The 72,089-nt window shown below is 32.7% G+C and overlaps 6 protein-coding genes across 6 annotated transcripts; 5 read left to right on the top strand and 1 right to left on the bottom strand.

Moving 5' to 3' along the window:
- Positions 1-12,148: 12,148 nt before the first annotated feature.
- LOTGIDRAFT_94907 (hypothetical protein) lies at positions 12,149-13,039 on the top strand (the record flags this gene model as incomplete). The annotated part of the gene is made up of 1 exon (XM_009061401.1): positions 12,149-13,039. A coding segment is annotated over one exon (891 nt), but the record flags the coding sequence as incomplete, so codon positions are not given.
- A 26,014-nt stretch (positions 13,040-39,053) lies between these two features.
- LOTGIDRAFT_164887 (hypothetical protein) lies at positions 39,054-41,532 on the top strand (the record flags this gene model as incomplete). Its single annotated transcript, XM_009061400.1, has 2 exons — positions 39,054-39,339; positions 41,372-41,532. The coding sequence occupies 2 exons, from the start codon at positions 39,054-39,056 to the stop codon at positions 41,530-41,532; spliced, it is 447 nt and encodes a 148-aa protein (XP_009059648.1).
- A 9,064-nt stretch (positions 41,533-50,596) lies between these two features.
- Positions 50,597-53,526, top strand: LOTGIDRAFT_164886 (hypothetical protein; the record flags this gene model as incomplete). The annotated part of the gene is made up of 7 exons (XM_009061399.1): positions 50,597-50,767; positions 51,070-51,285; positions 51,724-51,882; positions 52,060-52,296; positions 52,586-52,726; positions 53,017-53,121; positions 53,434-53,526. The coding sequence occupies 7 exons, from the start codon at positions 50,597-50,599 to the stop codon at positions 53,524-53,526; spliced, it is 1,122 nt and encodes a 373-aa protein (XP_009059647.1).
- A 1,611-nt stretch (positions 53,527-55,137) lies between these two features.
- LOTGIDRAFT_124768 (hypothetical protein) lies at positions 55,138-58,046 on the bottom strand (the record flags this gene model as incomplete). Its single annotated transcript, XM_009061398.1, has 5 exons — positions 55,138-55,295; positions 55,943-56,112; positions 56,758-56,871; positions 57,112-57,218; positions 57,834-58,046. 5 exons carry the CDS (start codon positions 58,044-58,046, stop codon positions 55,138-55,140), a joined length of 762 nt encoding a protein of 253 aa, XP_009059646.1.
- A 551-nt stretch (positions 58,047-58,597) lies between these two features.
- On the top strand, positions 58,598-64,354 carry LOTGIDRAFT_204314 (hypothetical protein). Its single transcript, XM_009061397.1, has 8 exons — positions 58,598-58,911; positions 59,324-59,553; positions 60,008-60,181; positions 60,514-60,817; positions 61,002-61,220; positions 61,583-61,799; positions 61,981-64,243; positions 64,265-64,354. Exons 1-7 carry the CDS (start codon positions 58,843-58,845, stop codon positions 62,322-62,324), a joined length of 1,557 nt encoding a protein of 518 aa, XP_009059645.1. The 5' UTR covers positions 58,598-58,842; the 3' UTR covers positions 62,325-64,243; positions 64,265-64,354.
- A 5,177-nt stretch (positions 64,355-69,531) lies between these two features.
- LOTGIDRAFT_124936 (hypothetical protein) lies at positions 69,532-69,945 on the top strand (the record flags this gene model as incomplete). Its single annotated transcript, XM_009061396.1, has 1 exon — positions 69,532-69,945. A coding segment is annotated over one exon (414 nt), but the record flags the coding sequence as incomplete, so codon positions are not given.
- Between the last annotated feature and the right edge of the window lie 2,144 nt (positions 69,946-72,089).

The raw sequence follows: 72,089 nt of genomic DNA, 5'->3' as shown, positions 1-72,089 counted from the left end.
AGATATAAATGTCCCTGATATACATACAAATGCAATAAAACATCTTTGAAAGCTCTTTAATGCATGGATAATTAGACACCATACAAACAGTTTGACCTAACTGCACTGGTCTCGCTTTTACATTCGCCGCATAAAAAACATATCATCAGTCAGAAAGAAACGACATAAAAACGCCATGGGTGTCGTTAACAGCACATTTTAACGACTCTGCTGTCATATCACTGATACAAAAACACATTAAAAATAATGAATTATACCAACAATATTATGATGCATGTCCAAAAATAGATCGTTACATAATTCTAACATCAAAAATTCATATTAAATATAGACACATTAATCTAAATTATCTCCCTTTGAAAACATTATTGCTGAATCACAACTGTGCCTTAGTTTTTAAACTAATATCGGCCAAAAATATGTTTAAAAAAAAAAAAATTCTGGCAGGACATACACAATGTATGATACATTCCATAAGTGTAACATCACGTTTATTTAAATTATCTCCCTTTGTAAATTAATTCGCTATGATGCAATACAGGTCAGATATACAATCTTGATTATTTCCCTTTAAAACATAATCGCTGCATTGCAACTGTGCATTAGTTTTTATAATAAATTAATTTGGAATTGGTTAAGTTTATGGAACTGTAAAAATTGAACAATTAATTAATTACAAATATATTTGAAAAACCTAGTGGAACTGTGGCTTCAGATGAAAGGTTATTCCTAGCTTGAAACACAATAATTCTTATGAACAAGTTGACAATCTTTAAAAAATCTCAAGTCAGATATTCTTAATAATGAAATGGAGTTTTTCTGCAGCTGATTGGTCTGATTAAAACGTGCATCGCCATGCTTTGAGGAAAACTTTGCCAAGACAGAAAAGCTAGTCTTTTTCAACTGGTGATTCTGAAGCACACTGGTCCTCATTTCATGGTCACATCCAAACAAACAACAACGAGATACTATATCAACCTCAGTCTCGGGACGTCACAGCGTAACATCAAAGAGAGATTTTTTGATAATTGAGACGACTGTAATTCCATCATTTTATTAGTGATTTATTGATTTTGATAAAGTTTAGAGAGTTTATCTGATAAAGTGTTTGATGATGGAGGCCGTGATAATAACTGCATTAGGTTGATTTGGCTGCTTCGTTAATTACTCATTAACTTGTAAACAATTAGTACTTTATCATCCCTGAGTTTAGGGATTCCAGAGTAACTTATTATGATGACAGGCTGTAGTTTAATCGGATAGAGTTTTGGAATCTTGACATCATTTTTGTAGTTACTTCAAGCAAATGGTGGTCTTGGGTTCTTAGCTTGGTCAGTGTTTGAAAATCTAGTACTTTGAAGAAGTACCTCATATTCAATTCAACCCAGCTGTATATGGGTAATCCAGGAAAGATCAATGCTAAGATCAAAAGATTCTTGTACAAATGGTCGTTTCTTTTACTTTACATTCTTTTCTTCCTGAATGACAAAATCGTGGCAATTTTGACTCAAATATTTACAAACCAAACCATTAAGATCAATCAAACCAACATCAAATCTGTCACGAGACATAAGTAACATTGTTTGTTAAATAAAAACAGAATCAGAGAGGAAATTTGAGTTAAGCTAGGTTTCAGAATTCAACAATCTATTCTAGCAAATAACCAGTGTTGATTCTTTATTTGATTCCAATCTGTCAATAATCAACGAAAAATCTTACAAAATAAGCTTCCTTTTGTTATTCACCACACATTGTTATTCTAAGACTGCTTCGTTTTCGTACCCAATGACATATTGGATCTTTAGATCTGAACACAAAAGGGAAAGGCCAATAACAATCAGCCATCTGTGTCTTCTCAAGACTTACGAACACAGCTCAATACAGTGTGGAACTTCGATTATAGATCACAGAATTCAGTGAAGCATAAGACACGGAAAGAAGAACTACTTGACTACTTTCAAATGAAATGAAATCGAGTTACATACCTTATTTTCCTAACTGTACTGTATCTAATTTGGTTAATGAAATGAAATGAAATGAAATAGAATTTGTTTGCCTTTCTGTTCTGTATCTTATTGAGCTAATGAAATGAAATAGAGTTTTATATCCTACTGTTCTGTATCTTATTGAGCTAATGAAATGAAATAGAGTTTTATATCCTACTGTTCTGTATCTTATTGGACTAATGAAATGAAATGGAGTTTTATATCCTACTGCTCTGTATCTTATTGGACTAATGAAATGAAATAGAGTTTTATATCCTTCTGTTCTGTATCTTATTGAGCTAATGAAATGAAATAGAGTTTTATATCCTACTGTTCTGTATCTTATTGAGCTAATGAAATGAAATAGAGTTTTATATCCTACTGTTCTGTATCTTATTGGACTAATGACATGAAATATAGTTTTATATCCTACTGTTCTGTATCTTATTGGACTAATGACATGAAATATAGTTTTATATCCTACTGTTCTGTATCTTATTGAGCTAATGAAATGTAACAGAGTTTTATATCCTACTGTTCTGTATCTTATCTGACTAATGAAATGAAATAGAGTTTTATATCCTACTGTTCTGTATCTTATTGAGCTAATGAAATGTAACAGAGTTTTATATCCTACTGTTCTGTATCTTATTGGACTAATGACATGAAATATAGTTTTATATCCTACTGTTCTGTATCTTATTGAGCTAATGAAATGAAATAGAGTTTTATATCCTACTGTTTTATATCTTATTGGACTAATGAAAAGAAGTAGAGTTTTATGCCTATGTTTGGAACAGTATGTAGACAAAATTAAAACATATTTACATCAAAGGTATATCAAACACAAGACTAAGTGCTGGTATTTATAAAATTGATGCTTTAAACTTAGAAATCATCTATAATACACGTTAATATTTTGAAGAAAAGAAACTCGTCTGTACAAATAAATCCAGTCTTTAATGTTCCTCCTTACGACTTGTCAAACCATCTTATGCCTATGTGATTTTTTTCTGTCTGACGCATGTAAAATACGTACACGGATTATCACATTCTTTTTCTCTTTAAAGGCAATTTAATCCTTGTCCCTAACTTACACAAAAATGTTCAAAGGACATTCATGTCGTTGAAAGACAAGAGATGTCATAGTAAAGTTTGTTTTATATTGAAGTTTTAAAATGAATTAGAAAACGTGTTAAGTGTCGATAAAAACACTCAACATTCACATTTTAAACAAATTTACTTTCTTTTAATTTGTCAAGAACATTAAAAACACGTCGATGGGGGAAGCTGGTCAGGAGATCGATCGGTTCTAATCCACTGATCTTCACTTAGTCTGTCTGTCAATCAACCTGGTAGACGTGTTATAACGCAGATGCTGTCTTGTCGTTAAAATCGAAACTTCTTAATGGCATGCAATTGTTGACGATAAAGACATCTAATGAAAAAATTAGTTTTACTTTTAAATCTTAACTGCTCACTTAGGGATTATTTCATCTTTTAGCACTGTGTAGGAAGGTACAGTTTTAACTAAAATGGGGTACATTTTGTAAAATCCATTTCTTCTGTAGTTCTTTATGGATACAAGGGCAAAGTTAGAACTTTAGAAGTGGCATTTCCAAACACCTGATGGTACTTCTCTTTAGAGGAGTCCACTACAACTATTACTCTAGATTTTGCCATTCTTTGAACAAGTTTTTGATTAACAGAATTGACTTGCTTGTACAGATCTTTATTTGGAATAGTCCTTGACTGTACAGAATTACCTTAATCATAATCAGACTACAATACACAAAACACCTGATGGTACTTCTCTTTGGAGGAGTTCACTACAACTATTACTCTAGATTTTGCCATGCTATGGATGAGTTTTTGATTAACAGAATTGGCTTGCTAGTACAGTTTTATCTGAGTCCTTGACCAATCGTCTTTGTAACTATGTGACTACAAAACTCGAAGTTTGTTTGCAATGATATAATATCGTAATTTGTTTTTACATCTCCTTGACAAAAATAGAAACTTTCCATTTGTAAATTATTGAAAACCTGTAGAGCATTATGGAATTAAACCACGGTCGTCTGATTACAGTAATAGATGACACATGCTAGTAGTTTACATTAGGACTTGACGCTCCACGTGAGATATCATCTAGCTGCTGTTAATACATTTCTTAATTAGTTTTACACATTTTTATAACAGCTGAAAGAGTTAAGTTATTTCACTCATACTATCATAACAGACTCCTCAATTTTACTGTTAATAACCTCACTAATTTACATAGCTTGAATATGAGTTTTAAATAAGTAAGTATATTCCGAGAACATGTACTTTTGTTTTTGGGTGTTTCAGGGTGTTAGAAAGAAGCTAGCCTAACTTTGGATTCCTCAATTTCAAATTCGTTTTGAGTTTACACAGAGAAAGAATTCACTGATTCTGAATACAGAATAATTATTATTAGCTATGTGGATATCTAAATTAGATTCTGAGTTGACAAACCTAAATACCAAATAAACATTATTAGCTACGTGGACTCTCTGAAAGGGACCTTGTGACAAACCCAAAAACCTTAACATTATTAGCTATGTGAACTCTCTGAAAGGGATGTCCAGTTGACAAACTTAAATACAAAATAAACATTATTAGGTATGTGGACTCTCTGAAAGGGAATGATTTGACAAACTTAAAAATGTTGACTCTTTGAAAGGGATGCCTGATACTGAGTTGACAAACTCAAACAACTAATAATCATTAAGTTATGTGGACTCTAGAAAAGAAATACAGAGTTGACAAACCCATTTGAAGAGTGGCATCAAGTTGATAAGAATGCAAGATTGTTTTAAAAAAAAGAAGTCAGAGGTCTGTATCTGGGGAGGTATTTTATTATCAAGTGATAAAACAACGTAGAATCAATATCACCAATACATTAACGCTCTCGGAAAAAAACTTCTGTTTTTACCGAATAACCTGGATTGTTCTTTATCAGTTAATTAGAGGAACTGTTGCGTCTCAAGAGAAAAAGATGACATTTACCTCAAAACCCAAATCCAGAAACTAGAAATGCGGCAATAATTTATCAACCTCCACTCCTCAAGACAGAGTTATTACGATTTTACATTTCAATTTTCACAGACTATGACTTAATGGAACTAATGCACCATTATTTTGACCAATCATACCTTAGTATCAGAAACAGTAATTAGTAATAGTGTTCACAGCTCACCGTCAAAATTTGAGCCTTCAAATCCTTGAGTGTACAGATTAATCTATGTTAAAAGTTAAAAAAAGACGAGTCGTCATTTCTTGAGACACTACCATATATAGAAAAGACAACTTTAGAAATAGAAAAAGAAATTCCTAGTTTGAGATATTTTTGAAGGAATTATGTGATTTTCGTAATCTAGTACTTTACAAATATTCAAAACTCAAATCAACCCTCTAAATGGTGCACCCATCCCTTTTCGTTCAGAATTTAAATTTTGTTTAAAAATCATAAAATTTAGAAAAAATATTGAACAGTGGGATATATACTTCATTTCATTTAATTTGGTTAACCAGTTAATAATTTTCTTCTTCAAAATAAAAAAAAAAAACAAAATTCAGAAGATTTTGCCAATTACTTTCTATCTAGAATGATTGAGCTATTGCCAAGTTTTTCACAAATTATATAAGAATACTCCCCCCTAACGGACATGATTTTTTGTTTTTCCAATCAGTATAAGTGAGTTAAAAGATGTGAAAAAGATTCTATTATATATGATGTTAATTTACATCATAAAATTGATTAAAATTCTGTTTAAAGATGATTTCTATTCTATTGTAATCTTAGAAATGGGAGTTTCAGGTCATTCCCACGGAGAATGCTGGTGAAATTAAATCACATTCAATCTCGTCCAAATCAAAAGGAGATTTAAATGTGGCCACGAAAAGTTTAAATTATTAAATTTTGCAACTCTATTCAATAATACATCTATTCATATTTTTTCAATTTTCTAAAATCAAGTGAAAGAAAGCAAAAAAAGATTTAAATGTGGTCCAGTTAAGTTAGAATTATTCTGTTTTGAAATTTTATTCAAAGAATCATCTATAGATGTTTCTTCAGTTTTTTGTTTTTTTTTTTAATTTTCTGAAATTTAGTTCTGTAAGTGTTTTCAAAATAAAGAAAAGAAGAGATCACGATCAACTGTTCTTCTGGACATTTCTCTTAGAAATCCTACAAAGCTTGACATAGAAAAAGTCCACTCAAAATAAAACTAAAATGGCTAACAAAGGAAACTGAACAAATATTAATTCTGTTTCTTCATATTTACTAACTTTTTATGATTAATAATACAAGAAAATAAAACTGTAAATAATTTCAGAACAATCTGGGAAAATCAATGTACTGTTTTTCTCCCCGAAAACCTACTTTTTACGATAAGTCGCTGACTTAATTTTTTCATACTTTTTCTTACTCTGGAAGAAGATGGCTCAGACTTTGGCTCAAGGCAATTAATCAACTCATACAGAAATGTATGTGACTGAGGCCTCTTCAAATATTTGATACCGTCATATTACGCTGTTTGATATACCATAGCTCCTATTGCATACTTGGTCCAAACTGGAGTCACCTGCTCTTGACAAGGTCAGACGACCACTGACTGCAGACTGGATAGAAAGTAACCCAGGAAACCAGACAAATATCAGACCCACAGTTTCCCCTCCTAGGTATCACCTATGCTCCATGCAGACGACAATCCAATAGGTCAAGCATTGGTCATGGGTTCTTATCTCGGTCAGCATGTGAAAGTCTGGTGACATTGAATAAGGCATCTTTTCAATATACCAAGTGAACGAGATGTAAATGTGTACTGAGAGATCAATGCCAAGTGGTTTGATCAAGGACCATGCAGCTTTTAAAATGGCTCCTCGTCGATATCTCTTTAAAAAATCATTATATTTCTTTTTTACTTTTTGTTTTAATGAATCCCTTTGTGAAGATTGTTCTGGTGGAAATGATCATTGTGAACCTAAGTTATTATCCTGATGCCCTATTTCTTTTTGTTTTTAAGTGTCCCTTTGTGAAGATTGGCCTTTTATCAGAAAATAACAAATAATCCATAAAAATTAATAGTTTGATATTTAAAAGTGTAAGATGTCTGTCGTGGAAGAGATATGACAGAAAGTTTTGTGCTGTTAGTTTACAGGTAATATTAAAATCATTGATTATTTATTGAGAATTAATTCCTAACGTAACAAAAACTCTGTAATTATTAAAGTATTGCAGACAATTACCTTCGATTCTGTTGTCTACGGAACAAGTCATTGGTAAAGAGAAACCGGCGTTACTCGGTTCCTTTAGACAATTGTTAATTGTAAAATGAAAGATGCATTGTCCTGTATAATTACAGACTTTATAAGACTTTACCAAGCTCTTCGATGATTGTGTTAACTGAAATGAATTTAGGTGTAAAACTCCCTTTCATTAAAAAATGTGGGCCTGAACTGATCGTTTTCTCTACACGTTACTCTGTAGTACCAAATAACAATAGATTTGAAAGTGTTAATCATTAACACAACATTGTTAATTTCCTAGAACTTCTGTGCCTGTGCTTTCATAACATTGTTTTCAACCACTATTCCATGAATATTAAAGAAATTGAGCCAACATATGTGTACATGGAATGACATTGGCTGTTATAAATAGCTTGCAGCGTCTCCAGTACGCAATTTTGATAGAAATCTTGTTATATTACAATCGAGATTGAAATAAAATATCCAGCAAGGAAACGAAACGAAATTGTTTCCAATGCAATGTTACAACCTTCATTCACAAACATTTACTCCGTAGCCTTGCTCGCTAGTTTAGTCTTTCACAACCAGCCAGACAACAATCATAATGACCATGGATATTGGATATTAAAATTTGTGAATAAGACTCAGACAGACAGAGACAAGTATTAGTGTTATTATGTGTTATTAATTCTATTATGATCTAGACAAGAAGATTACGTTAATGTAAAACAGTGATATAATTCTCAATGAAGAAATTTTTAACAAGATTAAATTAGTAAAAGAGTAACCATGGAATCATATTTTATAGGAAACTAATATTCAGTCTGAAACACGAAGTTTCTGGACAGATGAGAATATGCAATGTTGATAAGGATTTTCAGATATGGCCTCTCAACTTCCATGACAATTCAAGGACCCCCCTAATGAAATAAGGAACACCACATTTATGAATCACTTCACAGAAGACAATTTCAAGCGGTTTTGCAAAACACCAGCTGATAGACAGGATCCCTCTGAACCTAAGTTGTTATCCTTGAAAAACCCATGCCAAGTCGTGTAGACAATGACCAGCTGGTAGACAGGATCCTTGTGAATCCAAGTTGTTGTCCTTGAAAAACCCATGCCACGTGGACACGGACCAGCTGGTAGAAAGGATCCTCAAGAATGCATTTGTTGTCCTTATTGACATGGATCTTTCCCTATTCTATTTCGTCCATCCCAACAAATCAATAGATAAAATACCTCACACTTTCTCTACTCTATCTGAGGATTATAGATGGTTTAACAACAATGTTTCTGTAATATTACACTTTATAGCAAACATAATCCTGTCTCGGAAATACTGGCTTTTAATCGCCGTCATTTATTGAGTAAACTCAGCCATTCATAATGCCATATAATTTCAGGATTTATTGAAGATTTCTTCTAGTCTGTGATACTCTTTTTGAAGATATATCAGCTCGTACATCTCTTTTAGAGAGTTCACATAGTAAACCAGTCATTCATAATGCCATATAATTTCAGGATTTATTGAAGATCTCTTCCAGTCTATGATACTCTTGTTAGTTATATCAGTTTGCACTATGATCTCATTTTACAACACAACTAGGTTAGGTACTTCAACATCCTTTTAGAGAGTTCACATGGTAAAGCCAACCATTCATAATATCATGGGAATTATTGAAGATATCTTCCAATTCTTGTTGAAGATATATAAACTTGTACAACCCTTTTAGAGAGTTCACATAGTAAAACTAGCCATTCATAATATCAAAAAAAAAATTGGATTTATTGGAGCTTATTGTAATACATAAGTTAATAGTACTGACATCTCACTCTACTTAACATTGTTTTCTTCCTCAAGAGTCATAGAGAGTTCACATAGTAAACCAGTCATTCATAATTCCATATGATTACTGAGATTCTCGTCTAGTCTGTAGTCTACTCTAGGGGTATATATCAGCGTGTGAATGCCTTTTAGAGAGTTCACATAGTAAAACCCAGCCATTCAGAATATCATATGATTACTGGATTCATTGATGATGTCTGGTGATCTGAGATATTCTAGAAGATATATGCTTATATTATCCCCAATAGTAAGATAGCTACCTCAGAACCCATTCTTCAGATAATACAATAAACAGAGGTTCGTGTGCTACAGGCAGTGCACATTAAAGATCACTCGTCAGTTGGAAATCGAAAAAAGAGCAGGATAATGCCGCTGTCCTGGCAAATTTTCATTGCGCCGTGCATGGCATTGCTCGTCTTCATTAGCCCACATGGTGCAGAAAAGTAGGACGCAAAACTTCATTCATTTCATTTTCGGAATCTCTTTGATAGAAGTCATCAACATTTGGTAATATATCACAGCTATCAGCTATTTCCTTTCAGAGAGTCCACATACTAGAAGTTATGTTTTAATTAGAATAACAAAATAAGTGTACACAAATTTGATTAAATCAGAAATTATGTTCACCAATTTATGGGTATTAATAATATCATAAAGTCAATTTCAATTTATCCATTAAAATTATATGAGGGGGTTATTCTTGTTATAAAAAAATCATTTTGAAAATCTGTTCACCATTAGCCTCATTTCCAACTCTTCATTACAACTATGATATAAAATTTTCAAAATATTGCCTTTAAATTGGTACAAGGCCATTTTATGGTTTAGGTTTATTAACTTGGCATGACCTTAAGAGAGTTCACAAATAATGTTTGGTATATACCCAGTAGCATATTTAGGAGGAGGGCCATTAAGCCATGGCCTCCCTCACCCCCCTCGGGCCTGTGAAATGTCTTATTTTGAAGTGAAAATTAAACCCTCTGCTAAAAATTCATCTCAGACCATCTGAGATCTGTTAGCTTTTAGGGGTTGCCCCTTGGCCTCATCTCGGAGAGTCACCTCTCATTTCTCGCCCTCCTAGGGCAATTTCTAGATACACCCCTGTATATATTCGTCTCAAACAAAAACATTCTGAGCTTTCAAACTTGTGTAGAATCCATTTTGAATTTGACAGATGTATGAATTATGTATAAGAAATGTCTGAAAGTCTCTAACTATAAAGATACCTGTAATTTCATGGTCAGATTGTTATAGTTTGTGATAATAATACCGTGGGTTTTGTTTTGATATTGCCTTAACATAATTTCAATATGAAAAGCAGCACATTCGACCATTAGGTCTGATGTACCTCAATCAACAACAATAATAAAGATACCATTCTCTGGGTATTGTTGTAACATCATTTAAAGTATCTGAAAGCGGCACCTATAGCCATTATTTTTTATGTACCTTAATCAACAATAATAATAATGACAATGTCATTCTCAGGATATTGTTTTTCATGATTTTAAGCGTTTTCACAGTCTGAAACCAGCACCTTTGGCCATTACTTTTTATGTATCTTATTTTAAGAATAATAATAATGAGTATACCATTATCTAGATCTTGTTTGATTGTGTATTGACAAACCATCATGTTGGATTTTTAGTTTTGTTTTGTATTCAGATTGTTAAGAGTTGTGTTTTTAAACAGAATTTTATAATGTATTAAAGGGCTGAAAATGGCATCTTTGACCATTAGTTTTAATACTAGATAACCATCACCATATGGTTTGATTTTAATACAATTTCAAATCTTTACAAGGCCTGGAAATGGCATCTTTAATCATAAGTTTTGATGGTAGAAGTCTATCACTATGTATTGTTTGTTACCACACGATTTTAAATGATCAAGTCTTCATTAACAATTAGATTTGATGTATTATGATAATGCCGTATAATTAGTCACCCTTCATTAAAACTAAATGAATTAGAAGTATTGAGGCGTAGATATCAATTGTTATTGGTGTTCAGGTTGAGAACACAGAGTTAATACCTTTATCACAGCTTCATTAGGTCCACAGCTTATATCACTAATATCATCTTCATAGTGGTTAAGGTATTACAAACTTTGTCTTATACCTTGACTGCAATAGCAACTTGTATCACTGAATTCAGTGATTTGATTGAATTGTACGCCAGCGAATACAGCCAATCACTGCTCTGAACAGACTGTAAACATTAATGCTTTTTGTTTACAAAGTTTATATTGAGGACTCTGATTGGCTATATTAACTATTTCAGACTGTTAACCACCTGTCCTGATGAGGGTTGTATATCTGAAACACAAATTGGCAGCATGTTATGTCCATTGAATCAATATTTATGATTGTTTTTCTTTATAATTTCAGGTTGCGTACAGAATAAGAATTAAGAATTAGACACCAAGGATTAAGGATTTTGGATTAAGGATTTTGGATCAAGTATTAAGGATTCTGGATCAAGAACTGAGATTAGGGATCAAGAATTAAGGATTAAGAATTCTGGATAAAGGATTAAGTTTTTGGATTCATTAAATGGTGTCAGGATTTACTCTATTTTACCAAAGTTTCACGTCCCGAATATTTCAATAATTTTAGATATTATTATCAGTGCATCTGAACTTTATCGCTGATTATGAGCATTTGGACAAATTTAGTATTTTAACTTGGATTATTATAAAAAAGTTAAAAACCAAATTTAATGAACATTTTGTTAAATGAAGTGTTGATTTAAATGAAAGTTTGGATTTAACTTAATTTAAAAAGTTAAAAACATAAATTAAGAATTAGTGTTGATTTAAATGAAAAATTGGACAAATTGATGTTTGATGCACCACCAATCTTCAAGAGAACAAAACTTGCTAGATTAGATGGTTCTATAATCGGATGGCAAAAATGGCTAAACACTTCAACTATAGTTCTTTATTCAATACAGATTTAAGTTTTGTTGTGACAAAATCACCCCCACCCCCCAATATCTGCCATTTTGAAATGCCGATGGAACATTGGGAAAAGGAATTAAGTTTTTACTTGAACGGAGTTTTGACTACGTTTATCATAACTCTTGGCCTGATGGGAAATCTGTTTACAATAATAGTGCTAACAAGAAAGACGATGCATACATCAACAAACTTTTTTCTCACTGCCTTGGCAATTTGGGACTCCATTGTTCTAATCTCAACGTTTTTGCTAATCTCTTTGGGAGAACTCTCATCGACGTTTAAATCCTCTGTATTCCCGTATGTTGTGATTATAGTTTATCCAATCGCCTTAATCGCTCAAACCTCAACAATATGGCTGACTGTGTCTTTCACTGTCGAACGTTACATCGCTGTTTGTCACCCGCTAAAAGCTGCCAGTATGTGTACGATAGCACGAGCTCGGATGGTTATCGTAGGAATTTCAGCCATCAGTATCTTATATAACACGCCTCGCTGGTTTGAATATTTCATAAAGGATTACACGTATATACCGACTAACGAAACTTGTGTAATAGTCGATCAAACAGACTTCGGAAAGAGCCATCTTTATCACAAGATATACTTCGGTTGGTTGTACTTTCTAGTCATGTGTGTAATTCCTTTATTTTCATTGGCTGTTTTGAACATTTTACTGATCGTTGCCGTGAAACATTCACAGAAGCAGAGAATAAATATGAATGTTCGTCAATCCAGAGAAAATAACGTCACCATTATGTTGGTTTCCGTGGTAATAGTGTTTATGCTGTGTCAGGTTCCTGCTCTAATCTACAATATGGCGTACGCCATCAACATGGAAGCCACCAAACATATGTTCGGATGGAAGATCTTGTCGTCGATTCGTAACTTTCTAGTGACCTTCAACAGTGCAATTAATTTCATGCTTTATTGTGCCCTTGGACAAAAATTCCGTCGAACTTTTGTGCGTACCTTTTGCCCCTGTATGTCTTACCGCGAAAAAAATAACCTTCATTCTTTCACACATAATTATCAAATGGACACCATCAAAGCTAATGGTAAAGACTCAACAAAGTATATGAAAATGTTGTGTAAAAAAGGGCGGCACATCAATGAACTGACAGACGTGGATTCTGGCGTTGTCACGCACCTTACAGTTGTCTCAAGGTATTCTCCCCATAGTCATAATTCAGTTGATTCTGAGATTTCTCTCAATCACCCCGATAGTTCAGATCACCCCTACTCTCGATGTGAACGAACACAACTCTGCCGTGACAAAGCTTATGATTAATCTGACTGCCCTAATGCCTTCCCTCCCCCCTCTAAACTGATGTCTTAAAATCAAAAATTGCCAGAAGCTAGACTTGAAAAGAAGCTAGAAAAAAATGCCCTACTCTTGAACTAAGCAAATGCATTTCTCCCAAGACAAAGCTTATGAATAATCTTACTACCTTTATGCCTTCTTCACTAAACTGATTTCATGTAATCAAAAATTGTAAAAAAGCTAAATTGAAAGAAAATGCCTGAACACATCTCTGTCGTGACAAAACTTATATAATTTATATGATTAATCTTATTCAAGTATGCCCTCTTACTTAACTGATTTCTAAATATAAACAAAATGCAGAATTTAAAAGAAAATACCTGAATAATCTTTGATCATATAATGGAATGTCCATTTTGATTTTTCAACAATTTTATATCACTTTTCTTTATTTCTATTATAATTAATGAAAAATCTAAATCTCAAAGAATATGGCCTATATTAGGACTAAAGTCTTATTTTTGATTATCTTTTCTGATACGATTTCCTTTCATTTTGGTACCTTTTTTGAATCGCAGATTTCAAGATTACGCGTATTGCATGCAGGTAAATTTAAAAGAACAAGACAACAATCATTTTTCCCCAACATTTATCACAAAAAAAATATAGAGGTCCCTTATCTCAAATCAATCAAAATTTAATTAGTTTGTTGTCCTTGTAAATCGCTTTAACAATTAATTATTGCGTTTGATTTATTGCTTAAAGCTAATTTGGAAGAAAATCACAAATAATCTGATATTTTGATATCTTTAATGTCATTATAATGTCAGGAAACAGTATTTCTCAACTGTTAAATCACCATAGGACAAATAATTTTCGAAGTTTGCTAAATATTTCTGATTTATTTAAAAAAATTAAATCAGGACAAAAATTAATTGTTTTTTTAAATGAAATGCCATTATTCAGTAATTATTCAAATAGAAAAATCAAGATAATTTTTCTTTTTTTTTATTCCTATTAATATTTCAAATTATTTCCGATTACCGGTATTGCAAAAGGCTAAATTTTGTAGAAAAAGCAATCATATTATGAATGTTTCCTTACTGCTGTGAGTAACCTTTATCACCAAAAAAAAGGAAGGAAATTTTCTATCAGAAATGTTAAAATATATGAACAAACCACTCCTGTAAAACACATCATCATCTTTTCTGACCTATCCCTGATCTATACTGTCAATATTTTATACTAGTAAAGGGCATAACCAGGATAATTCTATATCTTATAAATGTCAGGGAGTCTTTAATAAGACACTATATTTATTTGGTATTTGGAATAGTCAACCCAGTATCATTTCAGAGAGTTCACATAGCTAATAATGCTTATTAAGTATTTAGGTTTGTTAACTCAGCATCCCTTTCAGAGAGTCCACATAGCTAATAATGTTTATTTGGTATTTTGGTTTGTCAACTGGACATCCCTTTCAGAGAGTTCACATAGCTAATAATGCTTATTTAGTATTTAAGTTTGCCCACTCGGTTTCTTTTTCAGAGAGTCCACATAGCCATATCAATAATACTTACATATAAGTATTTTTTTTTGTCAATTTGACATCCCTTTTAGGGTGTTTACATAGTTTTTGCTTTTGTTGGGGTTTGTCAATACAGAGAGTCCACATAGCTAATAATGTTTATGTGGTATATTACTGGAATTGAGAGAGATAAGAGATAAGCCTTGATACCCCTACTGTAAATAGTGTAAATATTAATTAATATATTTTCATCAATGAATCCACTCCTTGTAAATATGATCATAATTAAATTAATATTGTTATATACTATTGTTATATACTAAACGTCTTTTCTACATAAACACTTACTTTTATTGTGGAAGTTATACATCTTTAACAGCAGATTTTTAGAGAGTTCACATAGCTAATCATTCTTATTTAATATCTGGGTATAAGAACTCAGAGAGTCCACATAGCTAATATTGCCTATTAACCTTGCATGAGCCACATAAAAAAAGATGGCTATTCAATAGATGAGTTTATTAACTCCCATCCCTTTCAGAGAGTCCACATAGTTAATGATGATTAATTGATATTGGAGTTTACCAACTCAGAATCCCTGCAAGAGCTATATAACTAATGATGATTATTAGTATTTTAAGTTTACCAGCATCTTTTTCAAAGATTATTTTGGGTTTACAAAAGGCATCACCTTTCAGAGAGTCCACATGAAAAATGTTAATTTGTTAAAATAGGAAGATAGGGACTCTGACCACTGACCCATAATTCTCACCACTGTACCATTATAACTCTGACCTGTGAGCCATCAAAACTCTGACCACTGTACCATCATAACTCTGACCTGTGAGCCATCAAAACTAAACTCTGACTACTGAGCCATCAGAACTCTGACTACTGAGCCATCAGAACTCTGATCACTGAACCATCATAATTCTGATCACTGAGGCATCAGAACTCTGACTACTGAGCCATCAGGACTCTGACTTCTGAGCCATCAAAACTCTGAGCTCTGAACCAGCAGAACTTTGCCTAAGCCATTAAAACAATTTTATTTTCATTTCCATTTTATCCGAATAGTGGAAATTTATGGGATTGATTTTTTAATTCACAACTGACCTTTTCAATTTAAGAGATTTTCCTCCAAAAATAATTTCAGTCCATAAACTATATGAGGGGGTAAATTTATTAGAGGAAAATAATAAAAGTGAAGGAATAGATAAAGTAATGTTAGAGAACAGAAAGATGAAAGTCAATTGGGTGGAATCGAGATAAACTTTCAAATCATTTGGAGGTTTTGATAGGTTTTTTGATTACGCACTGAATTCATCATAGATCATCCAAGAACAGTGTTGGGTATTGTCACTCATACCATGATACGATACAAATCATGCCATGATACGATTCGCTATATGAGATAATATACAAAATAACTCTTTATCTTCAAAGTTTCAATGATAATTTCACGGCTGTATATTATTACATTAAGATATTGTCAATAAATTAACAAGACAATCTACTGCTGTCACGTTTAGGTTCTCAATGGAACTTCAACTTTTAAATCCTATACAGCTGCATAACGTTGAGTTATATATATATAAATAATCTCTTAGCGGCATTTAGGAGTAGACATCATATTTAATAATGAAACACAATTTTATGATATACAACTCCTTCAAAGTGAGAAGTAGTGTACCTTTAAAATTGTGTTCTGTTATTTAAAATATATACGTGTATGATGCTTAATTAATATATTGCTTTTCCTACTCAGTAGCCCCACAAGGAAATCTACATAGCTAATAATATTTATTTAAAATCTGGGAATCCATGTTTTCCTCTTATGCCTAGTATCATGATGTCTCCATACACAACAGCGAGATATGATACACATATCAGGATTTATACTTAATAAAAGAATTAATGTATATATAGTTTGCCCATCATTTCTAATCATTATATGCCGGAGGACGACGGGGGAAACACGTCGAAACGGTGCATAAAACTTTAACCAGTGATTGTTGTTCCATAAAGCTGTGTCCATATATCATATATATAATGTTGTACCAGAAAATCCTATACCTCAAATCAATTGAGTCACCACCATCCAAACTATGAAAAACAGCTTAAAAAAATTCAATTTCAAAGCAACTAAACTATGCTACATACAAGAAATTTTCTTGATTTTGACACAGGAAATTAGACAATGGAAATTACAGTGAGAGATTAGAGAATACAGAAAAGCGGGAGCTGTTACAAGCAGGCTCTAGAACCACTGGTTGTGGCATCAGAAATTGAAGAGTTTCAAACCTATACCACCAATTTAACCAGAAGATTTCTTTCCTCCCTACTGCAGTTGAGCGAGCAAGTGACTAACTCACTGAGCCATTAACGTGTAGATATGTTAAGACCGCCATTGGTAAAAGCTGCTTCACAGGGTACTTGTACATATAGCTAATGATTTTATAGCTTGTAGAGCAACTGCTTAATGTGGGAATTCAAAAGATAAAAATGAAATGAATGGAGTTTTACTTCCTACTTTTTGCATCATGTGGGCTAATGAAGACATGCAATGCAACACCATGCAGGGTGCAATGACAGAAATTTTGCCAGGACAGCGGCATTAGCCTGCTCTTTTTTCGATTTCCAACTGTCAAGGAGTCTCTAATGTGCACACGTGGCCTCGGTTTATTGTACCATCCAAGCGACTAGATGCTTTTTCCTTTTACCTGCATCACTGACAGGTGGAAACCGGGTTGATGGGAATTCAAACGAACAATTTAAAAAGAATTGAAACAAGCTGAAAGTTAAATTGACTTCACTTAACTCTTGTCTACCATTGAACTATTATATGGAAACTGTGTTAAAAGGAAAGGTTTATAAATTACAGAGTGATCTAAAGAGGATTATCAGAAATATAAAAGATAAATTGGACAAATTGAGTGGAAGAAAGGAAAGGAAATAAAGTAGAGAAATACAACCATCATGTTCTAGGCCACTAGGCCAGTGTTATTACCTTTATTCAGATGGCATTTTTGTAATTGCCTATAATTTACAAGATTGTCTTAAAGAATATTACACAACATTTTAGCTTTTTTGAAGGGTTTCGAATCTACCTAGCCTAACAAATGCAACATTCGTTCCTGTAATATCCTAAAGAATATTTTTCAATCTATTAGCTTTATTGAGAGGTTTTGAACCTACAACACCAAATTACCTAGCAAATTTCATTCCAGTTCCCTGAACAGAGGTGTTCCATTGTGTTAAATAATTGGACAGAGATTACAGAGAGTTGGGAGATGTTTAGATCAGACTCTCAAAGACACTGGTTTTGGCATCAGTTAAAGAGGGGTTTTGAACCTTAAAAACCTAGCAAATGCCAGTCAAAGTTCAAAACTATATTGAATATGAGCTCAACTTTGATATGATGGAAGTACGGTGAACTTTGACAATGTTAAGGCCCGTTTACACGAGTTGGACTTGGACCTGTGGATTTATTGACCCAGGTTTACTGCGGAGTTCAAAACTCCAGGGTCAACTCTGTTCGTATTTACACAAGGACAGTCTGCTTGGTCGCAATTTCAGTAGGTGAAGCCTGGGCAACCAATGACATGGTTGTAGCCATCTGTCGGCATAAACTGCTGAAACCGGGTCGAATTGGAGTTCAATCCTAGTGAAAACTGGAGTAATTAACTCCAGTGCGGTCCCGGAGTTGACTCTCAGAGTTTTCGACCTGTGAACAACTGTCTCCCTGTTGACCCTTGGTGGACCAGGGGATTTTACTCTTGTGTAAACGGCCCTAAAGTAAGGCAATTATATGAAACCTGTTTTTGTTGATCAACAGTTACCTCCTTCAGTAAATACACGTGTTATCCTACTATACTGATACAAAGAGATTCATTAAATTGGATCCATTAATGTTCTAATAAAGACCTTTTCACCAGTACAGTACACAGAAACAACAACAAAGTCAGAAAGTACTGTGAACTAGGTTATATTTGAGTTATAACAATGAAGAATGAAACACAGTTTCCTTCAATTTTATTCCTAATGTATGTCCTAATGGTGACCATTTTACCAATACAGCACAGAGGAAACCAAGTGGGAGGGGAACATTGTGAAATAGGGCAGTTAGTTATATTTGTGTTATAATACATAAGAAAGAAGAATGAAACACATTTTCATACTAGTATTATATCTATTGTTTGTCCTAAATACTGATGACAAGCATTCCACCAATACAGCACCATTGAAATGATTACAAAGTGAGAGGGGATATTGCTATTAACCAGGACAGTTAAATTTCAGTTATTACTAAGACCAATGAAACACATTTTTATAGCCTTCTGTATCCATTAATTTACCAATAACCACTGCTTTACCAAAACTATTTTACAAATACGGCAAAGAAAACAGAGGGAAAGAAAGAAAACAGAGGGAAAGAAAGAAAACAGAGGGAAAGGAAACAGAAGGAAAAGGGCAAGAATGTAGGGAAGGTAAAAACGGGAAACCTGTAAACTAAGGCAGTAACGTTTGTGTTTTCTTATTTTATCAGCATGTTTTATTGTCTATTCTATCAACTATGTACTATTGATGATCATTTCTCCAGTATAGCAACACAAAACAGTAGTAAAATACAGGACAGAACCAGGCATTTTTATCATAAAATAGAATTCAACCCAGTTTTATACCGATCAGGCAGTTTTATACCTTACTATCCATCTTTAGGATATATAAATGGCAAGATTATCTATTGGTCAAATTGACAAATGAAGTCAATGAAAAAGGTAATTAACTAGTAGAAAGACAAAGCTGGGATCCCGGTAAGGAAAAATGGAAAATATCAGCTGAAGATCAAGATAACCACAGACTCCTATGTAAGGATAGAGGTACAATTATACAGTTGTTTCTTATATATAGAATATTTCATCTCAAACCAAATACCACTGGCCAGAAAATTAAAGAAATTAATCTAAATATAGCTCTGGTAATCCTGACAAAGACAGTGTTTACATTTAAAACATAGATCCAAAACTTCTGTCCTTTCCTTCTTAGTTTCTTCAAAAAAGATTCCATAGGAACAGTCTTCCTTAATTTTGAATCACTTTGGATTGAGCAGATTCCAGCAGAATCCATCAGATACTATCATAATACTTATAGTAAATGTTGTCAACTGGGCAGGGACAAGACAGTGGAAATATGGACACATCTCTCACAGCTTTGGGCACTCTGAGATTAGAAATTTTGGAACTCTACAAAACAAAACATAAAAAGAAAAATAAAGAAAAAAATCTAGAAAATAAAAGTACTTTATTTCCAATTCATAAATTTTGACATAATACAGGACCTCTTACCAGAAAAGCTTTTTAAATATTCACCACCCATGAATGGTTCAAAGATTTTTATTGAAATGAGGACAATTCTACAGACTTCTAGTGATGTTCCACACAAAAAAATCTCTGCCATAAAAGTCGCATTTGTCTTTTACTATTCAATAAGTACTAGGTTCTATTATTTGAAAATAGATTCCTCTTCCTCTGGGTCTCTTTCAACAGTCTAATAGTTCCTTTCCCTACTGTTTAATTGAGTTTTATTTTAGTTTGAAATAGTAGGTGTCCCTTTCCATTTTTAAATGGTGGCTAGACATGATAGAGAGTTCGATTCACTTCAAAAGATTTACATAAACATAGAAGACGATTATTTACTAGTTCTATTTACCCTTTAGGTCGTCTGGACATTTCCGAGTCTTAAGTCTATGTATTACTAATTGTCCAGACGTCTTTGGAAATCGAACCCACGCTAGGGAAGTCGGTTTAAACAGTTTTAAAAAAATCAACTAATGATGATTAAAGTGTTCCAGTCATCTGATTGGTCAATTGCTAAAATACTTGTAAAGCATGAGAGTGGATTAAACAGTTTTTCAAAAAACTGTGCTAGTTATAGTCAGCATGTCATTTGGTTTTCAAAGAATTAACTTAAGATGGTTTTAGTGTACCAGTAATTTGATAGGTCAATCACTAAAACAGCCAAAAATCTGACCAAGACAGTTGATTTAAGCAAGGAAGTGGGATTAAATGGTTTATCATCTGATTGGTTAATCACTAGAATACTTAAAAATTTGACCTGAGCATGTCAATAAGATGATAGAACATTTCTTTGATAACTACAGAAACGGTGAGCTAAACACTAACTCAGCATCATAATATTTTCAACTTGTCAGTGATGCAGGTTGGAAGGATATTGAATCCATGCTTAAACAAGGAAAGTTAGAATGAACCATATTGATATTGAACCCACAATAAACACAAGACAATAAAACTACGGAAGTAGGCATCCTGGCATGATAATACCTGTTTCCCCTCCTCCCCTGTTAGTAATGTTGGAGAGGCTAACATGGAGAAGCATCTAGTCTTTCGATTGGACAATAATCTTGTTCTTGTGTGCTACAAAGGTTCGTGGACTAGCAAGATACCCTGACAATTGGAAATCAAAAATAGAGTACAGTACTGCTGGTGTTCTGGAAAAATGTCCTTCAAAAACACTACATTGAATTAGCTGTAATCATTAGACTGATCAGATGCAAGAAGGTCGGAAGTAAAACTCTTATTTGTTGTGAAAACTGAAAAACCATTTTGGAATGTTTATTCCAAGGTCAATCATTAAAATTTATTTCGAATTAATTTTTTTCTTCATTTTATTTTTGAAAAACTGATTCCTGAATGTGATTCTATTGTTAAGTTTTGAGGATTCTAATTCTCCTGAATAGTAGGAACTAAAAGATCTTTGCAAAGCCATAAGTTTACAGATATCTACATTACATGAAGCCAACTTTGACATCTGTCAATGTTTTTACAAATTTAATGTCAAATTCTCAAATGTCATTTCAGTTTTTACGTAGAGATGTTTTTAATCATCAGTTGCAACAAAAACTTTATGATGTTTGATGGTTATTCTCAGACAAGGTCATCTGTGAGGACAAAGAGTGCAGTAGACTGAGAATTGATAGGCTGAAAATGAAATGAAATGAATGGAGTTTTACATCCCACCCTTCTGCAATTAAAGAGATTGAAGCTATCTGTGTCTCTGATACACATAAAAAATTTAGAAAACCTCTTTACAATCCCTTTAATTGGTCTAACGATAATTTAGACAGAGTATGCTCACTCTTTCTGGAACACCTGATCCTACTCCTCTTGATAGGCTTCACTTTTATTTTGTTTCATTTCCGATGTATTTACCGATTGTTTTTTCACCTGATTTTGTCCTGTTCATGGATATTCCGACTGGCTTTGAGACTGTTGTATTCTTTCGTTTGGCTTCCAACTGTCGAGGGATCATTAAAGTGCACAGCCTTTAGCGCTTTGGGCCTTGGATTATTGTCCCTTCTGAAAGACGAGACGGAAATCAACATCAATTAAGTTCCATGACGATGTCGTCAACTTGGTGTTAATGGCAACCTGTTAATGACTAGGTGTTAATTAATCTAATACCTAGCACATTACATGAACTGTTGAAATATGTAACTAAATATAGCTTTGTTATCAAACATAATTTGTTGCAGAATCAGGTGATAATTACAAATTATCTAATTAAGAGATAATTACTAAAAGGTGTTTCTATTTCGTAAATCACGGAAAATCATTTACCACATTTACATGTAGACATAACGTGAATTATATGACGAAATTAGCTACAAACTTTATAATTCCAACAAACCGCTGATGTCAACATACCTATGACGCCAACATACCATGATGATGTAAACATACCATGATGATGTCAACATACCATGGTGTAAATATACCATATGATGTCAACATACCCACGCTGTAAACATACCATGATAATGTTAACATACCATGATGATGTCAACATACCATGATGTAAAAATATCCATGATGTAAATATACAATGAAGGCAACATACTCTAAGCAATGCACCATGATGTAAAAAGCCCCGTGATGTCAATACACCATGAAGTAAACGGCCCCCTGTTGCCAACATATTCATGATATCAACATTCCATGACGTCAACATACCCATAGTGTCAACTTACCAATGATGTAAACACACTCAAAAATATAATCAAAAAGGGCTTTTGTAGTCCTTTCAAAAATATGAAAATGGATGCACCTAAAAACTGCTACCATATTTAATTTGAACTGTGCCCAGCATTACCAACAATGACAACCAAGAATAATTCAACTTCAACAAGTTCTTCTAGATTTTCTCTTCAACTTCAAGTAGTTCTAAAAACTGTCGGAAAAGTTTGAAATATTTCCTGATGTTAGAAAAACGTCAAAGGGAAAAGAATTGAGAAAGTTTAAAAGGATTCTTGAAGAACGTTATACAACTAACAAGTAAATACTTCAAACTTAACACTGGAAATTGTTTTACCCATAATCCTTTTAAAGGAAAATAGTCCTCTAAATATTTTCTTAATAGACTTATAAAAATCGCTGTGGTTTGATTTTATTAGAATTACAAATACAGTTTACGAAGATCCTGTATTCCATAAAGAAGAACAATTATGGATCCTGTCTACCAGCTGGTCAAAGCTCTGGATATTGATTAAACAAAATTCGAAGGATCCCAAAAGCAAATGAACTTTTCAAAGAGCCATTCTACCAGCTGGTCCTTGGTCAAACCTTTGTCATTGATTCTACAAGGATACCATAAGGATACCATAACAACTTAACTTCACAAGGATCCTCTTGGATTTGCCTCTACAATTATTTTTATGACGACATCCCTTGGAGTTTATAAATATTGTCTCATAAGATATGGAGATTATGTGGATGAAAAGTTCTTGTAGATCAGATTCAGAAGAAAAAATATGGACAAAGGAAAAAAAAATGTCTTGGACATGAACTTTAATAAAAACGAAAATGTAAAACAATGACAGATATCCGAGCTAGGCATCTCTGTTAAAATCAGTGGATTTCAACTTGTTTTTATATGTGTCCCCAAATTGAATCAGCATGAATATGATGTCCCCAAATATCGAAAGCATTTCAATGATTGGATACAAGGCAAGTTCTCGCATAGTTTGATAGTAATAATTCTCTGAGTACTCCTAGACAATGTTAATTGAAATATAGGAACACAGTTTTATGGTATACTGCTCCTATTTTTATTACACACTACGTTTCAACAATCTACATTGTCATCTTCTACTACTCCTTAGTTTTATTACACACTATGTTTCAACAATCTACATTGTCATCTTCTACTACGCCTTAGTTTTATTACACACTACGTTTCAACAATCTACATTGTCATCTTCTACTATTCCTTAGTTTTATTACACACTACGTTTCAACAATCTACATTGTCATCTTCTACTACTCCTTAGTTTTATTACACACTACGTTTCAACAATCTACATTGTCATCTTCTACTATTCCTTAGTTTTATTACACACTACGTTTCAACAATCTACATTGTCATCTTCTACTACGCCTTAGTTTTATTACACACTACGTTTCAACAATCTACATTGTCATCTTCTACTACTCCTTAGTTTTATTACACACTACGTTTCAACAATCTACATTGTCATCTTCTACTATTCCTTTTTTTATTTTCATTTTTCTAAATGTAAAATTTTTAGAAATATTTTTGTAGTTTCTGTCAATATTTCATTTACACTGGGGGTTCAAAAGGTTAAACAGGTGCCTGTATACCATAAATTTTGAATTATATATCTAAAATGGATGCCTAATGTTATATGAAATCACTTCATCGGATCAGCTGCTTCACCAGTCACTTGGGTATATATATCATATGAATACAAGGCTTGTAGAGTAGACATTATTATTAAAGGGATACTACATCTTAGAATGAACATAAAATTAAAGAATTTTAAACTTGGCCAGTAAAAGCATCTATTCATTAGTAGATATACCTGATGTCATGAATAACATAACAGAATCCTTCTATAATCCAATAAATCCAAAAACTTAGTAATTATCCATAAATATGCAATTAACTATTGAAAAACGCTTGATATCAAGATTAAGCGTTTTTCAATAATTGATTAAGCGTTTTTCAATAATTAGTTAGTTTTATAAATTGTCCAATTTTCCAGATTTTGCATGGATTCTGTTGTAACTTTATGACACCAGGTAAGTTCACTGATGAATATATACTCATATTGACCATTTTGAGAACTTAAATTTTATGTTCATTCTCAGACGTAGTATCACTTTAAAAAGCATTAAACTCAATATATGGCTTGAATAGTGGACATTATTATTAAAGGTATACTACCTCTTAGAATGGACATAAATTTAAAGTCACAAACTTGGCCAATAAGATTAAATATTCATCAGTTAGAATTACCAGGTTCCATGACTAAAGAATAGAATCTCTATATAACACAATATATCCATTAAACTAAATAATTATTGAAAAACACTTCTAAGCATGTTTCAAAATAACTAGTAAAAAAAATTCTCATTTTGGCCAAGTTTTAAAATTTCAATTTTGTGGTCATCCTAAAAGGTAGTCTACCTTAAATGTTAAAAGAGTTAAAATCCAGATTTTTTCCAATCAATTTAAAGAGTGAAATATCTGACTGGAGAATATGTCTAATTAGTTGTTTGATATATATCAGAGTTGATATTTCTACCAATTTACCAGGAATCATGAAGAAAAGGATGTCTGAATCACTCCACAGAATGAATGGTTGACTGCCAAATAGAATTTCTGAGGGAATGTTTTATTCTCTGATGATCAGCCATCCAGTCTGTCTGTTTCTTTTATAACTTTTATTCAAATATTGAAATTAATGGATTTAAACGGCTTAAAAAACGGTTGCCAGTAAAACTAAAGCTCGTCTCATGGGGCTGACATGTGTTTCTGATACACAATCCTCATCAGGACAGGTAACCAGCCTACTGTATTCTAACTTTTATTGAACAAGTGGTTGCTTGGCAAGATACGCTAAGTTTCCTGATACATTTTCAGTATATCAGGGCAGTCACCTATCTGTGTCAAATCACACCAAAATCTAATTTGTGCAAGATATTGTTGATTTAAACAAACACACATTATTTTATAAACTTCTGACATAAACTGTTAACTCTATTGCCAACAAATTTTGATGCGTTTTAACGAAGTCAAAGGCAATGACTCAAATTCTGTTGGTTAAAAAATTGTCAAATTCAATCTTGGCTAAGATCTCCTCATTATAAATGATAATTTCTGTACTCTCTATTGTGTTCACAAACAAATTTTGTATGTGTTTCAGATACACAATCCTCAACAGGCCTGCTAGTTTGAGAATTGGGAGTCAACTGACTTAAGGCCTTTCAGAGAATCCACTTTACTGATAATGTTTAATTGATATTTATGTTTATCAACTAAGTATCCTATTTGTAATTATTAGGCTTGTGAACTCAGCATCTCTTTCAGAGAGTCCACATAGCTCACAATGTTAATTTGCCATCAAGGTTTGTCAATACCCTATCTCTGTCAAAGAGACTCATAGTTTGGAAAGTTATTATGAATACTTATATAAAATCTGAAAAAATGTTACTAGTAATTTTTTTGTATCAGGGAATTTTATAAGGGACAAGCAGACGTATGACTTAAAATGTCCCTCACAGAACTAATAAGTGTCCTCTAAACACATTAATAGGCTAGAAAATCTTCTTTACAATCCCTTTAATAACTGGTCATGTATTGAGATGTGATTTACTAGACACTGTCAGTAAAGAATCAGAGAAAACACTCATTTCAGTTTGTGGGTGAAAAAAAACTGTGGGAGAAGAATAGATGAGACAATTGAATGTTTGAGGCCATTAAAATCAACTTTTTATGTGTGATTGAAGGAAGTACAGCCGTCTAGTGACACAGTTAAACCACAATATTTTTAATATTTATAGTGATTTCAAACTATCTGTTTGACAATAGAATGTTTGAGGTCACGTATATCAGTTTTTTATATAAGTAAATGTAGAACAGGCTAATGTCAATGACACGATATTAAAGCACTGTTATATGTCAGAATTATAAGAACTAGAATCGTCTAGTGACACACTTAGACTACAGTCATCTCAATATTTATATCACTTTACACCAGTCAGACAAGTTTTCAAAAACAATCATAAATATAAAATACTATGTAGAGAGAGGTGGAAAGTGAAAATGTCCATGACATAATTCAACAAAACGTTTTATGGGGTAATGTATCAGAATAACAGCAATCTTTAATTCAAGTTCCCCACTGTTTTGGAAAAAAAGCCATAAATATCAAATAGAAAATACCCTCATCTGTATCACAATTATATCACCATCGCTTCCATATCTATTAATAATTACAGTATTTTCAACAAGTTATCATTATGAAACATTGTCTTAGTACATGCAGGAAATATGGTTTTCAACAACTATTCAGGACTGTTGATTTGGCTCTATACGCCAGACATGACCGATGGGGCTGCTAAAATGACGGATGGTCAATATCCTCGATTGAATATCAAGTAAAAAACGTAATTTTTCTATCCAATAACCTTCCGTGAAGTGTGTTTGACCTATATCCTGTATTTTAATTTTAATCATTTTTTCCTCTCCTAAATTACCTCCCTTGAAGTTGAAACATTCAGCTGTCAATCAAGTGTAGTTCTATATGGAACTCAATATAATATTATCCTAGTGGGAGGGGCTAAGCTACTTGAGTACTGTATTGAATATTACTATGACAAAATGGCTGTAGGGAATTGATTGTTTTTCACAGGTTGTTTAAAATGCCCTACTGACAGAAAAATAATTAAACAGTCCTGGTTTCTATTGTTACAAGAAGTGATTAATTTAGCATGATGAAATATAGACATGTCATAGATATAGGCCTACCCATATATTTTACCCCAGTTAGAAAATTAAGATTTTAATTCAGAAATTGTTAAAAATATTTAACGGGGAATTAAATAAATCAACAATTCTTGATATCTGCAACACATTTATTCTGAAATCAATTTTCTATTATACAATTTCAGTTCCAGCTATATTTCTCACTGGATTTAATTAATTAGTACAATTTAAAAAACTCTGTTACCAAGACTGCTTTTTTCTGTTACCAAGGCTGCTTTTTTCTGTTACCAAGACTGCTTTTTTCTGTTACCAAGACTGCTTTTTTCTGTTACCAAGACTGCTTTTTTCTGTTACCAAGACTGCTTTTTTCTGTTACTAAGCAGCTTTTAAGATTATGACATCATTAATCATGTAGTTTGCGAATTTGCAATTTTTGCTATCAGTGTCTCTGACACACATAAAAAGTTAACAAAACGTCTTTACAAACCCTTTAATAAAAAGCATGTCCAAGTATTATACAAACAAAGTAAGAAAATGATCAAACCAGGAGGTGGGAGGCAATTGATGTTGACACCATAAAACCCATAATTTTAGTAAATTTGCTACAACAACAAACGTTGGACTGTCAATTGTAATAGTTTATAAAACCTCTTTACAGACCTTTGATGAATAATTGTTCAAGTTTTATACAAACAAAGTAAGAAAATTAGCAGACCATGTGGTGAGAGGAAATTGTAATTTAATCAGATGTAACCTTGAGCTGTTTTCAGATTCTTCCAGTTTAAGATTTTGTATTTTCTTTTATTACAATCTCGACAATCTTAATTTATTTAGAGATTTATCGGAACGAGAGCAACGACATCAACACATCCACGTCTAATCTGATTAAAAAACAGCCATTGTGTAGGCGAAAATTAAACTAACACCATGAATTCCTTTCGGTTTGGTGGACATGTTTTTTGGAATCAATTCTCCATTTTGTAAAGATCTTGATGCAGATTTCATTGATCACAGTGTGTTGTTGATTCAGTCTGTTTTTTTGTTTTTTGACTGGGTGAGAATAACAATCAAAGTTTAAATAAGTTCAGAAACAGAAAGTGAGTTGCATTCAGTGAATAGAAGAGCTGTTGATTTCTGAAATTCTCAGCCGAACTTTTTAATTGTGAAGAGATGGTAAAGGGGTTTTCTGAATTTTTTATGTGTATCAGGGACACTGATAGCATCAATTTGCACCATTCCAATTTTCAATCAGACGTCTGTGGTCCCTGCAATTCTACAACAATAAGTGTTTCATGACATCACTAATCGCAAAATATGATTTTAGTCCTGAATATATGTAAATAGTATTCAGAAGAACTAGAAATGCACCGAAATCACATAATTCCTTTAAAAATACTTCAAACTAAGAATTTTACTCACTATTTCTATAGATATCTTTTCTATATATCACAGAGTATCTTGAATTGACGAGTCATTATTTTAACATTCAAACGCAGATAATTCTGGTCACACATGGAATTGAAGGCTCAAATTTTGATGGTGAGCTGCTAACACTTATTACTGATTAGCTCAGCTAAAAAATTCCAGTTTCTGAGACTGAAATATGATTGGTCAAAATAATGGCAAAAGTGTCCCTTTAACATGGAGCTCAATTTCAATAATCTTTCAAGAAAGATTTTAAAATGACAATTTCCCTACACTCTGGTTGATATCCCACGTTATTTCTGTTTATTTTATATCATAGACGAGTTATTACCGGGCATGTCAGAGAAAAAGAGAACGTCAAAGAGTCAGGTTTAGAAATTGAGACTGATGACTTTATTTTTTAACGAGTCAACTGTCTAATTATGATTGATATCAACTTCGCGTTTTTTCCGCAGAAATTCGACTCAATTTTCTATAATGGATGTCATTATTATGAATTTTCATTTTTCTGCAGGTTTTAATTAAAATTTTGAAAGCGTTTGCATAATTTTATGACAAGGAAAATGTCAAACTGTTCACAATAAAGGTGAAAAAAACTCTTTTACTGCCTACAACACTTGGATCCATGCCATATCACAATCACAAAATATACTTCTGGCTTATATAACCCAGTTTCGCCTGTCAGTGATGCAGGTCGGAGGGGCTGACATGAAAAAGTGTCTAGTTGTTTGAATGGGACAATAAACCAAGGCCCTGTGTGTTACAGGCTTTGCACGTTAAATATCCCCTGACAATTTGAAATTGAAAAAGAGTAGGCTAATGCCGCTGTCCTGGCAAAATTTCTTACGTAAAATTAGTTTATGTTCAGCACGTTGGTTTCTTTTGTATCAAATGTTTGTTCTGTGTTTGTCTTTAAAGGTATACTATCTCTTAGAATGGACATAACATTTCAAATTTATTATATTCATCAGTTGGACTTACCAGGTGCCATGACTTGACTGAAGAAAAGTATCTCTATATAAAACGATATATCTATTAATTATATAAGTTTATATAGTTATATATAGTTTAATGAATTATTACTTAGTTTAATGGATTTATTGGATTATAGAGAGATTCTGTTGTATAGTTTTGACACCAGGTAAGTCCACTGATAAACAAAGGCTCATTTTGGCCAAGTTTAAAAAATTTAATATTTTGGTCATCCTAAGAGGTAGTATACCTTTAATGTGGTCTTGTTTCAAGTTGGCTGATCCTGTAGCTTTCTTTTATCATCTACAATCTATAAAAATGTGTCCAAAATTTCTGAAAATGTCTCAATTACTGGGAAATTTATTCTAACCTAGTCCTGCTATGACTTCAGCACGTTTTGGGTAGAATAGAGTCTAAATTATTTCATGCTTGGTGTCGCGTATCGGTCGGCCTTGAGTACGGAAACATGACATATATAATGGAACAGTGTTTGTTTGAAGTCTGTTACTTTCACCAATTATTAATAAAGTTACGACAACCTGATTTGTTAAGTTGTTAATTTACTGTGTATTAATAAAACTAGAGACGGAGGGTAGACGTTCTCATATAAATTGATATTGACTCGATAGCCGTGGGTTATAATTAAGTCTTCAACATAGATTATATTCATACAGCCAACACTACAGACATCTTACTGGACGATTATTATATACAGATATTTCAGCCTTATTTCAGAGCTTACTAAATATTCAACATAAAGATTCCAATACGCTCCAATTCAACACAATATCAACACACTTAGACAATCATGCGTTCATATTAGACTGTGAGTTAAAACTATAAGTATGTACAAGTATTTAATATGAAAGTATGACAGACCATTTTTACTAGAATGATATTAATCAAGAGGAAGTTGACATTGTAGCCTCTTTGATCTGTGAGTTATATTACCATCATGAAGGCTGTGGAATCATGTAACGAGACATTCCTACAAACTGTTAAAGGTAAAGTAAGAGAGCCATTTTTACCAGCATGATAAGAATTAAGGTTTGGAAAATATTAAAATCAGACAACTTATTGCATAAATTTCAGTTGACATTAGAACCTTGTTTAAGATCCTGTACATCTTTGATCAATGAGATATATCATCAACATCGCCCCAAAATCATGTAGCAAAACATTCCTTCAAACAAGTGTTCATATGAAACTGTTAGTTAAAAATCTATTTTATAAGTGAATGTCATTCAGGGTATTTTACCAGCAAGATTATAAAATATTACCACCATCGCCCCAAAATCGTATAGTAAGACATTTCTACAGACAAGTGTTATAAGTTTGTATTAAACAGTTAGTTAAAAGCTCTTTTATAAGTGAATGTCATACAGACCATTTTACCACCAAGATTATAAAATAAGGATGATGACACTGTAGCATCAATGATCTATCACCATCAAGAAAGATGTGGAATCATCAGATGACATTGTTATTAGGAATACTACCGGGTATGGACTGTTATAATACAATGACAAGTATTAACAATAACTCAACTAGGCTAATAACTTCACACTAAATCTACTATAAACCTATCATTACTCTTGTCAGCTGACAGAACATTGAACCCATCACCACCATTCCTCATTCTTATCTAACTCTATTGACTGGTGGCTACAATAGTATGATCCAATTTTCTTTCAACACATTCAATTTTGACGCGTTAGTTTTCCGTGCCGAAAATGTCTACAGTCTAATGAATCGATTTTCTATTCCAAGCATTAGTTGCACAAACCATTACTAATGTATCTAGGTGATCAAAATTTAATTCTTCATATTCTACTACTTACTTTACTACAGTGATATTTCTATGAATCAGTACAAGGGTACTATTAGGGTCAACAGTGAGGTCAAGAGACTCACAGCACCAGGGCTCAATTTAGTTTTAAAATTCATCACACCAAATTTCAGTTTCAGCTAATCAAGTTAAATTTTGATTCACATTTCTTTAAATATCGGTACCAATTTAAAATGTTCCAGTAGTAAATCTTCAAATATATAATTTAATTTGATTAGCAGATTGTCATGATACATGTTAATTTTGGCTTACTGGACGGCTAATCATACTTTAGTCTCAGAAACAGGAATTTTTTAGCTAAGCCAATCAGTAACAGTGTTCACAGCTCACCGTCCAATCCATGTGTGTCTAGAATTATCCACATTTGAATATCGAGTCATCATTTTAAGATACTCTTTTATATATAGAAAAAAAAATATATAAAAATAGTGAGTAAAATTCTGAGTTTGAAGTATTTTTTAAGGAATGATGCAATTTTCGTACATTTCTAATACTTCTGAAGACTATTAAAATATATTCAAGACTAAAATCAACCTCCAAAAATGGTACACCTGTCCCTATAAGAACTCAATAAATTGGGAACTAGGTGGAGCCAAAGTCGGGCTAGCCTCGGGCATTGCCAGATTATCTGATTGTGGATCAATTCAGGATCCAGAATCCTGATTCTGGTAAAATCTTGCGATAGAAATAAGTCGTTAATGTAGAATTATACATTGAAAAATACCACAATCAAGACAGTTTGATTTATTCTTAGACATATTTAATAAAAGTGACCCTAATGCAGTAAGTTTCATGAGCTATGAGTCTATATTCTGAAGGTTTTTTCAACAAGACCAGATGAAAATGAGTATTGTCAACTACTATACAAACTTTTACTCTCGATTTGCCATTCATTGGATGAGATTTTTGATTGACAGAATTGTCTTGCTTGTATAGATTTTTATTACAGTTATACATGTTTTACTCTGAAACACCTGATGATACTTATCTTTGGAGGAATCCACTACTATACTACCTTTACTTCTGATTTTCTATTCTTTGGATGAGATTTTTGATTGACAGAATTGTCTTGCTTGTACAGGTTTTTATTACAGTTTAACATGCTTACTCCTTTCGAAACACCTGATGGTACTTCTCTTTGGAGGAGTCCACTACTATACTACCTTTACTTCCGATTTTCTATTCTTTGGATGAGATTGTTGATTGACGGAATACGACTTGCAGTTATAAAAACAACAAACTCGTACATTTAATTTCTAATATCTAAGAATTAGCACAATTTTTCAATGATTCTTTGTCACATTAATTTATTTCAAAAGGTTACCAAGGAAACATCTTCTTTTTGACAAAGTTATAAATTTTAACAATAATTATCTTGTTCTAAATTTCTCTCAAATATTTTAATATTTTAAAATTTGCAAGCAGAGATCATTAAAAATTCAAAAAATGAAAGAAATGGAATTGTATAGAAGTATTTTCTCAAAAATTTACAGCATTTCATTACATTTAAAACATTAATTGTATAAAGGAAAATGTTTGTTGAGAAGAGATGCTGAGTTGATAAACTAGAGTGGCCCCAGGTGTCCAGACAAAAACTAACAACTCTGCATTTAGAAAGATGAAACAAAAGAATTCAAAGAATATATTTCAAAAATTTGCTAAGATATTTTTGAAAAATTGAAGTTATAAAAGAAAGATTTCTGAAATTTGTTGTGTTAGAAAAATGAGACAAATTGAATTTGTTTTAAATTTAACATTATTCTTGAGAAATTTAAGTAAATAAGTAAGATTTTTTAAATTTTTTAAATGGAATTCGAAGAGATAAATTTGTTCTTAATTTGACATTATTTTTTAGATATTGCTGAAAAAGTCCACAATTATAAAAGAGAATGTTTTAGATTATAAAAAACACAGCTGACAGTGGGCGTGTGTAACTTGGCAACAAACTAAGTGGTATCATGGGTTCTGACAGAAACTAAAAAAAAATTCCTGAAGTTTGTTCATTTAGAAAAAACACTGTTATCATTCCTGAAAGCTGCCAGTGGGCGTATATTATCTTGCTTGGCAAGCTATTTATTCAATAAGAGATGCTGAATTGATAAATGAAGTCTCAGAGTGTTATCTGGAGTTCTGAAAAAACTGGAAAAACATCCCTAAAATTTGTTCAAAATGAGAAAGTTTCAAACACTGTTATCATTTCTGACAGCTGCCAATGGGTGTATATTATCTTGCTTGGCAAGCTATTTTTTCTATAAGAAACGCTGAATTGACAAGTGGTCTTATACCCTGAATTCCTGGTAATAAAAGCATGATACTTTAACATTAGGTGACATCACTTAGTGACGCCCTCTCAGGTATATATTGCGTAACTATGTGACCACTAAGGATGAAAGGTTAAAGTATATGAATTTAAATCTAAAGTATACATGATGTTCAATTCAAATAACAATTAAAGAACAAAGGATTCAATGTGGACATGTCTCAAGAAATGGAACGAGACAAAAATTAAGCTTTTCAGTTGCAAGAGAAAGTTTAACAATCTGTCAGGTCCAATTGTCAATAACATGTTTTACTTTCACTTTATTAGCATGATTTTTGTTAAATACATATGATGGCTTGCAAAGTAAAATGTAAATGTCAGCAAGAATTCATGTTTTTCAGAAGTTGTCAAAAGTAGACAAAAAGGTAGTAGAAAACAATGTGGTTTGACTTTGTCCTTCTCCGGCATTAAATATGACAAGCTATGTGAAGGAAAATCATCTATTATAATCAACAATAAATGAGGATATAATATAAAAATATATCTATAACACTTGTTGATGTTGGGCCGAAACTCTCACTAGAATGAGATCTTCCGATAGCAGAAACACATTGTCACAACAATGTTCATATGTTTCATCAAAATTGGACAAAAATTGTAGTCTCTATTGTTTAATGGACATTTTATGAGGCAAAAGAAATGTTGTTATATAGATAAAGAAGATTATTGTCCCAGCTTGTTTATTACACAGTGGTTAGAAAATGAAATGAATGGGAGTTTTACATCCTACTTTTCTGTATCAGTGGTTAAAGTAGTCAGTAAACTACTGAACAGGGGTTTAAACCCTTTAAATCTTAAGATTTAAGGGACCAGTTGGTAGAAGGTTGTTATCCTTGTAAATTCATTGTCAAGAGGTTTAGCTTTGTTTTGGTTTGTAGAAAGGATCCTTAAGTGTGGACCCAAGTCATTATCCTTGTTAGAGCAAAGCCAAGAAATTTGACCAAGGACCAACTGGTAGACAGGATCCTTGTGAACTTGTGTTGATAGCCTTGTTGGATCAAAGCCAAGAGGTTTGACCAAGGACCAGCTGGTAGACAAGATCCTTGTGAACCTAAGTTGATATCCTTTTTGGATCAAAGCCAAGAGGTTTGACCAAGGATAAGCTGGTAGACAAGAACCTTGTGAACCTAAGTTGATAGCCTTGTTGGATCAAAGCCAAGAGGTTTGACCAAGGATTAGCTGGTAGACAGGATCCTAGTGAACTTAAGTAGATATTCTTTTTGGATCAAAGCCAAGAGGTTTGGCCATGTATCAGCTGGTAGACAGGAACCAATGTTTGATATCCTCGTTACCTTCTTGTTTTCTAAATCTAAAAACTTGTTGGCCTTTCATTACCCAGAGATACCTTTTTTGCATCTTTCCATGCACTGATTGACAGCAAACAAAACTGAACGCTGGTAGACAGGATCCTTGTGAACCAATGTTTAAATCCTTGTTTCTTTGTTATTTTCTAAATCTGTTGCGGAATAGGTTAGATTAAGTTGTTATTGATAAGTAGGTGGACACTCTACTAAATAACAGAGTTAATTCCCCGTCTGGTTAGAATAGAAAAGATATTTACTCAAGAAATGACGACCTACTCGACATCATGACTTGAATCTAATACACAAATAGATTTGATGTCAAAATTATTCAACTTCATTTCTAGAGTGGGAGTATTTACTTCGAACATTTTCAAATATCTTTAGATATTAAAGTTAAAAATGAATGTTATGGTGAAAAAATTTGAAAGTCTAAAAGCAGATTTAAAATTGATCAAAACATTTGAAAAAGATTAATGAGCAATTGAAGTTCATAAAATATGTAAATTCCCTCTATTGACATTCATGTAGATTTTATACTGGAAATTGGTTGAAAATAAGACTCTGATTGGCTGTATTCACTAGTGTATAATCCAATCAAATACTTACTTCCACAATACAACAAAAGTGCCTAATGAAGTCAAGGTATATAAAGGAGTTTGTAATAACTCAACATGGTGAAGATGCAATCACAACTGCCTGTAGGAAAACAACCCAGTAATCCCATCATGTTTTTTTCAATTGTACGTCTGGTTATATAGTGCTTCGGTATTTTTGACACCTTCAACTTTCTAATGAACTCTTCCACACATGCATACTTAAATCTATATTAAACATTATATGGATGATTGGAAGAGCTCATTTGTAAAATAAGGTGTGATTTTGTTGCTTGTCAAACCTTATTATTCTAGCCGGTTGTGGTTTTTGTGTTTTCCCTGAAATGTGACACTGATAACTTGAGAGCTTTATCAAATTGTTTACTTAATATTTAGGCAACTATAAATATCCTTTCAGCAAAATAAATTTGCTTACATGATTTATCCCCCCTTGTTTGATGATATAATAAAATTCAAAAGATATCTATAACCAATATCAGATAGTAGACAAGAAAATAACTGTTGCTAGTGAACGCTAATAAACTCCAATTGTCCACCATGATTTATCCCCCTTGTTTTGACAGGAGATAAACTTTATCAATACCTAATAATAGTAAGAAGATAAATTTTGTTCCGCAACAAAAATACTGGCATAAAAACAGTCCATTTTATATTATTGCGTAACTAAGATTTCCTCAAAAATCTAGATTTATGGCTTCCATAGAAACTTGTCAATAAATTTAATTTCATTTCTTACAAACTACTAATGGTTTTCAAATAAATTCAAACAATAACAAAATATTTCAATGGTGCTCTTTATATATTTCTAGTAAAATATTTTCTGTATATAAAACAAAGATAATAAAGTCTCTACTTGATTTCTGAAACTAAAAACATCGATTCGCACCATTCCACTTTTAAGTCAGACGTCTGTGGTTCTTGTGATTCCACAAATTAAATATTTTATGAAGTCACAAAGGGCCTCCTTTTGGGATATTGATGTCATAAAATGCTAAATTTGAGTAGAATTGCATGAACCACAGACATCAATATTATCAGTGTCCCTGAAAAACATAAAAAGTTTATAAAACTTTAGGGAAAGCCATGTCTACCAGCACTGTCATCAGCATATTGGTTTGTAATAAAAATGTTGACATGTACTAGACAGAATCAAGTAATTAGGTTAATACATGACCATACAGAGAAACTTGTCCACCAGCAGAAACATCAGACATTGATGATGTCATAGTTCAGTATATATAGGTGATATAAAAACTACAAATTGAATTAAAACGTGGAATTTTACAAGTCTCGTTCAATAATTATATAATTCTCTAAGCGCCACCTGGAGACTTCTAGTTGTCAAGTTAACGTAAAACGTCTCAGACCAAGATAAAGGTTAAGCTGTTAGGTTTTACGGAGTTGATAAATGATTTTACTCACAGTGTCAACTTGTCATCCTTCGATTATTTCCCACAATGCCTCTCTACTTTACAACTCAATATATTGATAGAAATTACAACTGTCTGCGATCAAGTAACCCAATTTCTATTTTAACCGTAGTTCATCAACTCTTACAAATCCATCCATGACATCAAATAACCAAAGGATGGAACAACAAATTGCGTGAAATTAATCAAACAAAACCCAAAATCAAAAGATCCAGTGTTTCATATTGCAACCAAAATTGTAGATAGATAGATATGACCAAAAATAGTTATCTCTTCCCAAAAATTATCAAATTTAGACAATTCTTAGCTGCAGATGGCAATTATTTGCATTATCAGAATGTAAGTTTTCCGAGTATTGATAAATGCAGGAATAAATAACAAGTTTTTTCTACAAAATAACAACTTATGTTCATGAAGACCCATTTAAAGCTGGGTCGAGCTTATAATGAGGAAAGATGACTTATTCAAGTTTGACAGACTTTTATATGCTGACTGAAATAAGAACTCCACGACCACCAATTTTTTTTCTGTAACCAAATAAATGACACTATGTAGTTTGCAATGCTCTAACCTTCTGTGCTACTGAACTCAGTTTACTTTAACAATATCATAGGGATGTGAGCGTAACTTTGTCTTAGCAATTTATGGTAGCTTCAAGATATATTTCTTTTATCTACTTATTGCGTTCTCTTCCTTAAAGATGGGTTCTATTAATGAAAATGAAAATGCTAATACTTATATGAATAGAAAGTAGAGGTGTTCTAATGACTTGGAAAAATACCAGTTTATCTCACATTTCTACAAATAATCCATAATTAGCTAAGTTAGAAGAGAATTATCAGCAGAATTCCAATGAGTGACAGATCAAGAAAGGTCAAAAAGTCTTTTTTTGTTTATCCAGACTGTACAAACATGGATATTTATGATTGGTTAATACTTAATAATTATATACCATAAGAACATAATGATATGATTAATAATACATGATAATTCAATACTAACACCAATTAATCAAACAGTTTGCTTAATTTGACACTAAAAAATAAGGAAAACTATCTATAAACTATCTGCATTATCATGTAGAATTCTTTATCTTGAGTTATTCTTATATATCATTCAAAGATCCATAGATTTATCTGAGTATAAATTTATTCAGATCATGAAATATATAGAAATCTATACCAGTGTCAATATCCTTTTTATTTATCAACGATTAAAATAGACATCACACGAACCACAGGGACTTGAGGAAGAAATTTGACAAGTCAAGGATATAGATGAACAGAAATAATAGACAAGTAATCTGATGTTGTCAATCAGCATGGCCAATAGCATTCCCTTCTAAAAGATCCTGTTTTACTGGATTGGTCGGTGGCCAATGGCATTCCCTGCTTAAGGATCCTGTTTTACTGGATTGGTCGGTGGCCAATGGCATTCCCTGCTAAAGGATCCTGTTTACTGGATTGGTCAGTGGCCAATGGCATTCCCTGCTTCAGGATCCTGTTTTACTGGATTGGTCAGTGGCCAATGGCATTCCCTGCTAAAGGATCCTGTTTACTGGATTGGTCAGTGGCCAATGGCATTACCTGCTAAAGGATCCTGTTTTAATGGATTGGACAGTGGCCAATGGCATCATCTGGTAGAGGATCCTGTTTACTGGATTGGTCAGTGGCCGTTGGCATTCCCTGCTAAAAGAATCCTGTTTAATGGATTGTTCAGTGGCCAATGGCATTCCCTGCTAAAAGATCCTGTTTACTGGATTGGTCAGTGGCCAATGGCATTCCCTGCTAAAAGATCCTGTTTACTGGATTGGTCAGTGGCTAATGGCATTCCCTGCTAAAGGATCCTGTTTTAATGGATTGGACAGTGACCAATGGCATCATCTGGTAGAGGTTGCTTTAGGTTCAGATCAACAAGTACTGTAGTACTAGTAGTAGATGGTCCATAAATGAGGAATACAAACAACTCGTTATTATTTCTTCTGACCAATAACTCAGCTTATATATTCTGATTTTTATTAGTTTTCTTTAATTGACTACTCATTTCCCACTGTTGACACATGTTTCAGATACACAGACCTAGTTTTCCAACATTTGGACTTTCTTTGAGTAAAATAATGGCATCCAATATCACTTGGTTACCCTACATACATGGAGAGTTTCCGGACTCATGTAAGAATACCTTGAGTTTGAGTATGAGTTACGCTTACATACACAACTAATCGCAGTTTAAAACCCAATCGCAAATTAACAACATGTGTTTTAGATGAAAGCTTAAAAATTCAAAAACAACCATGGAAACAAAAAAGAAAAAAATAACAGCAGGAAGATTGAACTCTTTCAAGAGTTCCGGAAAAAATAGATTTAAACATTTTCAACATGAAAAATAATATCTTATTATCATCTCTCAAAAAAAAAAACTTCAGACTTTTTGTTTGAAAATAAAAATAAAGAAGCCTTGTCTGGTTCCGTTATCCAGAAAACGAAACATCATTAAAAGTTGGCTGTAACAATGTGGTAGCGTAGGCCATAAACCATTATCTGGCTGGAGAACGCCAATCAGCGTGATTTTGATAACCATAAAAATAATTCTGATGCACATTTATAGTTTTCAGCCCACTTAATTCTTACAAATTCTAACAAAATAATATATTTTTTACTTCCGGTACTTGACATATTTCAATAATATTTGACATGATTCTGATATGGACTTATAACGTTGTCATAAATATTCAGAGTTTTGAAATACCAATGTTGTCAATTGATATAACATGCATATGACATTGCTAAAAAGTACAAATATTGGTGGGTAAAAATATAAAAATGAATATGTATTTCATTCTTTGTATTATACACTCTGCATTAGTCACTCTGTGTTACGCACTTTACATTAGTAAACCTTGCATTCGAAACTTTTCATTAGCGAACAAACACCTTATATGGAATGATGACGATTTCATTCGCATATGGAAAAAGATGATGGATCTACAGAAAAATTTATCCATATACACACGCATTTTTCCTTCATTGGCCGACCAATTTTTGTGACAAAAGGATATCTTAAATTTTATTAATTCTAACTTCTAATAATATCATATTTTTTACTTCCTGTACGTGACATAGCTCAATTTAAGGGTAATGACATAACTCGGTAATATTTTTGTAGCAATTGTTGAAAGATGTCTATTAGGGTAGAGTTAGAGAAACTCTGTATCTATAAAACATATACAATTATAGCTTATAACCCAATTACGTATGAAAATTCTCCTTTCAATAAAACCATATTATGTTTGAGTGTGGGAGTTCTCATCAACATGGTTATTGCTCTCTTTAAATGAACTATCAGTTCCCAAAAATGAAGACTGACGTGTGTCTAAACTGTTGATAATAAATCATGTTATAATAAATATCTAACATCTACAGCAACCCATCAACTCTTCTCTTCTTTCTTGTATAAACTATTTCCTCCTTACGTCAAATCAACATGAATTCAATTAAAATAATGTACACTGACAGGGACGATGCCAATCATGGCAGAGGAGGAGGGGATAACCCCACTTGAAGCTAAAAGTTTTACCGGTTAAAATGTTTTGAACACATATTCTAAATTCCTACATCCAACCAACCAAGACAATGTCCAGTTCTCTCTTATAGAATATATCTATATTCCACCATATCTTTAATCTTATGTCCAAGGAAAGATGAGTGATGTGAACTATGCCCATTGCAAGCGTGCCAGATACAGAAGAAATAACATAACCTCAATATCAAAACATGTTCTTATTCTATATTTCAGGTTTGGTAGAAGAAGATATCGAACTAAACATGTCTGTATTCCATGCTTATAGCAGTTCCAGAGACTACATGTTATTTTCTACAGGAATACACCATAAGTGTCTCAACCTCTTACCCAGGCTTTCAGCTCAGAGAGATAATGAAATGGAGTCTCATATCTAACTATTCTGCTCTTGTTTATCTAATAGAATGAGTTTTATATCTGAATTTTCTGTACCTGATTGTCCTAATGGAATGGAATTCTCTGTTCTGCTCTGGATGGTCTAGTGACATGAAATTAAGTTTCTATATTCTACTGTTCTGCTCATAAGTGAACTAGTGAAATTAAATAGACTTTAACATCTTAGTGATAATGCTAATGCAGCTCATGTTTTGACTAATGAAATGAAATAGAGTTTTATATCCTACTGTTCTGTATCTTATAGAACTAATGAAATGAAATGGAGTTTTATATCTTACTGTTCTGTATCTTATTGGACTAATGAAATGAAATAGGGTTTTATATCAAACTGTTCTGTACCTTATTGAACTAATGAAATGAAATAGATATATCCTACTGTTCTGTACCTTATTGAACTAATGAAATGAAATAGATATATCCTACTGTTCTGTACCTTATTGGACTAATGAAATGAAATAGATATATCCTACTGTTCTGTATCTTATTGGACTAATGAAATGAAATAGATATATCCTACTGTTCTGTACCTTATAGAACTAATGAAATGAAATGGAGTTTTATATCTTACTGTTCTGTATCTTATTGTACTAATGAAATGAAATAGATATATCCTACTGTTCTGTATCTTATTGGTCTAGAGAAATGAAATTAAAATATCCTTCTGTACTGTTTTATTGAAACACAGTTTTAAATATTACTGATTGTTCTAATGAAATGGAGTTTTACATCCTACTGTTCTGGGATTAGGAAAACTGTGCTGAACATTCAAGGAATGTAATGAGCTCTGCTACAGAGGAACTAGTCAGCACACTTTCTAGTAAATTTACATTAACATAAAACTTATTGGATGTACTGTGCTGTTTTGAAACTTTTAGTGACTTGCAAGTAATGAATATATGAAATTTACAGCAAAGTACAGCAGAGTAAAAACTGTGGTATATCACTGAATGGCTCCACTAAACCTGTCTATAAAGTGGGAAACAATCCTGTATCAAAAGAAATTTTAAAGTGGGGATTCAAAGCCTCTTATCGCCATTGACACCCCCTGCATTAGAAACACTACTAGTGATAACACCTTCCGTAACAGAGTAAAAACTGTGGTATATCACGGCCCCATGAAACCTGTCTATAAGTGGGAAACAATCCTATATCTAACATTAATTTCCTGAGTAGACTTACCACTAGTTATAGTATTAGACAGTGATTGGACTTCAATTCAAGGAAATGGAAGTTAACTTTTAATTTCCTTTTGTTTCAAACCACACTGATTGTGCAACTTCACTGTCTTCAAATCTCCTACTTTTCATATACTACACCAAAACAACAATTTTTATAGATATAGACTTCAATTTATTCTTCATCAAGTGATGATCAAGTAATGAGTTGATAACATTACCTGTATGTGAAATGAAACGTTTTGTTTAAATAATAAATAGAAATTCATATCTATAAAAATTATTATTCTTAATGTACTGTGATACTTCTAGATGTATTACAAGACTTACACTATCTTGTAAATCTCTCCAGAAGTAGGTAATTTCCTATCAAATTGATGTATTCCAATGCTGAAATCCACAGTCCTACTTGTGACCTAGGCCAGTGCTTCTATAAGAGAGTACCTCTTATAAAACCTTATACTAACAACAACTCAAAATAGATTTAAATAACATTTCAATTTTCCTGATATTTTTTGTCACTATTGTAATCTTACAAGTTTTCTACCTCAGTTCTGTTCTAATGACATTATTATCAACCAATAAAAGCATGTCATGTAGGACCCTTTTTTGATTTCAATAATAGGGAAACCCAAAGTAGAGCAATATGAGAGCCTCCTAGTTATTCACTATCCTACTAGTAGTTATTGACTAGTAAATTGGATTATTAGCTTCACAATAGTTCTCATTTCAATAAAACAAAAACTTTACCTCACTGCACACTACATGGCATTACCAGTCTCCATTAGAAAGAAAGAAAGAAACTATATTTTACAAGGATAACTACATGTACTTAGGTTCACAGTTCAGGATCCTTTGTACCAGTTGGTCCTTGGCCAAAAATCTTGTCATTGATTGTAAAAGGATAACAACATAGGTTCACAGTTAAGGATCATTTCTACCAGCTGGTCCTTGGGCAAAACTCTTGGCATTAATTGTAAAAGGATAACAACTTAGATTCAAGGTTAAGGATCCTTTCTTCCAGCTGGTCCTTGGCCAAACCTTGTGGCATTGATCTTTCCCAGATTTCCCGTACCCACTCACAGCTGGGTCGACAGGAATTATGTGTGAGGATGGCTTATTCACATGACAATTGAGGTTAGAACCCTCAGCCGCCATTTGCTCGACGTAACCAAGCAAATGACGTCATGTTAAGAACCAGGCCCCATATTCTCAAAATGATCTTAGAGCTAGGATGTCCTAGATTCTTATCTTCTAACATTGATTCTAGGACATCCTAGTGCTAAGACCGTTTCGAGAATACGGGGCCAGCACCTATTGTGCTATAAACCTCACAAAAGAGCTGGAAGTAAAATTCCATTTCATTTAATTTTAAATTTCTGTATAATTTTGTTGAAAAATTGTAATATTGTGTATAAAAAGATAATTTGATAAATTTTTGTGTAAATATATTTTCATCTCATATGTCAAAATTTTACATAAAAATAAAATATTTATTCCCTCTATATGTCTTTATTTTTTTTAGCAGAAATCATCTCTTGCTGATAACATTGTAGTTATGCAAGTTTTTTAGCCCTTGTGAAATGAATGGAGTTTTATGTCCTACATTTCTGCACCATGTGGGCTAATGAAGACGGATAACACCATGCAGGGTAGAATGAGGGATATTTTGCCAAACAGCGGCATAAGCCTGCCCTTTTTCGATTTCCAAATGCAGAGAGGTCTTTTACGTGCACAGCCTGGGGCCTTGGTTTATTGTACCATTCAAATGACTAGAGGCTTATTCCATGCCAGCCCTCTTACCTGCATCACTGACAGAAGAAAACCGTTTTTTTTTTTAGCCCTGTTAGAAAGAAATTGAGATACTATAAAACAAATAACCAAAGGGCACTGATAACACATATACCCTCTCTTTAACAAAGAAGGTACCCATTAATTCATTTGTCTATTCTTTCATTTATATCTTAAGCCATTTCACAAATCATGATAAAACTTACATTAGTAAAAGACGGAGAAAGAAATAAGGAAGGGCTAGTGAATAGTAAATCACATTTCTCCATTTTACCTCCAGTCATTCAAATATAGATCTCTTATATCTATATCTGTTCATTACCTTTCAACCAGTCTAATAGCATTATAAGTTAACATTGCCGTTAACATAGGAAATTTCTACTTTCAGTTTGCTCCCGGCCTGACAGTTTCTACGATCCTGGCAATATCTATGTTTATATATATATATTTATAAGATAGGCTTGTCATGTTAAATATCACTCCACCATTCACAATAACTGACACACATTCAGCAACCAAGGTCAAGGACAATTTGGTAGCTATGTTCCACTTTATTTTGCATGTGAGCGTCTACTGAAAAAATTTAATTCTTAACACCAAAAGCTACCAGTGGAACCACAGAACTTTTGATTTACAGGGGCCACCTCCACATTTTGTTGGAATCCATTCTCTAGGGGGTGCTCATGGAAATAAATAAGGACTTTAATCCTGCATTTTATGCAATTTGAAAGAGTATTCGTTTAATATTATTAAGTTTTTGAAATGAAACAATGTATAATTCCACAAATAAATGTATTCTTGGCCCTCCTGATCCCCTTTTTTGAGCCACCACCGCAGACAATCATGTACCTTTAGAAAGCTTTGTAGTAATTAATTTTAAGTAGACTAGATAACAAGGTCTGTTTCAAGTTTTGATGTCAGAAAAACAGATTATAAAAGTAAGAAAGCAAAGAAAAGATAAATTTAACAATAGACATCCTTATTTCATATGTGTTCTCCCAATGCATCTGGCAGACTAGGAGGTAGGTAGGTAGGTATATGACAAGTTAATGTTCGCTTCCAGCGGATGCTGATATCGCAAACTATCAGGCTAGGATAGCTGGTAGGCCTTTTTTACTCTCCCACAATAACAATTTTGACCAACCACCAGCACAAATGCTACTTTGCCCAATGAACCCACATTTCATATATGGAAACCAATAAGATGAAAAAAATAGATTTCAAAATTCTTCATCATTAGATATCATTGGAAATAATCTTATGAGGATACTTAATCCAACTTTTTGGGTTATCCTTAAGGCTGTGGCTATTCGTACTGCAGTGGTACAAAAATGGGCAAAAAACATATGGCCATCCCTACCTAACTCTAACAAAGTTACTTAATATCATTCTTGACAATCAATATGGCGTCATGCTTTAACAAAACCAAAAATAAGTGCGCCTATTGTCTTATCTTATCCGAACTAACATAGAGAACACACATTGTGACGGTACAAATAGCCAGTACGTATCCTTAAATCAATTACATCATGACTTCAATCATTTCATACTTCTATGTATTTCAACTTTTATAAATTATATTTTCTAGATAACATGAAAATAACTTTTCTTGGAATAAGTCTGAGAGTAGAAAATAAAAGTACTTATTAATTAGGAGAACTAGGTCAGTAAGGTACCGGTATAACAGTAATTAATTGAAACCTTCCAGAGATTTTAACGACCATACACCCTCCAGTGTTTTAACTTGACTGTATCAACTGCACTCATTATTTTACCACAATTCATATCATAATGTACTTAATAAACTTTATTAGTTTTATCATTACTCTAAGACAGGGAATTTTTTTACCTGGGTATCCCGTCAGTAGAGCGGTGGACAACATGCAAAAGCCTAGGGGTAATTTTTCAAATTTGGGGGGACAATGAGACGCTTTGTAGTCTTGGAGTAAAATTAATAATTTAAGTTGTTCTATTCAGTCAGGCTATATTCTCTAACATGAAAAAAACTGCAGGGAAACAAAAGCGAAGATCACGAAAAAAGGTAAAGATTTATAGGGGAAAGGGAGGTAATGCAATCAATAAGGATCAATAGAAAGGAGCAATAGAAAGAAAAAGGTTAAAAGTCTCTGCTCTCAGATGAGCTAAATTTTCATGTTTTTAAAGAGAAAATGAACTCTCTTTAAAGTTTAATTTCAACAGGCACCCCTAAGGCATACAACAACCCTTTTACTCTTCCAATGCCAACTGCCCACTGTCGCTGAAAATAGAACTGCTGGTCATTCTCTCCCTCAGACGATTCAATCAGTTTCCACCTACCTTAATCTGTACATGATTATTTTTCAATTCGAGTCTTTTTTTGATATCTTCCATATTACATCATAGTATTACACAGCACACTTTCTGATCTATTAACAAACAAATTGCAATTAAAGGGAAGTAATAAGATTTAAAATACAGACCACAGAAGATCATCTTCATAAGGACTAACGGACTAATTAGGAACATAGACATACCACCTTCACAATGTCAAGGTAGTCTAAGACAAAGTTCAGAGTAGCTTGACATTGTGAAGATGAAAAATTCTATTATAAGAACAGATTCGCCATTCGTTTAACCAATTGTGCTTTAGTCTCAGAAACAGAATTTTTTAGCTGAACTTATCAGTAATATTGTTCACAGCTCACCATGTGAGTCCAAAATTATCCATGTTTGAAAGTCAAATTGACAACTTGTCATTTCTTGAGACTCTGCCATATATAGAAACAGAAAGTAAAATTCCTAGTATGAGGTATTATGCGATTTTCATATACTTCTAGTACTTCTGAGGACGATTTACAAATATTCCAGACTAAAATCAAAGCCCTAAAATAGAGTCTACTACAGTGGTGTAACCTATTTTTGTGGATATCAGGATTCAACACCAAATTTTGTCAAAGTTAAAAAAACGAAAAAATTTTTTTATGTCTTAGATGTTTCCTCAGATATTCTACAAAATAATTAAAATTGGTTTATTTCGATTTTCTTTATGAATCCCTCATTTTGACCCATATTTCATGAGCAACCAACTCGGCAACGGCGACAGAATGCGTGACCTATTTTCGTGTACAATGTTTGATCTATAAATAAGTCTAGAAAAACACATTGTATGGATACCGGGTAGTATAATTAACTTCTCTTAGTATTTATCTTTAATATCAATTCATTATAACTAGTGACAATTCCTTCAAAGAACCACGATTTTAAAAAAAAATAGTGACTGACAAAATCAGATACGTAGCGTGATTTATTGCTAAAAGTCACTGAAACAACATAAGAATATGGTCCACTTTGTGTTCCATAGATATTTTCTGCTGACACGGAATCCGCTAGTTGATCACGTGACTTCATTCGTTGGATTACATTCTAGCAGACGACACTTGGAATTCCGATTACCGCTTGGGATTATAAGGAAATTCGGCCGATAAAAAATGGTGACGTTTGGTAATAACTGAAATCCGCCATTTTGTATTTGTCAAAGTATACATTAATACATGTTACTACTGGATTCATTCTACAGGCTGATATTGCAGAGAAAACCCATGTTTATCAAAACAAACTAATGCGGAGGTCGCGCAAGTTTGCTCATGTAAATTATTAAGCATTTCCGGAAATCCACGAATAATAGGTTTCCACGAAATTAGGTTACTTGACTGTATATAAAACAACAGATATCTGTAGTCTGTCGTAACAATATGAAATTCATTTCAAGTTATGGCACCATAACAGGATGACTTGTTTACATTAATTAAGGAAGGAATAATCATGATTTAGCATTTTATTGCATAGATAGCAACTGCCTGTAGGGTCTTTGTAAGGATTAGTTTTAAGGTTTGAAACAGTTCTGTATCTTATGAAACAAAATATATGAGTAAAGTGCCGTAACAATAGACAAATTACGGCTGCCAATACTCTACCATGTGCCTTCTTTTTAATCCTTGCTTATTTTACAGTCACATTTTTTCATAATAATAATAATAATAGTTTTATTACAAAATGGTAAAAAATTGAGTCATACGATTGATGGGCATCAAGATAAGTCCTAAGTACCCACCAATAGGCATGTCTTCCATTCTGCCCCTCATTGACAATACAAACAAAACGCATCTTCTTCAAATACTACTGAGAGTCTTTGATTGACATTGGGAAAGAGAAAATGATTTGATTCAAACAGTCATCTAAGGTTTCAATAGAATGTTAGGCTTTCATATTCCATGAGCTCATGGTTAATCATTGACATTTAAATCATTATATTGAGTTATTGATTGATGACACAGACAGGAAGCAATATATATTATAATTTAATCTGCCTGAATATAATATACTCTGAGTTTATCATTCCATACAGTCATCTATTCAACTTCATACTCAGGTAATTAGGATTTTAATAATAATTTTATTTTCTGATTTCGAGTATCTAAGGTAATACCCCATTTTTGCTTTAATCGCAGCTAAGAAATGTCATTCCGACATCGGAATCGATCAATAAACTTGCAAAATTTTAATGTGACATTTCACCGATCACTTTAAATTTGGACATTTCCAAATTTGCAATAAAAATGTCACCTTTTAACATCTTCGTCTCAAAAATCGAAGCAAATCTGGATCTATAATCAAATGTTAAAAAAGAAATTTACCGGTAAAATAAAATATGGCCACATGAGTTTGTTATGACCGGAAGTTTATATTCTGTCACCGGAAGTAAGAATCTAATTCTCAAAAGTACGAGATTTTTTATTTGAGAAAAATATTTTACAAAGAATTGAATTTAGGTATCATTTTGAAATTAGTAACATAATTTGGTCGAAACCATGGAAAATATTTTGTAATCTTTAATTTCAATAAGTTGGTATGAAATTGCAATGACAACCCGGGAGAAATCAACCAATGAAATGAATGTTTGGTGACACTCACAGCCAATCAGCGTCAAGCCGCATCTATTTGAAAGCATTTTGTTGAATGTTGTGTTCGTGCATGAAATGACAAGAGAGGGAATATTGAAGGTGTAGAAACTCAGCAAAAAAATTGTAACAATATTCCAGTCCTTGTATATTCAGAATCAAAATGACTTCAATTACCACAAGATCTTCATCGGTAACGTTATTTTCTTCTTTGCAAGTTGATTTTCAGCGATTTTGAACCTTTTTCATTCATTTTTCAAGTGAAAAAAAAGGTGGGGTGGGGAATCGGAAAGTAATGAAAGCCAAGCCGTCGCCAATACAAACGCAATCAGGTCAAATTTAAGCGTTGTGAACATAGAAAATTGTTCTTAGTTTTTGTGAATGGCTTGGAAATTTGATTTGAAGGCAGCTTTTCACCCCAAACTCAGTCTGAAATGAAAGGCAAAATTATTATGGCTTATTCATAGCTGAATGTGAATGGGTCAACCATTGTTACATGGTCAAGCAAGTACAGACAGGAAAAGGGAAATGCTATTGTATTGGTGTTGTCCAGTTGCCTGGGCCAAGAATTTCAAGTTGGGGCATAACTGATACTTTAGTCTATGGCTAGGCCTAGTTCCTAGGGCTAGGATCTGCCTCTGATTTTTACTCCTGAGGTAATTCTGGTATCCTATTGGGGTGCTGGTGTACTAAATTTTTAGTAAAAAAGGCAAGCTATTATTAGACATTGGAATACCTAATCATGTACCGGTCTAATGATTACCTAACAGTGATTATTGAATCAATATTTATCAATGGATTAGGGCTAGTTAAAGAGATTAACCTTGGCTTAATATTGGCCATAGTGGGTGTATTTACCAGTGTTTAGGATTATACTCCATGGCTGGATTTAGATATTTCATTCACATACCAGAATAGGACAGTTATTTATTTTCAACCATTAAAATGGACATCACCAAATTACTTGTGAGTTGTATAGTTCGGATTCTGAGCTTTCCTACCTTTAAAAATATAACCACAAATGTTCATTGTTCTGAGCTTAGTTTGAGAACTGGTTTTTCCTTGCCAATTGTCATTAGAACTGAAAGTTTTTTTTTCAGGCAAACATTGCTAGCCAAAATATTAATGTTAAAAAAGATACAATGTCCACGAAAGGATTTCCAACCAGAACGAACCGTGCTGCTCTGGGAGATATCGGCAACAAAGTGTCCAATATGACGATTGACCCTACGAAGAAATCTGGTATCATCAAAAAGGAAATTTTACAGAAGTCTAAATTTGTCAAGAAAGAGCAAGAATTGGAAACTATCCAGGTAATGTATTCTCCAATAAGCAATTTAATTCAGCTGTGAAATTCAGAAGCTGTGTCAACAAACTTTAATCTGATTCCTCAGTGCTGCTGCTTGTAAACTCTTTAGAGAAATTTACTGTGTAGAAATGTAGGTCACGATCATATTTGAATTAATGCATATGAGTTTTGATAAGAGCACAATTTATATCTGAAGGATTAAAACAATAAGATTTCTTCGATACTTTGATTTCTAGAATCGATTATAGAAACTCTAGTTTGGATTAGATGTAATTTTTATCCAGGTTTTCAATTTGCTTATTGTAGGATAAGGAGCCAGTTGTTGTGGAATTAATACCATCTTTAAAGATGCCAACAGAACCAATAGTGACTGTTGATCCTATGGACATCAGTGAAGACAAACCAGAAGCTTTCTCTAAAGCCATGTGTCCAGTGGAGGACATTGACGCCAATGATAAAGATAACCCTCAATTAGTCAGTGATTACGTTAACGACATCTATCAATACATGAGAAAATTAGAGGTAAATATAGAATCTGCCCTATAACTTTGTAAAACATTTAATGGAATCTTGGCATGCAATCTCGAGTGAAAACGGTAGATTTCATAAAATAGAACTTAAAAAGCTGAGAATTAAACAGCTCTGAAATTTAGTTTGACAGCTTGAATTCATTACATAGGACTAAAACTACATTTCACATGGTGCAGAAAAATTAGAACATAAAAGTCCATACATTTCTAAAACTCCCATTTCATTAGAATTGGATTTAATATAAAGGACTTTGGAAATGGGGTATATCTGCTAAAGGAATTTTTCAGAGCAACTTTTCATTAAATCTTGATTGGCCTTTACAATATTGTTATTGATCCATCAGTGTAATAAGAGCTTATATCACTTAAACATACATCCTGTGAATTTATTTTAATAGAAAACTAACTGAACGTTTCTGGTGTATTACAGGTAGATTTCAGTGTACGTTGTAACTATCTAGAGGGACAGGAAGTGACTGGTAAAATGAGGTCTATATTAATAGATTGGTTATGTCAGGTTCACCATAGATTCCATCTTCTACAGGAAACGCTCTACCTCACTGTCTCTATTATAGACAGATTTCTACAGGTATGTTGTCAGCTCAGTGTATTCCCTATAGCTTTTTATCACAAGTGCTCATGCAGAACTTACAGTGTAATGTATTGGCCTATTTCAATTTTTTTTTTTATTTATCAAATTAAAACTCAAATTTTTATAGTAAGTTGAAATTTAAATCTGATTCAACTTGTAATATTTTTGTTACAGGTTCATCCAATCTCTAGGAATAAACTACAGTTAGTTGGTGTTACCTCAATGTTATTAGCGTCTAAATATGAAGAGATGTACGCCCCCGAAGTTGCTGATTTTGTGTATATTACTGACAATGCTTATACTAAAGCTGATATTAGGACAATGGAACAATTAATTTTAAAAACCTTGAACTTTAGTTTTGGAAAACCCTTGTGTTTACATTTCTTACGGAGGAATTCCAAAGCAGGACAAGTAAGTTTTTATTATATGATAATTCAAAAATGGTCCAATGTTGTACAAATTTCTTAGCCTTGCAGTTTTAAACTTTGGCGTTGCATGAAGTTTTGACCTGCAGTATATATCATTTCATGGCCGTGTGGTCAATAAGCAAAATATTTCGCAAATATTTTGTCTGTTTATGAAAGGCCAAACAAAACGCCATTTAATGAAACAGGACAACGAAATGAGAATGCTTCAAACAATGCCTTATCTACCTTGGATTTTGAATCTTATATTCAATTTTGATCGATTTCCTTTGCAGGTCGACGCAACCAAGCACACACTCGCCAAATATCTCATGGAATTAACCATAGTAGAATATGACATGGTGCATTATAACCCGTCTCAAATAGCAGCGGCTGCATTATGTCTTTCAATGAAAGTTTTAGATAGCTCATCTTGGGTATGTATCTTATCTTCTGTTAAATAGTAAACTCTAGTGAGAATTGATATAATCATCTTTTTATACTGCCGTGAAGGATTTGTTTCGTTTTGCCAGTTCTGACAAGGTGGCACTTGTGGTTCAATGGCTGCATGTGTTTTCATAATATCTTGTGACTCCTTACATCTATACTGATTTTGCTCCTGAGGTCCTCTCTATAGGCTTACTGATTGTAGTGTTAACTAAAACCTAATATGTTCAGTTAGTTTGTAACACCTTTTTGTTTATTTTGTAATGTTTTTTTATTTTAGTGTGATACCCTAGCTCACTACAGTGCTTACACAGAAAAAGAATTAACCCCACTACTTCAAAAATTATCTCAGTTAGTTGTTAAAGCTGAATCCAGTAAATTAACAGTAAGTTTCTTTTTTGACTGGTTGATCTTGCTTCAGTCAATGAATACAAAATGAATAGGTCAGATGATCAATGCATGATCCAGTGTTATTCAGTGGAATGCCGATTATCCCTTTTCATATTTACGTATGGCTTGAATTGCCTTTTTAAAATGGGAGGGGAAATAAGCAAGTGGTCTGAAACTATGTTGATGAGTTGGACTGCATTTAATATTTCAATATAATTAGCTCGTCTGCAAAAATGGGCTACATTTTACTCTTTTCAATCTTTAGTTTTGCCTTTGTATATTTCTAAATATTTTATTTTTCTTTCAGGCTGTTCGTACCAAATATTTGAGTTCCAAATTTATGAAAATTAGTACTATTCCTGAATTAAAATCTAGTGTAATTACAGATCTAGCATCTTAGTGAGCTAGCTTAGTCTAAACCTAGACATTGTTAGACTGAAATTGTGTATTTGTGGTTTGGGTTATAAATGTGATCGACTTCATTCTATCTTCGTAAATTCAGGAACTCATTGTCTTTCATATCTCTGACTATTTTATACGTATGTTTTAAACTTCTAGTGTGAATGTGATTTTAGTTTCAGTATGTTTTTAATTGCCTAAGGGTACGTTATTTTTTTTGCAGAAGTGCATGTTTTAAAAGCCAAAGAAAAATGGCTTTGAACTTGACAGTGTAATCATGTTTTTAAGACTGCTTTCATGCATAGAAATACTTAGTCGCACAATTTTGATTTGGCATAGACATGACATGTCTCTAGTAGTTTTTGGTTTTGGACGAATCGCCAAATTATGACTTGTATTTCGATGCTGATTGGAGTATGATTTAGAAATCATGTCATGTTTTTATGAATTAGAGCGAATGAACGATTTTTTATTATCATTGTACATCTGTAAATATATCATCGAATAAACTGTTAAGTTATTAATATCGTATATTTTTGTCATTTAAAGCCACGCATAATCCATCTTCCATTTTGTAATTTCGTGTTTTTCGAATAAAGTTCAGTAAAAATTATTGCATTCTGAAATTCTCTCCCGATTTGACCTACTTCAATCAGTTCATGAACTAGTTCATCTGATCAACATGGATCGGGCAGCGTATTCTTGAAACTATCTTAGCGCTAGGATGTCCTAGGTTCTTATCTTCTAACATTGATTCTAGGACATCCTAGCTCTGAGATTGTTTCGAGAATATGTGGCCTGAATATTTATGATTACATGATAACCATCAGTATATTTTATGTTTCTTGCATTGCTGCACAACTGTCATTATTGGCCCAATCAGATTTAAGAAACTGTTTTTAATGACTGAATATTTGAGAGTGAAGTATGTATTGTCCTGGCAGTCTTGTCTGAAACAAAGTGCAATGTTGCTTTACATTTTGGGGGTGCTCACTGGGCATGAAAAGAAATTTACTAGTACAAAGTTACAGAAACCATATCAAAGACTACATCATGCAGGTTAATATTTAATCCTGTTATTTTTACTTGTCATTGCATACAGTTCAATTCCTCTTGACTTCCATGTTCTATGAACAAATAACTGAAGGAAAGTGAAAATCCCTGCTCTTGTAATGGAGTTCAGCTTCTTAGTGGATCATTTTTGAAGAGGTCCAATGCTTGAAACCTTGTTAAATTATTGTGAATTGGGAAATAAAAGGGACAAGAAGTGTAGCGTCTTAGTTTTCTGTACATGATTAGACTAATGAATATTGTCAAACCATGCATCTTTTTGATTTGTAACTGTCGAGTTATAATGATCTAGCATGTCCTCTGTTTACAGAATAGACATACTTTGTTTCCTCTATGTCAGTCGTTACAATCTGCATCACTGACAGGAGGACATCAATTTGATAAAGGTATCTCTGAACCTATGACAGGATTAAACCCTGGACCATAAGGTCAACAAACAGCGCCCTTATTTTAGGAGCAGTATATATAAATCCCTTTGTGACACCACTACCAGGGGTTTCCAAAATAAGCTCTCAAATCCAATGTACAATAAATATTTTATTTAATAAGATTCTATAATGGCGTATCTGGTTAATTTTCCACCTCGTATTTCTCGTATTCGACCACAATGTCGTAAAATTGTTAAAATAGCTCTCGTTACAGCATCTAGTTTTATAGTCGAGAAATCTTTTATATCAGCTTCTACCACAAAATATACACCTGAAATATACCAGTGAGATCAAATAATTTAGTTCTTATACTTTAGGAAGATTTGCTTGCTTTCATAACCCAGAAAAATTCCAAGTCTGTTCACTTTGGCAGTTTCTGACTTTTCATAGTAGGATCTGGATCAGATGTTGAATTAATTACATTATTTAGAAAGTACACTTTGTGATATTTTGGTGGCAATCTATTGATTTGATTGGCTACCAATGTTTTTGCATCATATAAAATTGTCGAAAATCCATGAAAATAAACAGCAAGTTCTGCATCTTAATCAATTTGATGAAAATAGACACTTGACCAAAGAAAGGAAATGAAATGAATGGAGTTATATGTCCTACTGCACCATGTGGGCTAATAAAGACGGGCAATGCCATGCAGGGTGCAAGGAAGGAAATTTTGCCAGGATAGCGGCATTAGCCTGCTCTTTATAAATTCTCAACTGTCAAGGGATCTTTAATGTGCACAGCCTGTAGCACACGGGGCCTAGGTTTTTTGTCCCATCTGACCGACTTGATGCTTTTTCCATGTCAGCCCCTCGTACCTGCATCACTGACAGGGGGAAAGAGGGTTGAAAATTCAGACGGTATTATCTCGAAGCAAAGAAAGGGAAGTCACTGAATAAGAGAATGAAGAAATTTTACCTTCAGTATCTTTAGTCTGTTGAGATTTATAATTCTCGTTTCTCTTTCTGGCTAAATCATTCATAGTAGATCGTTTCTGATGAACTATTTTATATTTAGCTGTAAATGTTTTATTTAGTTCATCTAGTAATGTGTTAACTTGATTATACATCACCCGACCTTTCATATATCTGTAATATATAAATATTATTAAAATCATATAAGATTGTAATAGAAGTAAAGTTAGTACTAACAATCTGCAAACCGAAACCCAAAATCTAAAAGATATCGACAAAACATTGGTAAACGTTTGGGAAATGATGTAAAATAAGAGTGTTCAGCCATGAATAGACGATGTACGGTGTCCGGTGCTGGATTATAGATACAGTAGAAAGTAGAAAAAGCGAATCATGTCTGCACTGTGTCCAGACCTATACCTCGTGTGTTCTCTTCTTTTATTTTCTACTGTATTGATTATTCCCCACCGGACACTGTACCTGGTCTATTCGTGGCTTTACACCCAATTCTGTACCTTATTGAAATTATGAAAGTCCTACTCTTCTCGAAAAAAATAATAGGCAGTTCTAATTGAATTCTTGAATGTCCCAATACATAGCAGAGATTTCATGAATTTTTCTTAAGTGAAAGTATTTTAGCTAGACATGTCCAGAATTTTTTCCTGACACTGATCAGTTACCAGTCTGCCAAAAAAATGAATCAGTCTAAATAAATGACAACACTGTCTAGGATGTGCAAATGTATTTTTAAATTTGCAAGCTGAAATTGCTAAGAGAAATAATGAATTCAATTTGTTGACAGAAGGCCTAATGACTTACTTCGGAACATCTTCAAATTCCTCTACAGTGAGATACTCTATAAGAGGACAATGTTGTTTTTTACTGGCAGGTTTTTTAACAACTTCATCTTTTATAGTAACTTCATTATTATTACTGTTTTTAATACCTGAAGATTTCTCACTAAAATTCAGAAATAAAAATGAGTTAAATAAGTTAACACTTGCTCAGTTTCATTGATATCATTCACCAAATTAAAACACAGTCATGTGATCCTCAAAGCTCATCAAAAAATGATTTTGCTGTAATATTGGAATTCATTACAGAAATCTTTTCACAAAATTAGGGCATGACATATAAAACGCTATATTTCCTTAAAAATTAGTATAACAATACCTAACAGTGTTTTTAGTAGATCTATTGGTACCAGGTAATCTAGCTGGAATATTATTACTAGTATAAATTAAGTCTTTTATCAACTTCTCAAAATTACCTCTCATATCCTGAAAATAATCTGATCTTTCAAATCATTTGAGATTAAAATGAAATGAAGTTTTACATCCTAGTTTTCTGCATCTGATTGGGTTAATGAAGACCAAAGCCATGCAATGAGCAATTAGGTAAGTTTTAAAAGTATGTGATAAAGTGTATGTTATTGCTAATATTGTGTATGTATATATTAAATCATAAGATCAAATTTCAGTCAAAATGTGAACATGATGTAAAGTTTACACAACAATATTAATCTTGAGGCAGACATGCCTGTTTGAAAAAAATGTCTTGTAAATATCTGACCCAATATCAAAATAGCCGACTGCCTCATTACAATACATTATATGAAATTAGGCAAATTAATATCAATTCATACCAAGGGTAAACTGTGAAAACTCTTCAAAGATCAAACAAATGATATAACCTAACAAAAACATTTCTAGCTCTTATAGGGCCCACCTACTCTCTGACTACATTGAGCTTTGAATTGCATTTTTTCTCTCATTTCATAAATCCCATGGTGTACAAAATAAATCAGAGAGTTATAAGCCAACCTAAACTCTTTCTAGCATGTATACCTCTATTGTTTTCGTAAGAAAACAAATTAAAAATCAATATTTTGTCACCTGTACAGACTTTAATTCTTGTTTCTGTTTCTTCACTTCCTGTTTTAACATGGACATTGTTAACTCCAGACTCTCTAATTCTGTTGCTATAGTAACTAGATGTTGATTACACTCCCCATCCTGGCCAGATTTACGCAGTTCACAAACTGTTTTTAAAGTTGATAATTTGTCGTTGAAATGTCCTGCTAATTCTAACAAACTTGTGCTCTCCATCTAAAATACATCATAGAAAAGTCTCAGGAATTTTTTTGAGTTAATTTTAATCTGTCACTGTTTTAACGAAGTGTGTAGATCAAATACTGACGTAGATGGAAGTTTCCCTTTGTACAAGACAAGGGAATAAGTTTGAAGTGACCCTGTTGACATACAATAACATTGTCTCCAAAATCATATAAATGTGTATAATCAATATATAACATGATATCTAAATCTTATTTTTGTTACGAATTGACGTGGCCAAATCAGTTCATGTCCGATTTGGTCCAACTTCAAATTTAATCATTTTGGATATTCGAAATTAATGGCCTCTTTTCCAGTGATAAAAAGTATTTCAATAACTTTCTTTCACGATCTGGCTTTAAAAAATCATCTGTAAACATTTGTATTGACTATGAAAATACAAAATAAGTCAAAAACACTAGAAATAACAAACCGTATTTGGCGCTGGATTTGTGGTCTAAGGGGAATAACTCTAAAGATTAGATTCGCTAGTGCGTGCCTCTTACACTACTTCCTTAGATACATGACGCCATTATCAAAGTAAACAAATTGGTGATCGAAGGAAATCGGATTAACAACCAGATTTTCCAATTTCTTCACCAATTATGGGTTGGTTTGAGGTGTAGAACATCTATTTTAGACTTATATGAATCCTTTTTGACTCTTGATAGTGTGTTAGGAAAAAAATATTAAAAAAATTGGCGTTTCTTAATTCCTGTTGCTGCACAAGATTCAAGATTTTAGTGAAGTTTTTTTAAAAAGTGAGGAAAATCAACAAAGACTTGTCAAGATGATGGTATCACAGAGAATAAGAAGGACCAGAGAGGTCACTGGGCCAAATCCTCATTCTGTTGCTATTGTAAGTGTATTTTGATAGATCTAAGTAACTACCGGTACCGGTACTAGCCTTTTACATTATGATTTATATTCTGCCCTTGGCATGAATGGGAGAAGTAGTTTTGAAATTTCTAGCCCTGACTCCATTACCCAGCAGTACTTTATTGGTGATGAAAAGCCCTTTTGCAATTATTGGGGTAAAAAGAAATGTATCAGTGTTGAACTTGCATTTGATTTTTTGCCTGCAGGGTTGCATTCTCTATCTTTCAATTATAAATTTCATTATGTGAGTTGACATCTGAGAATGTATTATAGCAAATAGCAATTATTATGTTAAATATCAGTCAGATCAAAAAAACTGTTTCTTAATTTTAAAAGATAAAGACATGATATTTAACTTGCAGGCCTACTAAATCTGTTTATTTAAATTTCAGTTGGCCAGACCTACAAATAGTCGACCTCCAGAGTACTTGATATTAGAAAGACGAAAACAAGAAGAAAAGTTAGAAGAAAATCAGAAAATGACTAACTATATGGAGTTATGTGATTTAAAAAATGAATGGGAAAGATTTACTGATAAAAAGATTCAGTTAAACACAGTAAAAAGGAGGTTAAACTCCATGATTCAAGCCAATGAATTTACTATTGAAGAGAGGAGAGAAAGGTGATCATTTTTATATTCTTTTGAATACAAGACTGTTAATAGTTTACAAGTTATCTATATGAAACACATCAGTTACCCTTTAATTATTTAATGGACTCTCCAACACCTGCTTTGCCTATCTTGATACATTGTTAAGAATAGTTCATTTGATAAATCAGGGTAGGTTTTGTAGGATTATTTTTGGCCTTGAATTATGAAATTGATTTTTAAGGGAAACTTGACTGGCATAAAGCTTGATTTTAGTCTTTATACCGTTATTACTTTTAATCATTGGCGTCTGATGATCTAACAAAAATCGTTTCCTGACCAATTGAATGATATTGGTTATTACCGCTACTGGCTTTACAAAGATTCAATATGAAGTCTTCTACGAACACAAGACAGGAAAGCTATGAGCTAATGTTTCCTAGCAAGATAGTTATAATTAATGATTTTTATTTGAAATGAACTATAGATTAAGAGATATGTTAGAAAGTGAAGAGAAGGAATATCTACAAGAAATGGAGGACAAACAGGAAACAACGATAGAACGTCAAGCTAAGATGAGGTCCCGAGCTAAATTCTTGAAAGAACAGAGAGAATCTGAAAGGTTGAAGTTGGTACAAAATAAATATGATCAACAATTTAGGTGAGAGGAGTTCACAATATCTTTACAATTTTTTTATTTCTGGTTTATTCAGTAGTATGTATATTTTTGGCTATATTGGAGGTCAGTGTGACATATGAAGAATTTTTTACCCCCAAACCTTTTTTATCAAATACCGTATTATTAGAAGACAGACAAATATTTTGATTAAAATTTTTGAAGAATAGAGCCCTGTAGAAGGTTAAAACTCCTTTTCCAAGCAAATTTTTGTTCATTGCATAGTACAAAAGTAGTTCATTTTCACATATTTGGCAAGGAATATAGAACAGTAGGACATATAACTTTAATAAAAATATTATTAATGATAATTCCAGAGAGCAGTGTGAAGAATTAAGATCAACTGTTTCTAAAAGAACACAAGATCAGATCTGTGTAGAGAGATTAGAACAACTACAAATTAAAAATCATCTTGAAGATGCACAGAGAGAGGAAGATGCTATGTATGCTGAGCTCTGGAAGAAAGACATGTTAGAAAAAGCCAAGAAAGAGGAAGAAGAAGCCAAAGCTAAACATCTTCGTAACCAAGAAGTTGTTGGTATTCTACAGAAACAAATGGCTGCCTTACAATATCAGAAAGATGAGGCTAAGAGATTGAAAGAGGAAGAAGCTCAACTCTTGGTAAGTGAATGGTCACAATAGTGGTGGCACCTGCTGTCTTGAACTTGGGGTGCAAATATTGGGCATCAGCTGGCAGAAAGGATCCTTGTGAACCTAAGATGTTTCTTTCAATGATTGTGACAAACTTGACTAAGCTTGTCCATTCTAACAATTTAACAACAAAGATTTTGTTATGTATTTTCAGAAAGAACAAGCCTTGTTAAGAAAATTAGAAGACAGAAGGGCGTTTGAAGATAAATTAAGACGGCAGAGAGAAACACGAGACATGTTAGATAAATGCTTGAAGATTAAAATGAAGAAGAAAGCGAAAGAAGAGCAAGAACAGATGGCGTTTGATCTCAAGATGTTGGAAGAGTTGCTGGAAGAATCTCGAAACGAGGCCATGGAACAGATGCAGAGAAAGGTAAGCATATTGGTGTAATTAGACAATCTTTGTATTTATGGTGCTTGCTTGCTAACTTAAAGGTTTAGGGTTTATCCAGGCATAAGTAAAAATAATTTTTCCCCTGTCAGTGAGGCATGTTGGAGAGGTTTATATGGAAAAATCTTCAAGTCGATGGATGGGGCAAAAAAACTGGTCCTAGTGTGCTACAGGCTGTGCATGTTAAGGCTCCTGTGACATTTTGAAATTAAAACATAGAAAGCTAATGCTGCTGTCCTGGCAAAATGTCCCTCATTGAACACTGCATGGTGCCCATCTTCATTAGCCCAATCAGGTGCAGAAAAGTAAGATGTTAACCTCCATTCAATTCATTTCTATTGTAGAAAGAGCTACGTTTAGAAGATCAACGTTATCGAACTTATCTACAACAATTAATGGAAGAAGAACAGAGAAAGGAGCGAAAATTAGATGCTCTATGTAACGAGGAAGTGGAGAAGTCATGGCAGAAACGACTGGAAGGATGGAGACAGGAAAGACTGGCACGTAAAAGGCTATTAGATGATGTGATGGCTGGACGTGCTGAACAAATCAGAGATAGATGTAAGTTTAATATTTTAATGTATGTTTTGTTCTTGATTTTGTGAGGTAATTTACCATGTTTACATCTTTTGAGCTCCATTTTTCAACCTATCTTGGAATAAGTTGTCAATTTGCTCAAAAATTAATTCACCAATAACAATAAGATAATCATTCTTTTTTTTTTTTTTTTTTTTATTTATAGTGGTTGAAAATGAGAAGAATCAACTTGATGCTCAGAGAGAACGAGCTGAACTCATGAAGGTGATCGAGAAAAATAAACAACTAGATCGCGAAGAAGCACAACGATTATGGCAGAAACATCTTCAATATCAGAATGACTTGGAAGGCCAGATTGATTATAATGAACGCCAGCGAATACAGGAACGTCAAATGGAGGAGATAGAGTATAAACTTGGTATGCAGGCTGAAAGAGAGTTCCAACAGAAGATACAAGAAGCTTTAAGTAATCCTGTTATTGAGAAGTTACATCCAATACGTCGGCGAGCACAATCAGCTACGCTTCAGATTCAAGGAAAGGGATTTTAAAATCAAATTTGGGACTTTTAAGCATTCCATTAATTATTTGGAATTTTTAAACATTTCATTAATTATTTGGAATTTTTAAGCATTTCATGAATTATTTGGAATTTTTTGAGTGATATTCAAGGCGCATTGTTTCTTTTTATGGCAAAATGTTGTTTGTTTGAGCTTTTTGCATCATAGAGATTCCAAATATTTTGAATAATTTAATTCTATGAAATGCAGTTGTCAGAAAATAAAGAGTGGCGTTCTTTTAAACTTTGCGTTCATCTCAGCTTTATTTTGCTATCAATTACTGTGAAATCATTGATATTCATGAGGGCTCAAATATTCGGAATTTATGTCCCCATAAGATTTAAAGCACTGTAATATTGTAAATTGTATAAAATGATATCAAAGGGTATTAACAAGTAATGGTTTCGATAAAAATGGGCAGTAAACACAATAAATCCCACTTACAGTAGAAACAGAAAGCTGTAAGAATTAAAACATAATCAAATGATTATGTGAAGTCCTTGAAAAAAATTCTTAAAAAAATGGGATTTTCTGAATTCCTGATATCCTTGAATATACTTATCAGGACAAACCCATTAAATATGGCACCCATGAAAATAAATGATTTTACAGTTTTGTTAGGAAATAACAGGGAGTTCATAAGTCATTCTCTAAAGATATGGTTATAATTCAAGGTTTGGAAACTATGTACTTGGGACATATTGCCCTTAGGACTTATACACAACTCATACAGTTATTGTACATAAACTACTTATCTGTGATATTCTAACACGTTTTTATAGATACAATATTTTACTATGGTTTTATCAGTATTTTGGGATCTTAGAATCTCTTTTTAGCAATCAAAAATGTTAGCATTTTGTGGAAAAATCTGCCTTGTAACAGATTGTCATTAGTTACTATATAAACAACAATCAAACAATGTCTAATATAAACGCATTGAATTCAAAATTGGAATTTTAGTATCAAATTTTTATCCCTCTAGAAATTTTCAGGATATTAACATCATACACCCTGAGCTCCAAGATATGAAAGCTCAAGTGAATATTAACATTATGTGACTTCACTTTAGGACATCTGGGTCAGATTTACATATTATTGGAAAAAATCTGGAGATAGTCATAAGATGATGTCTTTCTATTACTTTCTTACATGGTTTCTATTGGATTGTTTTTATTCTTGTATATAATATGTTGATTTATTTATTTATATGTAAATAAGCTACTGAATATTCATGAGTGTTTATATTATGAATATGTAAATGAGAATATAATCAGTAAAATAATTGTATGGATTTCTAATGCTGATAGGACTACATTATTCTTCTGGACATCTCACCCGATCAGAATTAAAGATGAGAATTTAACCCTCCTCTGTAAATTGGCTGGTTCTGAGACAATTTGAGCTGGGGGGTTAAAAATCACATTTCACACTTACATAATATGTATGATACTGATTGTATCCACTGATTGTATCCCCTGATTGTATCCCCTGATTGTATCCACTAAATTATGATTTTGATGGGAGGGTTTTGCTTATTTTCTAGAATAAGATTTCAGCATTATTTAACATTTTTCTTTCTTAATCACTTATGGCAGTTTGTCTTCTAAATAAATAACAATGTGATTGCTGGTTGTCGGCTTTCAACATGTGATCATGAAAATATCCACTACAAGCTTCAGCATTATTTTACAAATTTTGGCTTTCATCACTTTTTGAAATCTGTCTTCTGAATGATGGTTTTGCAAAGAAGGGGAATTTTATACTATAACCTGGTGTTAAAATCACTGGTTAAGATTATGATGAGTTGTGTAAGAAAAGTCAGAAATAGAACTGATTTTAGAATTATTTCACGAAGGTTCACAAGTACCATCTTGATTCTGAATGACAGTAAAATAATAAAATGATCCATCATCTGCCTGGCAGCATTATTTAGATTTTAATTCCATTCTTCCACTATTAATTATAATTACAATCTTTGTTTTGATTAAAAGGTGAAATCCTTTGTTGATAAAATATATATATATATATAAAATTATACTATTGAAAAATTGTTTTGTGTTTTATTTGATGCATTGCATTGATTTATTTAGTATCAGTAGGGGTGCCAACCCCCCGAGACTGGGGGTACATATTGGGAGTGGAGAGCAGACTTACTTAATGCGAGGACAACTGTCAAGGTTGAGTTTCAAAATTCGGCAAATACGAGGAAGTGCAAAAGCATATGGAGGGTTGTCTTAAGAAAATTTTTAGAATTGATATTGTGTGTTTTGCCACATTTTGGAGCTAATTAGTATAAAATCATTTTTTTTTAGGAAATTGAGTGGGGGCGTCCACAATGTTCAGCTGGGTCAGATGTACTAAAGACTGCGTGTTTCAGTTCCTTTAACAGTTGTAAATGGTAATGCTGCAGTCCAGGCAAAATTTCCCTCCTTGTACACTGCATGGTGTTGCCTATCTGCATTATCCCAATCAAGTGTAGAAAAGTAGGAGTAAAAATTACGAGCCAACAGTTAATCAATATTTATTACACAAGTCTCAACTATTTTGTATTCTCCAAACAGCTGTCATACATCGAACTTGTCAGCCATGTCTGATAAAATGATAATAAAACTAGTACAATAATTGACTGTCTTGTTAACCTGAATTTAATGTTTAAAAAAAAACCTCAATGGAGAAAAGCAGAACAAAAACTTTTCTGTGACCAATATGGCTATTCAGCTTACTGTACCTTGTAGCCTATAACACTTCTTCTCTGATGCACGAGACTGTTCAACATCGCCCCAGGGTCAAGTGAGAAAGGGCATGCTCTTCCTTCTCTAAGCCCATGGTTAAGCATCTCTTAGGAGTCCATGTCTAATGATCACCTTTTTGTAAATATGTGATAAATGAAATGAATGAAGTTTTATGTTGTGATGACACCCTGCATTATTTTGTGAGGGTAAACAAGAATCCCCCACATAATATTCCCTTTGTCTCACTTGACAAAATTTGTGACCCCACACATCGTATCAGATATTAAGTAACACTGCCCAGTAATAAGCTGACAGTGAAGTATTAAAGGGGACTCAAATCTGGATATTAAATTGATTATATCTTCTGAACGGAGAAAGCTATTGAGATGGAATTGGTATCAAAATGTAGCTGATGGTGCCAGGAATCCAAATATATACTAATAGCTCTACATACACCAAATGCTACTTAATACCTGGTTTGATGTGCAGGGTCATAATATTATATCATGGACACAAGGATATTCTGGATTATATCACAGGTACTTGAAGTTTCCCAAATGTAATATATAGCTGCTTGGTATAACTAATAAAAAAAAAAACTATATGTGATTATAGATCTCCTGGAATCTGGAACTGTGAAAACTTGTGTGTGAGGCCACATTGAATGTTTAACAAGAAAAAAATTGCTCAATAATTAACCCTGTGTCAGTGCCTTCTGTTGGATAGTAACTTGTTACCTTTAAACCACCCTAATCTCAATATACTAAAGGATAAAAAAAAAGAATTTGAAAAATTGTTTAATCAAGAAAGTACAAAAAAATCCATAATTCGCTGATTTGTTACAACCTCTTGTTGTTTCTATTGACCACTTGTGTCACCTTATCGATATTATAATGAGTATATCGTCGGCGCTCATCAAAGACTTGATTGCTATTGTTACCTGTATCTAATATGATCATTGCGTATATCTGTAGGCAGTATTAACCAGACAGAAAGCATACTGACGTTTCATTGACATGAGCTGGATACTCGCGACTTTTCACAGGTATTCTCACACCTGCGGGGGACGTCATTGTAGTCAGTATAGGCGCTTAATCTAATAATTTCAAAATTTTAGGAGTAAATGTACAAATTTCCCATTTTGATAATATTAAAAAAAGTATCCAAAGGTTTAATTGCAATGTCGAAACGTTTTGATGTTTCTAAAGAAATGTTTACAGAGCGGATGAAAATAAAAAACTAATTTCTCCCAAAGCGGCTACGTTGATTTCCTGTTAGAATGAGATTTCTAACATGGCGACTGCCGTCTGCACAGTGTTTATTCTTGACAATATGGATTTTATTTAGTACAGGTACGTAACCTAATATTTTTGACTTTCTCTGATCTGACGAGGATATCAAAACGATAACGAAATTGTGATTAAAATTTGAGTGGATTATAAGCTGGAGTGTTTTGTTAATCCTAGTTTACCTGTCGTCAGTGGTTTGTTTTGAAAGAATCAATAAAAAGGAGAATTGTGAAATCTAGAGGCTAGGCTTATATCTGTAGACTAGTAGGTTATCTATTGACTATGACTCAAGTGACGAAGTGACATAATATGCAGCACTTAATGTGTTTGGAATTGGATAATCCCAGATTACTACTGATTTTGAGGTACCTTTTTGGCCTAATTTTATTTAAGGGAATAATGAATGAATCTTAATGAATGACATTTTTAAAGGAATAATGGATCTAGGCCAAGTTAGGATGTTGTGAAATTTGAGAAGGCCTAATCTTTTGAATTACTTTTTGTGATTATCGCTGTTTTTTTTTTATTACTTAGAATTGAATACGGGTAACATGTTATTAAGATTATAGTCTATGTTATTGTTAGGCCCTATTTATTAAGATTAGGGTAGCCTAGGCTTACTAGACTAGAAACAAATTTGACATGAGATCGATTGTCGATTGGATCTTCCTTTCATAGTGGCCACATAAAGGGCTATTGTCTGAGCAAATCAAAACGTTTTTTAAATTGTTTTGAAATTTTTAAAGAGAAATGTAATATCGGTCTCAAAATAGAGCTGATCGTCTTAGAATGTCTTTGCGTAAAGAAATATAACCCTTTACATAAGTTTACATTGAAAAAAAACATATTTCTCCCCTAGAAATTTCAACCCGAAAACGTCACATATTTTGGCTGAAAATTGTCCTCTGTAAAAACAAATTTTTAAGACATAATGTGTGCTTATGTTTATATTTTTATCAACACAAAGACATTCTAAAACAGTACTATTTTGAGGCTGTTATTCCAATTCTCATAAAAATAATGGGAAATATTAAAAAAATTGTATTTTGCTCAGACTATAATAAGATTTATTTAATAACGTTTATATGGAAGGCCTAATTTGATTTATCAATTTGACAGAGAGTGCACATAGATAGTTAATAATGTTTATTTGCCTTAATTTATTTAGTACTTTTGTTTCGTCACTTCATCCACATAGTTATGGTTTGATTATGGTTTGTCTATATGAGATAGTCCACATAATGAATAATATTTATTTGGTATTTTGGTTTATCACTTCATAGAATCAAAACATAGTGAATAATGTTGAATTATGGTTTGTAAATGTGAGAGAAAGTTCAGAAAGATAAAACCATTAATTTGTATTTTTTCTCACACTAGCTTAAGCTTTGTATTTGTTATCCGTACACAATGACATAGAAATTTGCATAATTACTATCCTAAAAAAACATGTCTATCTATCAAACAAGAACATGTTTTTGCAATCACTGTTGTTTTTGTCCTTGACTGATCATAGACTAAGCTTTAAAGGGATTGGTTCGCCATTCTTTTGACCAATTGTACTTAAGTCTCAGAAACTGGAACTTTTTAGCTAAGCTAATCAATAATTGTGTTCGCAGCCCACTTTCGAAATATTAGTCTTCAATTCCATATATGTCCAGAATTATCTGCGTTTGGATGTTAAAAACGACTCATCAATTCTTTAGACTCTACCATATCTATTGTATAGAAAAAACATATAAACAGAAAGGGTACCGTAAAGTAAAATTCCCAGTTTAAGATATTTTTGAAGGAATTATAGGTTTTGTGTGTACATTTTTAGTACTCCTGAAGACTATTTACATTATTCAAGACCCAAATTAACCTCTGAAATGGGGAACTTGTCCCTTTAAGAGTCAGAATTGTTTTGAAGTGTTTATCGTCTTACTGAATTCGCTGTCTTTAATTCTGTATTATGTGGATTGTAGGGGTAATTCCAATGATTACAAATTTGATAGGTTTATGTCAGCTTTCTCTGTTTTTTTTTTATCAGCTTATAGACTTTTAGTTATGTTTATGTCATTACCTTGTAACAAAAATACCAAATAAATATTCGCTATGTTAAAATATTGAGAATGAATGTGTGGTAAACTGAATATTCATACTTTAAAAAGGATTTACAAGTTTACAAGCCCTATTATTGGTCTTGTTATGATTATGAAATGATCTTGGAAAGAATGTAATTGGAAAAATTACCGGTATGTCCATTTCTTGAAGAAAATGCAAGAGCATGCAGTGGTTCGCCCCACCCATTTTACTTTCTACCCCTAGTGATAAGACCCATCAGCCACCCAGCTTACCATTTTCGACTGGTTGAGGGGTTGTATCAGCTGGCTACAGTTAAGCACACTGGTGGCTTGTGGCAGTAATAGCTGGCGGCTTAGATCTACTAGTAATATCATTGTTTCACAATTTCAACCTTTAATCCCAGTGGTTTCTTCATATGTAGAAATGAAACAATATAAATGAAATATAAGCTTAAGCAATTAGGCCTACAATATGAATATTCATACCTATGTGGAATCTCTAAAAGAATTTTGTAGTTGACAAACCCAGTTTGTTATTGTTATTGGCATAGTGATAGTTTTGATGGGTTTATGTCAGATTTTTTTCTCTATTGTCAGGTCTTAAATTTATCCTCCTTATCTTTATGACTTTATCTTGGAAAAAATACACATCCTGATAAATATTCATTGCTATGTGGATCCTCTGAAGGTATGTAGGAGTTGACAAACAGTTTTGATGTGTTTAGGCCAACTTGATAAAAACTTTTTGTTTGTTATTTTTGATAATCTTGTGCAGGAAAAAGGACAAATGGCTATAATGAATAATCAAACCCATGTGGATCTGTCGAAGTGGTGTTGACAAGATTCAGTTGTTCAATTATGGAGACGAAGAATCAGACTAATTTTAAAAATGAAGTAGATATCTATTTTTGTAAAATTATTTTTATGCTCTGGTTAAGTGTTCAATTTTGCCAGAACGGTTACATAAATCAATTTTTTTTCGATATTAATTTTTCAAGGGATATTTTATGTGCACAGCCTGTAACACCCAAGGTTAATAATGCCATCATTATAGTGCAGAGTCAGAGACAGAGCTTACAGCTGATATATAGTTGTCTTTATAAGTCTAAATATTGAACTTAAAATTACAAAAAAAAATCATTTTAATACTTTAACAGTAAGATTTGTTAATACTTTAACAGTAAGATTTGTTAATACTGTAACAGTAAGATTTGTTAATACTTTAACAGTAAGATTTGTTAATACTGTAACAGTAAGATTTGTTAATACTGTAACAGTAAGATTTGTTAATACTGTAACAGTAAGATTTGTTAATACTGTAACAGTAAGATTTGTTAATACTTTAGCAGTAAGATTTGTTAATACTTTAACAGTAAGATTTGTTAATACTTTAACAGTAAGATTTGTTAATACTTTAACAGTAAGATTTGTTAATACTTTAACAGTAAGATTTGTTAATACTTTAACAGTAAGATTTGTCAATGCAAGAAGGCATATTGGTTTAATGATGATAGAGGGATGATTACAGATAAAAGAATAAGCAAACTATATTAAATTCCTGCCTTATTTTATAAAATATAGGTAGAATACAGACGTCAAGAAGTGACAGGTGTTGTCTTAGCATACATAATACATACAGTTGTTTTGGTTAGAAAGCATGTTGTGTTTTATAAGTTTGGAGAAAATAAGACTAATTGGATGTATGTCAGACGGATATTTAGACTTCATTACTTTGATTTATGAATTGTAGGAGAACTAAAACCTGGATTTTAATTCTGAAAAGTAATATAGCTGAGATGGACAAGTGTAAAGTAACAAATATTTAGAAAATAATCACTATGATAGATAAATCTTAAAGTGTCAGTGTTTGAAGATTTATTTTGCATATGTATTTTGAAGTATTTGTTTCTGAAAGTTAAAATATTTTACAATTTATTTTTACCAACTAAATGACACTTGAAAAAAGTTAAAATCGGACAATTTTCTAAAATTTATCGAACAAAGATTGATCCTAATTGACATTATTGGAAAGATTTTACAATGTGTACAGAAATTAATATAATAAGCTTATTCTGTGTACTAAGGTAGAGATATGATTTTTTAACAATTCTTGTTATTTTATTTTAAAGCTGGTGCATACGTACTCCTTTTAATCAGATCGAAGACTAACTTATATAATACTATTTGGATTTTAGCTTAAAGGAATCTGAAGCACAGTGGATTAGAGTTTTGAAAATTAAATGACGTGATTTGCTTGGTAACTTCAAACAAATAATGGCAGTGGTTTCTAATCTCAATAAGTGTGTGAAGTTCTTGTGACTTGAATAATCATCTTTCCTCATTATTCATGTCAACCCAGCTGTCTGGGAAAAAACAATACCAAGGTTTAACTAAGGACCATTTGATGGAAAGGATCCTGAAGGTGCTTTCTTGGTGGAAAACAACCAACTGGAGATTTTTGTCTCCGTGTGTGCCTGTGCCAGTCATTCAAACTTAAGACAAGACTCTAATCTCCGACCAAGACCTCTCGGGGTGTCTACACCTTAAGTGAATTGCAAGTTGTTATCCTTGTAAAATCTCTCTTTCAATTGTAGCTAGTGTGTCAGAATGTAGGTAGAAGAAAAGTCGTCAGAGAACAGCAGATGTTGACAGATTACAATACATAATATCTGGATCAATTCTCTCAATCAATTTTATATTCTAGGTAAACAATGGCACAGTTTTCATATATTTTATTGAATAAGAACAGTCAGTCTGAGCTAGACATGCTAATATCATGTGATAATTCTTATTTCCAATATATTTATTGGTATTAGTGCAGCTATGCAAACTCAGATGGTTATAATATTCATCATAAAGTGTTTAATTTAAAACTAAACCACACAATTTGTTATATTATTGAGTTAGAAAATATCACTATAATATCAATACTGGTATTTTATCTACAGTAAGCCAGATGGTTTATGAAGATTGTCAAGTTGAAACTGATTCAAAGATAGGTGCTCTTATCCTCATACAGAATAGGACAATATATTTTGATTTTGGTAACCTTTTAGATTACCAACTCTTACATGCATCAGTCGAACTCATAGTTAGAGCTGATATCTCACTTTCTTCAACTCTGTTTCCTCTTGATAGTGTTGACCTGCCTGGAAAATGGCACAAGTTGAAAGTTTGATATCATAAAAGACTAAGCTGATAGCAATATTCTGACAAAATTTCCATATAAGCTCAGTGTATGGAGGTGTCCATCTTCACTGGCCCAATGTTAAAAAGAAAAGTAGAACATAAATTTCAATATCAAACTATAAGGTGTTAGAAAGATAACATTTTTGATGATGCTCATCTTCATTATTAAATCCCAATCTTGAGCAGAAAAGTAGGATGTAAAACTCTTAAATCATTTCATTTGACACAGCCTATGTGATATGAAAGAACTAAATTAGGTATATTTATTGACATGATTTGTTAAGTTGATTAGTCATTATAGGCCGTGTCAAAGGTCAAGATATAAGGAAAATCAGGATTAAATAGTGATAGTGTAGTTTGTAATAAAGTGGGTCAGGCGTAGAAAATTATCGCTTTAATGGTTTTGAATAGGTTTATCTGTAGACAGGTAGATTGTAATTTTTATGATCTTATTTTGAAAAAGAGTATATTATAATA

The sequence above is a fragment of the Lottia gigantea genome (genome assembly GCF_000327385.1).
Source record: "Lottia gigantea unplaced genomic scaffold LOTGIsca_48, whole genome shotgun sequence".
NCBI lineage: Eukaryota > Metazoa > Mollusca > Gastropoda > Lottiidae > Lottia > Lottia gigantea.
The sequence above is the reverse complement of the archived record's forward strand: the minus strand, read 5'-3'. Positions and strand labels throughout refer to the sequence as shown.

Bases quoted from the DNA above. Each gene is read 5' to 3' on its own strand.
- LOTGIDRAFT_204314 (XM_009061397.1), top strand. From the start codon at position 58,843: ATGATGGTATCACAGAGAATAAGAAGGACCAGAGAGGTCACTGGGCCA. The intron at 59,554-60,007 runs GTGATCATTTTT...AATGAACTATAG, and splicing joins ATTGAAGAGAGGAGAGAAAG to ATTAAGAGATATGTTAGAAA. The intron at 61,221-61,582 runs GTAAGCATATTG...TTTCTATTGTAG, and splicing joins TGGAACAGATGCAGAGAAAG to AAAGAGCTACGTTTAGAAGA.